Genomic DNA, 72,089 nt, shown 5'->3' with positions numbered 1-72,089 from the left:
TATTATTTTTATTATGATATTTTTATTAAAAAATTTAAGAGATAAAAAAATATAATTTACATAAAAAGTTATAAAAATAAAATATAGATATTTGACTTATTTATAATTAGTATGTATTATTTTTTATATTAATAATTTAATATATTTTTTTATTTTACTTTCACAAGATTAATTAAAACTTATTATTATTATCATTATGGTCAACTTATGAATTAAAACGACAAGGTAAATGTAAAACATTTTACTGTTATAAAAATTAAATTTGAATGTTTGTTTGTTATCGTTTTTCAATTAAATAATATTTAATTATAAATTAATATTTATTTAAATAACATTCATTTATTTGTCTATATATAGTATGTCATATGAGATATTTAATACATATAAAGTACTCTCTTCTCACTATGTATTTTCATTTCACCTAAATACTCTTAAATCTTTTTTTTATTTGTATTTTTTTTATTATTTCTTTCAAAAGTTAGTTATATTCTCAAAATTTATTTATTTAAATATATTTAATTAATATTTATTTAATTATTACTATTTTATAAATTTCTTATTTAATATTTCTTAAACTTTTGAGTATTTTATTTCATTATAATTATATATTGAATACAATAATAATTAATATTTTAATTATTTATATTTTATTACAATTAATTTTCAATAGAATTATTTTTTAAATTTTAAATAAATATCTATATTTTTATGTATAAAATTTGTCTCTCAACTATATTTTTATATAAAAGGATAATTTTAAAGATAAATTGTAATATGACTGTATCGAAAATTTAACTATAAATAAAAATGACTAAAAATAATTAAAATTATAAAATCTATTTTTTAAAAAATAGTATATATTTTTAATATTTATTATATTAATAGAAAATGACGATATTTTAAAATTTTAATTTTATAAAATATATTTATTTTATATTATAAATTTATGTAAAGTGATAATAATTTTTATGAAAGAATTATTATATATAAATATATCAGATTAATAAAAAAGAATTTACACTTATATATAGTATTTTTAAAAAATACTATAATAGAATATTATTTTTAATTAATAATAATATTATATATTTTCATTATTATTAAAATTATATTATTCAATTCATTATTAGTAATTTAATTTTTTTATTATATTAATAACAAAAAATATTATATTTATATATTTTTAAAATAATATTATTTTTTATTAATTTAATATATTTTCTGTAATTTATAAAAAATAAATATTGATTTACATAAATTATGAAATAAAATATAAAAATAGTATAAAATAAGTTATTTTTTAAATAAAGTATTTTTATTACATTTAAAATGAAATAGTTACTATTAATATTAATATATGTATAAAAAAAATTAAATAGATATTTTCATTAATTATATTATAAATTAATTAAAAATTTATTATTATAATAGATAAAAATTTATTTAAATTAAATAAAAAATAAATTTTAATTTAAAATTAAAAAATAAAAATTATATATTATCCATGCATAGTATGGATATTATACTATTTCTCTTTAATTTCTTCATCAAAAGCCTATAGAGTTCGGCAAGTTAAAGGTTTTAGTGGCCTGGTAAATATTGGGAATGTTATTAGTGTCCTTGCTCGACATCCAGTCCTTCGATGATAAGCAGTAAGAGTTCTGCCTACTGCCTATTTGGTCTCCCCTGATTCGCTTTCGGTTCATCACCATGGTTATGCGATAATTTCTTCTAGGCCTTATTTAGCTTGCTCAACAGTTGTTGAACGTTTTTCGATGGGAATCTCTTTAAGTAGGCTTTGGTAGTGCTGATTCTATCTTGTTGCTTGGCTGGGTCTACAAGAGCGGGACGACGACGCTTTCTGTTCTATCTGTTTCCTGTTCCGAAGTTTAGGGTTTTGGTTATTGGGCTGGGCCTTGTTTTCTTGATGAGATGGATAGTGAGGCCCTTTTTATCTATGAACCTTGATTTGCAGCTAGGCTGCGATTGTAACACTTCATGGTAACTGCAATGAACTTTTAGGGGGCCAGAACTTGAATCTGTAGCTTGAGGATCTTTTACATTCTTTCATTATACTGCACTTAGGCCATTTCCTTTAGTGATATAAATATGTATTAAAAAAAAAAAGGGCTGGGACCGAGCGATAGGTTAAAGTATATAATTGAATCAACTATTAAGGAATGAATCATGTGTTACGCTATAAATTAACTCGTTACTTTGAAGCCACCGCTCGTTGCTGTGGATCGCACGTTCTCCTTGTCTTTGTGGTGGTGGCCGTCGTCGTGTTTCGTCACTTTGAAGCCATTATCGTTATCTTTTAGAGTTTCACGATCTTTACTGAACCAAAAAGAAATTTAAGCGGACAATTCCAGAGAGATTCAATAATTTCCCCAATTCGAGTCCTCACCAATTTGACAGAGGGTTAGTGAATTCTACTCAAATAAGAGCGATATAGGTTTTAATATCAAGAAAATAACATGGAGCAGCGCAAGGAGGAGAAAAACAAGTACAGTATTATAATCCCAACCTACAATGAGCGCCTCAACATTGCCCTCATCGTCTACCTCATCTTTAAGCATGTCAGGTACCTGTATCTGCTTTTTGTTTCTAATTATTCTTTTGGGGATTGGCTGTTTTGCTGAATTTTGGATTAGTGGATCCTCGTTTATGGAGGAGCGATGAATTAACTGATTGTTGTTCATGAGGCGAACATTTTTGCTCTTTCTATTGATCGACAAATGAATATCTATAAAAGATGAAAGAGAGGAGGTGAAGTTACTAATTAAATTGGAGAAAATTTGTGACCGATCACATTTTGGATGGAACTATTAAATTAGGTTTGATAGGTAGAATTTTCCTTATTTTTCATTTTGTTTAATGTCTCAATGTGGTTGCTTCTGATTATGTTCCTAAAAACACAACAAAATGGAAGCTTTCATTTAAGATATTTGTTAGGTTGCGAGAGTTAATCTAGTACAAACATCAAATATTACCCTTTTGGTCATTTAACTTCCTTTATTCAAAACTTAAGTCCTATAGATAATTCAGTTAGTTATGAAAATGTAGGAGGGATTACCACAATATTATTGAACAAATTCTCCTTCTGTTGGGGCAGTATCTAGCGTTTAAGTTTGCCAAGAAAATTAGACGAAACTGAGATACTGTTGTTTATTAGTCATTCAGGAACAGGACATTAGTTTCACAAAGCATTCTCATTAATTTTGTGAGTTTAACACTTGGAATGGTTGAATGGCTACTGACCAACAGTTAAACAAATGAGAAAAGTAAATGTATTCAGGAATATATTTATTTATTTGTTTGTTTTGTTTTGTTTTGTTTTGTTTAGGGATGTTGAGTTTGAAATTATTGTTGTTGACGATGGGAGTCCTGATGGTACTCAAGATGTTGTAAAGCAGTTGCAGCAAGTTTACGGTGAAGATTGCATTGTAAGTACTATACCAATAAAACGTTAATTTTTAAATTAACCTTTTGGCTTCCAACTAATTATGACACTTTTTTTTTTCTTGACTTTATCTATTTCACTTTTCATGATGTTGCAGTTGTTAAGACCAAGGCCGAAGAAGCTTGGTTTAGGTAGGTGGTTATGTTTTTATGTATGATAATAATGGGAAACTTGTCCTTCACGCATTTATACCCTCAGGAACGGCTTACATTCATGGTTTGAAGCATGCATCTGGAAATTTCGTTGTAATCATGGATGCTGATCTATCCCACCATGTAAGGATTATTCATCTGTAGTTCAACATTTAGATCCACCTCTAATGCTTGGAAGCTTATTGGCGACTTCTAATTTATATGTGCATCCCTTATCTTCTGGACCTTGTGCATGTAATTTCTATATATATTTCTCAGTGATCTACTTCATCTGAAAAGGAAATTGAAAGAAAAAAAATATTTCTAAGCTTACATGCATGTGGTTGGGATTGGAAACTGTATAAATAGTAGCTCAGGTTGATCCATTTTCAAGTTTCATCTATCTGATTTATGTGATTATGTTTTGCAGCCAAAGTACTTGCCAAGCTTTATCAAGTAAGAAAGTTTCCAATCTACAATTTTATGCCATTCTATTGTTCCATAGATGCCTAATACCTTGTTGTTTTCATGTATTGTTCTCTATTATCTGCTCCTTAGAAAACAGTTGGAGACTGGTGCAAGTATAGTCACTGGAACCCGGTATGCTCAGGGCGGCGGTGTACATGGTTGGAATCTTATGCGCAAACTAACAAGTAGGGGAGCAAATGTTCTTGCACAAACACTTCTGTGGCCTGGTGTATCTGATTTGACAGGGTCTTTCCGGTATATGAATGAGTTTATGGTATTCGTGCGTTCATTTTTCTATACTTGGTGGATTTTTTATGAGATCTCTCTCTCTCTCTCTTTCCCCCTTTTTTTCCTTGAAGGCTTTATAAAAAATCAGTTCTCGAAGATATAATAACCTCAGTTGTTAGCAAGGGGTATGTCTTTCAAATGGAGATGATTGTTCGGGCTTCCAGAAAAGGGTACCATATTGAGGAGGTAGTAACACACACACACACACACACACACACACACACATATATATATATATATTGCTGTGATTAAAATTGACGTCTGCCGTGCATAATCTTACTTACAGTTTGCTAACCCATCATAAGCCTTTTACAGTCATGGTGTGCATATATTCAGTTTGGCAACTCATGATTAAAGCTGATGGTTTTTTCTTATTTAAGCCTTTTGTCATCACCATTTTCCACAGAACTCAAGAAATGGAACTGATAAAATGTGTTTATGACTCGTATAGTAGCTTTGATTGATGAATGCTTCGTAAGGCTCTTATATTTTTTATTTAATTTTTCATAGTTAATATCATTATTGGATATTGTTATGCACCACCAAAAAAAAGTGATGTAGTTGCATTTTTATTTATGGCAGTAAGGCCAGATAAGCCCTAGAAATTTCCAAAAGATGATTTGGCTAGGATTTCTTTTATTTTGTTCAGAATGAAGGTTCAAATGTTATGTAGAGTTGAACAAACTCTTTTTTCTGCCTTTATGCTCTCTATGCTTTGGTTATTTTAGCTACTTTTTTTTATGCTGTTTGTTGGTTTATATCAAAAGTTTGTCACTGCTGATTTCCTCTTTCGGTTGATTAATGTTCTGTACCTGTCACAGGTTCCAATTACTTTTGTTGACAGAGTTTTTGGAAGTTCAAAGCTTGGAGGATCTGAGATTGTTGAATATCTGAAAGGTGTTGCTTATCTTCTGGTTACAACATAAGGGGTCATTTGAACCTCGTGCTCCGTGAAATGTTGCATTTCTCCTAAAGAATTTAATAGGCTTTCATCATCATCTTTTTATGTTTTCTAGTTATGATGCGTCTATTTTTATGAAGAGTTTTTATATGGAGTGATAGGTTATACAACACAAGCTTATCAATGCTTTTAATGAATTGTTTATCGAGTTCAAATCACATGTAAACTTAGTGCTGTTGGTTTTTATTCTTTGCAAAATTCACATGCAAAGTCATGAGCGTTGAACAGATAAGATACATTTTAACTGCTTGGCACAACTTGCTCTTGTTATTCTTCTACAACTCAGCTTCCCTTGTTGTTTGCTACTAGTGGACTTTTTGGCTCCTCTTTTGCTCTATTGGGAGAGCCAACGGGTTCCAACAGGTCTGGCTACTTGATTTTGTCTGATCTTTGTGGGTGGGTGCCCTTTTACCATAACTTGTTTGCATTTTTAGGCATAGGATCAAAGTTTCTTTAGTTCATGGAGTTTTATGAAATGACAAAATAATAAGATTTACTTCGTTAAAAACAAAATTCACAAGCAAAAGTGGCCATTTTAAACCATGTTTGCCATTGTTGTTGCTAAATGTGAATAGCAACTTTTAGACAAACTCTTTGTTAGAAATTTTCTTTGGTAGTGGTCATAGACGATATATTTTCACAATTTGATTTTCCTATGCTAAAAGTTGATCTTGAAAAGTTTATATTTGAAACTTATGCAAATAGTTATTGAATTACATTGATTGATAAGCTTAGAAGAGTTGAATTGTATCACGACTTGAGGGTAGGTCTGGTGATGGTTTGATTTGATTCTGAAGTTGAATCAGAATTGGATTGACTTAATATGGGTCTGAAATAGGCTTAAATCGATTTGCCTTGAATAGGATTGAAATCCCGAAGGAATCATCTAGTTTGATTTCGAATCAAAATTGGATTTTTCCTTTAAAAAAGAGAAAAAGTTTTGACAGTTAGATTTAATTAAATCAAAATTGAATTGAGTCGAAATCAAATTGAAAAATTAAAATTAGGACGGGAAGGGGTATAGCAGTCCTGTCCCAAATCTCCTCAAACATCAATTCCAACTCAAAATCGACTCCAATTGTGGCCAGGCCTACTCTAAGGTGCAGGAAAACAATTCACAACAACTTGCAGGCTTAGCTTAGTGAGATAGGCATCTCTCAACCTGAGCAAAGTCTGATATTCTAGTATGATATAAGATATCTTATTTTATAACTCATATCATCTTATTGAAAGATTATCTTGTATTTTATTGGTTTATTTATTTAATTTTGAGAAAATATTCCATTAATAATTGCATAAAAAATAAATATTTACCGCAAAGCTAATTATATCGTTGGTGCATGTACTTTTCAATTTTTCTATTTAATTAATTCTGTTGATTTTCAATTTTGCTATTTTAGCATCTAAAAAACATTACTGCTCGTTTATTATTAAATAAAAAAAAATGAAAATTATTGTACAAATATAATATTTTTATATAAATATATTCACAAATTTATGAATAAAAGAAATAAGTGTGTATCCTATATACAAAAAAAAAAGAACAATATATTTTAAAAACTTATTCCATATATACACATTAGGGGCGTTAATGAAATCCCATTTATAAATGGGGAGGGGAGGATTTTATTTCTTCCATTAGGATTCCTTCATATTTATGTAAATATAATTTATTATGTTTATATAATCTCAATCCTTTAATTAAAAATGAATGATTGAGATATTATTATTCAATATATATTTACTTACTCCATGAAAAATTAATTTTTAATTTTTTGAAAAATTTCAATAATTTATTTTTAAATTTGAAGGCTAATATTAATAAAATATAATAGGTTCTATTGATATTGGAAGAGCCAATAGACTTCACAATAACCTCCAAGTTTGAGACGATCCCATCCTCAAATTCATGCGAAATGCATATTTATTTCAGTTATCATAATGCTTTGGTTGAATTAATAGGGTATGATAGAGCTTAGTCTTCAGTCTTTTAAGTTCCAAAATAATTCAACCCCACTTCCATCACATCACTTGGAAGACTGTGGGAAACAACTCACCCCCACTTGCATGAAGACTTAAGTTATTCTTCTTCTCCTTCTTTGTTTATTTGTTTCTTGTTTCTCCCTCCCGACGGCTATGGCAAGAATGACCACTCCGTCATTGGGAAACAACACGCCACAACTTGCAAGGAAAACTCGTTTTATTCTGTCTTTTCTAAACTTTCAAGGAGCTATTAGTCTAGAGGTTTGATGGCTGCAGTTGTAATTTCTTGACCAGTATTCTTCATTTGAGGTCCGCCATGATTGCGGTTCCTGTACGCATGTGCAATATGTCAATTTTTAAAATTTTTGATACAGTAAGTTAAATTTAGTTAGCGCTTTATATGGATCGCGATATGCCATACTGCTCGATTAGCCTTAAATTATATGCATGAAAAATATGCAATTTAAAGTATTTATTCCGTAAAATTTAAATTACATGTGTATATAAAATTAATATAATAAAAAAATAAAAGAGAGCAAATTAGAAAAAAAGTCTATTTTAACTTTTAATTTATTGTAATAAGGTCTATTTTATAAGCTAACTATTAGAAAAAAAATAATTTTAAGTATCCTATTTAATTAAAATAATTCTTTTTATTCCTATATTATTTTTTTGGTATCTACATTTCTTTTATATATTTATAATTTGTTAATTTAAGTGTTTTGATTAAGAGTGTAAATGAATCAAGTCACTTGCTGGTTACTTAAGATCGGTTCAATATTACTCATTTAATAATCAAGTCGAACTCAAACTCAGTAGTATTTAGCTCAAACTCGAATTTAAAATTAGCTCGTTTATAGAATCGCGAGTTGGCTTGTAAAATAAATTTATAATTTAGTTCATTAAATAGATTCATAATCTGATTTATTAAAAAGTTAAAAAATTAGCTTGTGAATGAGTTCGTAAATAAATTTATTTTGAGTTTTGTTTATAATTTCATGAATTGGCTTATTTATAAAATTATTTATATTAATAATTTTAATTTATAATTTTTTAATATATTTATTTTATTTATGATTGTTGAAAAATAATATATAAAAATATATTATTTAAAATTATAATATAAAATATATTTTTTTTATTATTTATTTTTCAAAAAATAAAGTTAATTTAAATAAAAATAAAAATAAAAATAAAATATATGCTCTCAATATAAAAAATATATATTATTAAATATTATATTATTATATAAATTTTTGATATAATCAAAATAAAAATACAATTGTAAAATATAATTATTTATAATTTTTATGAAAAAATAAAATTAATTTTTATTTAAAAAATAAATTTAAAATATTATATAATAAATACAAGAAAATTATTTTAAATTATTTTATTCATATTAAAGTATTAAATATGTCAAAACTCAACTACGAAATTTCGGTAATAGCAGTGGTAATACGATTTAAAACATAAATCTATATCTCCATTTTTCTTTCTCTTTATATTTTAAATTTTAAAAAAATTAAGTTTTCAAGTTTGACACTAATCTGTGTTATTACTTTCTATCTTTTAAAAATTCAAAGGCTAAATAGCACAAGTGCAACTCGGAAAAGCAATCAATACAAAAAGGTCACTGAGTTTGTCTTCTTCTTTCTTTCTACTTTGAACTTTCCACCTTGACTTTGTATGGTCGTTGAAGTTTGGAAGTGAAGAACGCGTAGGATTGTGAATGTGGACTTTAATGGTATTGAATGCTTCCAATTTCATGGTTCTTGGAATAAATTGAATACAGCATTGGCAAATGAAAATTCATGAACTCCAAACTTAAAAGGATGCACAGAGCTCAGAACCTTTCCATGGCTTCCGTCATTCTGTTCCTGTTTCTATCTTTTACTTTAATTTTCAAAGTCTTAGCTCAACAAAGATACTCCAATATAAGCTTAGGATCTTCCCTCACACCCACCACCAACTCCTCATTGTTGTCACCTTCTGGTCTTTATGCCTTTGGATTTTACCCACAGGGCACTGGGTATGCTATCGGTGTCTTTATTGCTGGAATTCCTCAGAAGACGGTTGTCTGGACTGCCAAGCGTGATGATCCACCAGTAGACAGCAATGTTAACTTGCTCATCAATGATGCTGGGTTAGTCTTGGAAGCGCAAGGCCAAACAACTACAGTTATTTCTGCTCCCCATTCAACTTCTTCAGCTTCTTTGTTTGATTCGGGCAATTTTGTGCTCTACAATTCTGATCGTGATATTATATGGCAGAGTTTTGATCATCCAACTGATACCCTTTTGCCTACTCAACGTCTAGAAGCTGGTTCAGAGCTGGTTTCTGCTGTTTCAGAAACTAATCACTCAACAGGAATTTTCCGCCTCAGGATGCAAACGGATGGAAACCTCGTGCAGTATCCGGTGGAAACCCCTGAAACTGCTCCATATGCTTATTGGTCATCCGGTACGTATGGAAATGGGAATAACGTGACACTAAATTTTGATTATGATGGCCGTCTCTACCTGCTCAATTCCACAGGTTTCAACATAAGAAAAATCACTCCAGGAGGGTATCCCACAAAAGAAACAATTTTTGTTATGAGAATTGATTTTGATGGGATATTCAGATTGTACTCGTACAATCTGACACAGAATGGAAAGTCTTCTGTTTTGTGGTCATCCACAACTAATAAGTGCGAACCCAAGGGACTGTGCGGTCTTAATAGCTATTGCGCTTTAAATGATTTGGAACCTAAATGTATATGTCTTCCAGGATTTGCATCTGTTAATCCGGGAGATCGGACTGCTGGATGTGAGAGGAATTTCACAGCTGAAAGTTGCAAAGAAGATCATAAAAGCATCAGAATTCAAGAAGTTCTTAGCACCGCGTGGGAAGATGTATCATACTCCGTTCTCTCATTATCTATCAAGGGAGAGTGCGAGCAAGCATGTCTGCAGGATTGTAACTGTGATGCTGCGTTTTACGAAGACGGTCTGTGCAAAAAGCAAAAGCTGCCTTTGAGATATGGGAGAAGAAACCCGGATGAGTCAAACTCAGCTTTGATCAAGGTTAAATCTACATCAATCAGGACCAACACAGACAGAAACGAGCCTGCAGTAGACAAAAAGAAAAGTGATCAGCTCGGCAGGGGCGTCCTAATCGTTGGCATTTCAGTTGTTGCTTTTGGGCTTGTTACGTTGGCAATTTCTGGCATTCTGTTTCTTAAATATCGTGTGTGGGCATACAAAAGGATCTCTGAAAAAGACCACATTGGATTAAGTGAGGAAGTTGCTCCTCGATCCTTTACCTTTGAAGAACTAGAGAGAGTGACAGATGGTTTCAAGGAAGAAATTGGCAGAGGTTCATTTGGGACTGTTTATAAAGGGCTAATATCGAGCACCCAGAAAGTTGCAGCTGTGAAGAGACTAGAAGGAGCTGCATCTCAAGGGGAACGAGAATTCCAAACTGAAGTGAAGGTTATTGGGAAAACACATCACAAGAACCTAGTCCGCCTTCTTGGTTATTGCAATGAGGGGCCTAACAGGCTCTTGGTATACGAGTACATGAGAAATGGGTCACTTGCTGATGTAATCTTCTCTCCTGAAAGCAGACCTTGTTTTGGAGAAAGAGTGGAGATCGCCCGGAACATAGCAAGGGGCATCCTCTATCTACATGAAGAGTGCGAGACGCAAATCATCCACTGTGATATAAAACCAGAGAACATACTAATGGATGAATGCTGGTGTCCAAAAATTTCCGACTTCGGATTGGCAAAGCTGTTGAAGCCGGAACAAACAAAAACCTTCACAGGAATTAGAGGAACTAGAGGATATGTTGCACCAGAATGGCATCGTAAGCTTCCTGTTACAGTTAAAGCTGACGTTTATAGTTTTGGAATTGTGTTATTGGAGATCACATGTTGCAGAAGGAATGTGGATCAAAATCTTCCAGAGATTGAATCCATTCTTGTGGATTGGGTTTACCATTGTTTTGAGAGTGGTGAAATAGATAAATTGGTTAGTGAAGAGGAAGTGGACAAGAGACAAATGAATAGAATGATCAAAGTGGGGCTTTGGTGCACTCTGGATGAACCATCTCTTCGCCCTTCCATGAAAAAGGTTCTACTGATGTTGGAAGGGACAGTAGACATCCCAATACCTCCAAGTCCTACTTCTTTTCTTAGTGCCATTTAAGTTTGAGATTATAATTTTTTTCTAGTAGAGTTCAGCTTAGCGAGACTTAAATCTGATTTTGTCAGATAAGTGATTTGCTTTCGGTTATTGAATTAATAAAATTAAAAAGATTATTCCATTCTTAATTTCATAATAAATGCGTATTTATTCTAACTATAGAACACTTTGATCGAATTGATTGTGAGAATTTCCTTGATAAAAAAACCTGTAAGTGATAGTTTTGATTTCTTCCTTCAATATCAAGAAGTGGATGGCAAGGAAGGTGCAATGGGTTTGGTGACATCGTTAGACTGGTTATGGGGGTCCAATCTTGCTGGAGGTAACATCAGAGGATACAATGAAGTCAGAAAATGGGTTATTTTTAAACTTTCTCAACTTATCATGGAAAATAAAACAATAGAAGAATGATTTTCTTAACTAGGCTTGATTGAATCCTTATATTATGACCATTGGCATTATTCCATAATAACTGAACAACTAAATTGAATTAATAAAATTCAATTACTCTGGTAAAAAAGATTAATTTTGATTTAATTTTAAGTTATCGATCCAGTTAATTGAAATATTTGATTTTTATTAATTAATATATTATTGTAAAATTATTTATGATAACATATCAGTTGTAATAATTATTATTTTCATAACTTTATTAACAATATAATTTTTTTTTATCTTTAAAAATAAAATGCAATTTTCAATATATTTTTATTAATATTTTATAAATCAATAATATATAAATTGTATATTTTGTCATCATTTATGTTATAACTAAATAACTCGATTTAATTATATTAACATTTTAATGTATTACAGTTTGATTTAATTATAATTTTAAAAATATTAAAAATTTCAATTGGTTAAAGTTATGATTTAATTTGATTTAATTAGTCGAATGTTAATTACAACAACTTCTAATTAAAAATTTATTTTTATCATTATATTAATTTAAAATGTTTTTATGATTCGATATAGCTTAATTATTATTTTTTTTATATCTTTAAACAAGTAAAAAGTGAAAATATTTTAAATTTAAGTATTTTTATTTATTAATTATAAAATATATTATTTTTATAATAAATTATTAAAAATGTGTATGGTCATTCCTTCATGTTCAAAGTCTAAATAGCAAAAGGGCAATTTAGTAAAAAAAAAGTCTTCTTTCTTCATATTTTGAACTTTCACCTTACAGCAACGCTGTCTTGCTGGGTAATTATCACATGCCATAATTTTATTTTACTGAGTATTTTTATAATTAAATTTTAATTTTTTTTCATCTAATTTATTAAATTTTAATTTAATTTTATAAAAATTATTATAATAAAAATTTTAAAAAATTTTCAAATTAACTTACTAACCTGCAAATTATTTGATCATGTATGATATTTACTCTGGTTTGCTTGTCTACAGGGATTCTGAGCTTGTCACAATTTGATTTTCATATGCTAAGAGTTGATTTTGAAAAGTTTATATTTGAAACTTATGCAAAAAGTTATCAAATTGCATTTGAAAGGAATAAAAATCAACATTAAAAGAGTTGAATTATATTACATGACCGAGGATAGACCTGGCCATGGTCTAGTTAATGTTTGAAGTCAGATTAGAATTAGATTAAATTAATAATATAAGTCTGAAACTGGCCTAAATTGATCTATCTTGAACAAGATTAAAATCGTAATGGAATCATTTAGTTTGATTCTAAATCAAAATTAGATTTTTCCTTTAAAAAAAATTGACAATTATATTTGATAAAACTAAAATTGAGCTGTATCATAATTGAATTCTACTTAAATCAAAATTTTGATAGGAAAGAATCTTGTGGTCTTGTCCCAAATTGCTCATATCATCAAATTCCAACTTAAAATGAATCTAATTCTTGCAACTTAGCTTAGTTAGATTGGCATATGGATGATAAAAGTTTCTGAATTTAATCCGATTTACCTCAAGTTTAATAAATTTTTTCTGATTTCATTCTGATTTTGATATTGTGTGGGGTGGAGATGAGAGACTTTCTGTCTATTCTAAATCTCCGTAATCTATCTCGCATAATAATATATTATTATTTTTCATTAAAAATAATTTATTTATATATATTTATGTATTTAACTATTTTAAAAAAATGTATTATTAAAATTAAATTTAGAATTTATATTTCTAATTTATATTTTATTTTTTAATAAATTAAAATAAAAGAAATAAAAAAAAAATGAAAAGAAAAGCTCTTGCAAGAAACTTGCCTCGCCGAAAGTTTAGGTTTCGACCTAAAACTTACGTGGCACGAAAATGAGGGGAAGGATCCCCACCCCCAACTCGCCGTTGCCATTCCTATTTAGACAACTCTCAACTTGAGCAAAGTCTAATAGTCTTGCTTAATTTTTTTTTTTTTAATTTTATCGCTTATTTTATAACTCATATCCTCTTATTATCTTGTATTTTATTTATTTATTTATTTAATTTTGAGAAAATATCCCATCTATATATAAAAAATTAATATTTACCGCAAATTAAATTATATCTTTAATGTATGTATTTTTCAATTTTTCTATATTTTTAGTATTTAAATTTTTCATTATTCAATAAAGTGTTAATTTGGACAAATGAAATTATTTCAGTTTTAATTATATTTTACATTAAAAGAATGAATATTTACTGCAGAGATAATTGTCTCTTTACTGTTGATAATTTTCAGTTTTGCTTTTTTTGTATATAAACATTATATTAAAAAAAAATGGAAAACATTATACAAACATATTAATATTTTTATATGTATATTCTATGATTATTTGATTTAAAATAAAGTAAAATGACTTTGTTACAAAAAATAAAGTGATTTTATAAAATTTTACAATTAATTCATCTCATTAAATTTTTGTATAATGATTTTTTTTCCTTAAAATAATAAATTATGAAAAATTTATTAATTTAACGAAAAAAAAACTTCACCGTCTTAAATTATCATATTTTTTATGATATATTTAATTTTTATTAAAATAATAAATTTTAAATGCAAAATTTTAAATAAATATATCATTTAATTTTATTTATAATACTTTTTAACATTATTAAAAATATTATATATATATATATATATATATATATATATATATATATATATATATATTCTTTTATGTGAAGATATTTTATTATTTGCGTTAAGTTAATGGACTTTTCACATTGACTTTTTGACAGAAAAATTTTATTATTGTACAAAAATTTAATGAAATGAATTATAAAATTTTGTTAAACCTCTTTAGTTTTCATAACAAAATAATTTTATTTTATTTTAAATCAAGTAACTATAAAATTTAAATATATTTATACATATTTATGTATAAAAGAGAGAAGTGTATACTTTATATACAAAAATAAGAATAATATTTTTAAAAAATTTATTTAATAACTTATTTCAAATATAGAACGTATATGAAATCCCATAATAATATAATATAATTTATTATGTTTATATAATCTAAATTCTTTAATTAAAAATGAAGAAAAAAAAGGCATAATATTTAAAATTTAAGAGGCCAGATAATATTTAAAATTAAATATTTTATTGTGAGAAAAAAAGTAAGTAAAGAAAAAAAAAAGAATAATTTTCTGATTTTATAAAACGGAAAAAGGGTTTTAGGATTTATGTGAAAAAAATATTATTTTCATATGCTAAAATTTGATTTTGAAAAGTTTATATTTGAAACTTATGCAAATAGTTATCAAATTACATTAATAAACTTAAACTTATGCAAATGGCTATGACAAAAACATACAAAGAATGTAAAAGGAATAAAAATCAACATTATAAGAGTTGCATTGTATTACATGACTTGAGGGTAGACCTGCCCATGGTCTAATTAAAGCTTGATGGGTCAGGAATCGTTCTAAATTGATTTGCCTTAAATAAGACTGAGATTGTAAAGGAATCATTTAATTTGATTCTAAATCAAAATTAGATTTTTTCTTTAAAAAAGACAAAAAAAAAAAAGATTTAATGATTATATTTGATTCAAATAAAATTGAATTGACTTAAATCCAACTCAAAATGAAATCAAACCAAAATTAAATAGGAAGGAATCTTGTGATCCTGTTTCAAATCTCTTAAATCATTGATTTAGCTCAAGGTCGAATCTAACTGCGGCCAGGTCTACTCTAAGGTACAGGACACCACAACTTGCAGGCTTGACTTAGTGAGATAGGCATCTCTCAACTTGAGCAAAATCTAATAATCTAGTATAATATAAGATAACATATGTTATTTTATAACTCATACACTATCTTATTATCTTGTCTTTTATTCGTTTATTTATTTAATTTTGAGAAAATATTCTATCTATAATTGCATAAAAAGTTAATATTTACCAGAAAGAAAAATATATCTTTGATGTATGTAATTTTCTATTTTTCTATATTTTAGTATTTAAATGTTTTATTTATTTTTTCAATAAAGTGTTAATTTAGACATATGAAATTATTTCAATTAATTATATTTTACATTAAAAAATGCATATTTATATAAATATATTTATACATTTATGTATAAAAGAAAGAAGTGTGTATTGTACGTAAAAAAATAAGAAAAATATATTTTAGAAACTTAATTCAAATACACACATTAGGGACGTAAATGAAATCTCATTTATAAATGGGGAGGGGAGGGTTTTATTTCTTCCATTAGGATTCCTTCATATTTATGTAAATATAATTTATTATGTTTATATAATCTAAATTCTTTAATTAAAAATGAACGATTGAGATATTGTTATTATCCAATATATAGTTACTTACCCTATGAAAATTATTTTTTAATTTTGGAAAAATTTCAATAATTTATTTTTTAAATTTGAAGGCTAATATTAATAAAATATAATAGTTTCCATGATATTGGAAGAGACAATAGACTTCACAACAACCTCCAAGTTTGAGATGATCCTATCCTCAAATTCATGGGAAATGCATATTTATTTCAATTATCAGAATGCTTTGGTTGAATTAATAGGGTATAATAGAGCTTAGTCTTCAGTCTTTAAGTTCAAAATAATTTAACCCCACTTCCATCACATCACTTGGAAGACTGTGGGAAACAACTCACCCCCACTTGCATGAAGACTTAAGTTCTTCTTCTTCCTTCTTCTTTGTTTATTTGTTTCTTGTTTCTCCCTCCCTACGGCTATGGCAAGAATGACCACTCCGTCATTGGGAAACAACACGCCACAACTTGCAAGGAAAAACTCGTTTTATTCTTTCTTTTCTAAACTTTCAAGGAGCTATTAGTCTAGAGGTTTGATGGCTGCAGTTGTAATTTCTTGACCAGTGCTCTTCATTGGAGGTCCGCCATGATTGCGGTTCCTGTACGAATGTGAAATATGTCAATTTTTAAAATTTTTGATACAGTAAGTTAAATTTAGTTAGCACTTTATATGGATCGCGGTATGCCACACTGCTCGATTAGATTAAAATTATACGCATGAAAAATATGCAATTTAAAGTATTTATTCCGTAAAATTTAAATTACATGTGTATATAAAATTAATATAATAAAAAAATAAAAGAGAGGAAATTAGGAAGAGTTTTTATTTAAATTTAAATTTAATTTAACTTTTAATTTATTATAATAAAGTCTATATTACAACCAAGTATTAGAAAAAAAAGAAAAAAATTTTAAGTATCCTATTTAATTAAAATAATTCTTTTTATTTCTATATTATTTTTTTGATATTTACATTTCTTTTATATATATTACCTTAAGTAACCAGTAAGTGACTTGATTCATTTACACTCTTAATCAAAACACTTAAATTAGCAAATTCTCTCTCTCTCTCTATCTAGATATATATATATATATACATATATATATATATATATATAATTCTTTTTATTCCTATATTATTTTTTTGATATTTACATTTCTTTTATATATATTACCTTAAGTAACCAGTAAGTGACTTGATTCATTTACACTCTTAATCAAAACACTTAAATTAGCAAATTCTCTCTTTCTCTCTATCTAGATATATATATATATATCTCTCTCTCTATCTAGATATATATCTAGATATATATATATCTAGATAGAGATATATATATATATATCTAGATAGAGAGAGAGATATATATATATATATATATAGATAGAGAGATAGAGAGAATTTGCTAATTTAAGTGTTTTGATTAAGAGATTAAATGAATCAAGTCACTTACTGGTTACTTAAGGTCGGTTTAATATTGCTCATTTAATAAACAAGTCGAATTCGAATTTAGTAGTATTTATCTCAAACTCGAGTTAGTTTGAACTCGCTTATAGAATCGCGAGTTGGCTCGTAAAATAAATTTGTAATTTAGTTCATTAAACATATTCATAATCTGACTTGTTAAAAAGTTAAAAAATTAGCTTGTGAATGAGTTCCTAAAATAAATTCATTTTAAGTTTTGTTTATAATTTCATGAATTGGATTATTTATAAAATTATTTATATTAATAATTGTAATTTATAATTTTTTAATATATTTATTTTCTTTATGATTGTTGAAAAATAATATATAAAAAATATATTATTTAAAATTATAACATAAAATATATATTTTTTATTATTTATTTTTCAAAAAATAAAGTTAATTTAAATAAAAATAAAAATAAAATATATGCTCTCAATATAAAAAATATATATTATTAAATATTATATTATTATATAAAATTTTGATATAATCAAAATAAAAATACAATTGTAAAATACAATTATTTATAATTTAATTATAATTTTTATGAAAATATAAAATTAATTTTTATTTAAAAAATAAATTTAAAATATTATATAATAAATACATGAAAATGATTTTAAATTATTTTATTCATATTAAAGTATTAAATATGTCAAAACTCAACTGCGAAATTTCGGTAATAGCAGTGGTAATACGATGTAAAACATAAATCTATATCTCCATTTTTCTTTCTCTTTATATTTTAAATTTTTGAAAAATTAAGTTTTCAAGTTTAATACTAATCTGTGTTATTACTTTCTATCTTTTAAAAATTCAAAGGCTAAATAGCAAAAGTGCAACTCGGAAAAGCAAACAATAGAAAAAGGTCACTGAGTTTGTCTTCTTCTTTCTTTCTATTTTGAACTCTCCACCTTAATTTCGTATGGTAGTAGATTCCACTGAATGCGTTTGGAAGTGAAGAACACGGAGGATTGTGAATGTGGACTTTAATGGTATTGAATGCTTCCAATTTCATGGTTCTTGAAATAAATTGAATACCTTACATTGGCAAATGAAAATTCATGAACTCAAAACTTAAAAGGATGCACAGAGCTCAGAACCTTTCCATGGCTTCCGTCATTCTGTTCCTGTTTCTATCTTTTACTTCAATTTTCAAAGCCTTAGCTCAACAAAGATACTCCAATATAAGCTTAGGATCTTCCCTCACACCCACCACCAACTCCTCATTGTTGTCACCTTCTGGTCTTTATGCCTTTGGATTTTACCCACAGGGCACTGGGTATGCTATCGGTGTCTTTATTGCTGGAATTCCTCAGAAGACGGTTGTCTGGACTGCCAAGCGTGATGATCCACCAGTAGACAGCAATGTTAACTTGCTCATCAATGATGCTGGGTTAGTCTTGGAAGCGCAGGGCCAAACAACTACAGTGATTCTAATCCGATTCCAGCTTTAAGTGAATCTAATTCATGCAAACTTAGCTTAGTTAGTCAGATAGGCACGTAGATGATAAAAATTTTTGAATCTAATCCGATTAGCTTCAAGTTTAATCAATTTTTTCTGATTTCACTCTGATTTTGGTATTGTGTGAGGTGAAGATGGGAGACCTTCTCCCCGCATAATGACATTTTATTATTTTTCATTAAAAATAATTTATTTATATATATTTATGTATTTAACTATTTAAAAAAAATAAATATATTATTAAAATTAAGTTTAGAATTTATATTTCTAATTTATATTTTATTTTTTAATAAATTAAAATGAAAGAAATAAAAAAATTGAAAAAAAAAGCTCTTGCAAGATACTTGCCTCGCCGAAAGTCTACGTTTCGACCCCAAATTTATGTGGCACGAAAATGAGGGGAAGGATCGCCACCCCCAACTCGCCATTGCCATTTCTATTTAGGCAACTCTCAACTTGAGCAAAGTCTAATACTTTTGCTTAATTTTTTTTTTTTAAATTTATCTCTTATTTTATAACTCATACCATCTTATTATCTTGTATTTTATTTATTTATTTATTTAATTTTGAGAAAATATTCCATCTATATATAAAAAATTAATATTTACCGTAAATTAAAGTATATCTTTAATGTATGTAATTTTCAATTTTTCTATATTTTTAGTATTTAAATGTTTTATTATTCAATAAAGTGTTAATTTGGACATATGAAATTATTTCAGTTTTAATTATATTTTACATTAAAAGAATGAATATTTACTGCAGAGATAATTGTCTCTTTACTGTTGATAATTTTCAGTTTTGCTATTTTAGTATATAAACATTATATTAAAAAAAAATGGAAAACATTATGCAAACATATTAATATTTTTATATGTGTATTCTATGATTATTTGATTTAAAATAAAGTAAAATGACTTTGTTACAAAAAATAAAGTGATTTTATAAAATTTTACAATTAATTCATCTCATTAAATTATTGTATAAATATATTTTTTTTCCTTAAAATAGTCAATTATGAAAAATTTATTAATTTAACGAAAAAAAAACTTCAGCGTCTTAAATTATCATATTTTTCATAATATATTTAATTTTTATTAAAATAATAAATTTTAAATGTAAAATTTTAAATAAATATATCATTTAATTTTATTTATAATACTTTTTAACATTATTAAAAAATATTTTATATATATATATATATTCTTTTATGTGAAGATATTTTATTATTTGCGTTAAGTTAATAGACTTTTTGACAAAAAAATTTTGTTATTGTAAAAAAATTTAATGAAATGAATTATAAAATTTTGTAAACTACTTTATGTTTCATAACAAAATAATTTTATTTTATTTTATTTTAAATCAAGTAATCATAAAATTTAAATATATTTACACATATTTATGTATAAAAGAGAGAAGTGTGTACTCTATATATAAAAATAAGAATAATATTTTTAAAAAATTTATTTAATAACTTATTTCAAATACAGGACGTATATGAAATCCCATATAAATATAATATAATTTATTATGTTTATATAATCTAAATTCTTTAATTAAAAATGAAGAAAAAAAAGGCATAATATTTAAAATTTAAGAGGCCAGTGATAGGCATAATATTTAAAATTAAATATTTTATTGTGAGAAAAAAAAGTAAGTAAAGAAAAAAAAAATAAAGAATAATTTTCTTATTTTATAAAACGGAAAAAGGGTTTTAGGATTTATGTGAAAAAAATATTATTTTCATATGCTAAAAATTGATTTTGAAAAGTTTATATTTGAAACTTATGCAAATAGTTATCAAATTACATTAATAAACTTAAACTTATGCAAATGGCTATGACAAAACATCATATAATATAAGATAACATATACTATCTTATTATCTTGTCTTTTATTTAATTTTGAGAAAATATTCTATCTATAGTTGCATAAAAAGTTAATATTTACTAGAAAGAAAAATATATCTTTAATGTATGTAATTTTCTATTTTTCTATATTTTAGTATTTAAATGTTTTATTTATTTTTTCAATAAAGTGTTAATTTGGACATATGAAATTATTTCAATTAATTATATTTTACATTAAAAAATACATATTTATATAAATATATTTACATATTTATGTATAAAAGAAAGAAGTATGTATTCTACGTAAAAAAATAAGAACAATATATTTTAGAAACTTAATTCAAATACACACATTAGAGACGTAAATGAAATCCCATTTATAAACGGAGAGGTGAGGATTTTATTTCTTCTATTAGGATTCCTTCATATTTATGTAAATATAATTTATTATATTTATATAATCTAAATTCTTTAATTAAAAATGAACGATTGAGACATTATTATTATTCAATATATAATTAATTACCCTATGAAAACTAATTTTTAATTTTGAAAAAATTTCAATAATTTATTTTTAAAATTTGAAGGCTAATATTAATAAATTATAATAGGTTGTACTGATATTGAAAGGGACAATAGACATCACAATACCTCCAAGTTTGAGATTATCTTATCCCACCCTCACTTTGGCTGAATAGCGTGTGATAGAGCTGAGTTTAGTTGACTCAAATAAAAAACTCAATTTTGATTTTGATTTTTTTTAGTTTAATTTTTAGTTGGTTGACTTCAGTCTTTATATGGCAAAAGTTCAAAACAATCTAACCCCATTACTTTCACATCACTCGGAAGATCCTGGGAAACAACCCACCGCAACTTGCATGAAGACTTCTTCTTTCTTGCAACAACTTCCCTTTTTTTTTTTTTTTATGTCACCGACTTTTTTTTTCTTTCTTTCTTTCTAAGAACACGGAGGATTGTGAATGTGGACTTTAATGGTTTTGAATGCTTCCAATTTCATGGTTCTTGAAATAAATTGAAAATTCATAAACTTCATACTTAAAAAGATGCACAGAGCTCAGAACCTTTCCATGGCTTCCGTCATTCTGTTTCTGTTTCTATCTTTTACTTTATTTTTCACAGCCTTAGCTCAACAAAGATACTCCAATATAAGCTTAGGATCTTCCCTCACACCCACCACCAACTCCTCGTGGTTGTCACCTTCTGGTCTTTATGCCTTTGGATTTTACCAACAGGGCAGTGGCTATGGTATTGGTGTTTTTATTGCTGGAATTCCCCAGAAGACAGTTGTCTGGACTGCTAACCGGGATGATCCACTAGTACACAGCAACGCTACCTTGCTCTTCACTAGTGATTCTGGGCTTGTCTTGGAAGCTCAAGGCCAAACCACTCAAGTTATTTCTACTTCAGAGTCACCTTATTCAGCTTCTTTGTTTGATTCGGGCAATTTTGTGGTCTATAATTCTGATCGTCATATAATATGGCAGAGTTTTGATAACCCAACTGATACCCTTTTGTCTACTCAACGCCTTGAAGCTAATTCACGGCTGTTTTCCGCTGTTTCGCAAACTGATCACTCAACAGGAATTTTCCGCCTTGTTATGCAAGCAGATGGAAACCTTGTCCAGTATGCGGTGACAACTACTGTGACTACTAAAGATGCTTATTGGGCAACCGGTACAGATGGGCAAGGGAATAACGTGACACTAAATCTTGATGACGATGGCCATCTCTACCTGTTCAATTTCACTGGTTTCAATATAATTAAGAATCTAACAGACGGAAGGTATCCCACACAAAAAACAATTTACATTGTGAGAATTGATTTTGATGGGATATTCAGATTGTACTCGTACAATCTGACACAGAATGGAAACTGGTCAGTTTTGTGGTCATCCACAAATAATAAATGCGATCCCAAGGGACTCTGTGGTTTTAATAGCTATTGTGTTTTAAATGATCTGGAACCTCAATGTCTTTGTCTTCCACAATTTACACATGTTGTTCAGAATAATTGGACTGCTGGATGTGAAAGGAATTTCTTTCCTGAAAGTTGCAAAGATGATAATGGAGACATCAGAATTCAAGAACTCACCAATACTGTATGGGAAGACAATCCATATTCCGTTCTCTCATTATCTTTCAAAGAAGATTGTGAGAGAGCCTGCTTGGAGGACTGTGACTGTGTTGCTGCATTTTTTAAAGATAGGCAGTGCAAAAAGCAGAGGCTTCCTTTGAGATATGGGAAAAGAGATATGGGTGACTCAAATTCAGCTTTGATCAAGGTGGGCAAATCTATATCCACCACCACAGATAGAGTTGAGCCTGGAAAGAAAAAGAGTGATCAGCTTGGAAGGGGCATCCTAATTGCCAGTGTTTCAATTGTTGCCCTTGGGCTTGTTATGTTGGCAATATCTGGCTTTCTGTTATATAAATCTCGTGCACAGCCATACAAAAGGATAAATGCAAATGAGAATATTGTATTATGTGAGGAAGTTGCTCCCCGATCTTTCACTTTTGCAGAACTAGAAGAGATAACAGATGGTTTCAGGGAAGAAATCGGCAGAGGTTCATTTGGGACAGTTTATAAAGGGCTAGTATCGAGTACCCAGAAAGTTGCAGCTGTCAAGAGACTAGAAGGAGTTGTATCTCAAGGGGAAAAAGAATTCCAAACTGAAGTGAAGGTTATTGGAAAAACACATCACAAGAATCTAGTACGCCTACTCGGTTATTGCAATGAAGGACCTAATAGGCTCTTGGTATATGAGTACATGAGCAATGGTTCCCTTGCTGACTTGCTCTTCTCTCCTGAAAAAAGACCTTGTTTTACAGAAAGAGTGGAGATTGCTCGCAATATAGCAAGGGGTATCCTCTATCTACATGAAGAGTGCGAGACACAGATCATCCATTGTGATATAAAACCACAGAACATACTGATAGATGAATACAGGTCTCCAAAAATTTGTGATTTTGGATTGGCAAAGCTGCTGAAGCCGGACCAAACGAAAACTTTCACAGGAATTAGAGGAACAAGAGGATATGTTGCACCAGAATGGCATCGTAAGCTTCCTGTTACAGTTAAAGCTGATGTTTATAGTTTCGGAATTGTGTTATTGGAGATCGCATGTTGTAGAAGGAATGTGGATCAAAATCTTCCAGAGATTGAATCCATACTTGTGGATTGGGTTTACCATTGTTTTGAGGCTGGTGAAATGGATAAATTGGTTGGTGATGAGGAAGTGGACAAGAGACTAATGGATAGAATGATCAAAGTGGGGCTTTGGTGCACTCTGGATGAACCGTCCATCCGCCCTTCCATGAAGAAGGTTCTTTTGATGTTGGAAGGGACAGTTGACATCCCAGTACCACCAAGTCCTACTTCTTTTCTTACTTGCATTTAAGATTTGTGTTTTTGGTCTCTGCTTTTCTTTAGTTCTCAGTTAGTAAGTTGAAGTTACAGTTCGTTACTTGCTTTAAATTTATAATTATCAGTCTATCTAGTACAAAAAGTTGTAATGAACAAGGATGGAAATTCCACTTACGGTTTTTAACTTGTCACTCCTCATGTTAATGGTTACAGTTTGAATCCTATCATTAATCACCAAATGAAAACTTTCACATTATATAATTCAAGCTCCCCTAAGGATTATGGATATATGTATGCTGCCGGACATGGTTTTCATGCCTGCCATAAGTAAACGCAAGCGTTTCAACCAAAAGAGCTAAAACCTTATCTAAAGAGTGGAATAGAAAGAACTCTATCCATATGGTATCCTTTAGAATAAATCATTTGCAAGGAAAAATCCAATGAATTCTCGCAAAATCATGCATGATTTTTATGTCTTTTAAAATAAAAGGTCTTTGAAGTTAAAAAGAATTGAATTCTTTTATTCCAAACATAAGAATTGATTAAAAAAAATCAATTGAATTGAATTCTTGTAAAATTCTACGTTCTAACAAGGGTATGAATAACTATCATGTTTGAAAATTGCAAGAGTAAACTACACGGATCAAGGTTTCCCAGGAATGATTTTAACTTCACTGGGAAAACCCACAAGGATAAAAACACCAGCAGTCTTCAATAGTGACATGTATGGATCAAATGATCACCAGATGGTGTGTCCATTATAAAGTCGAGAGACTTAGAGTCTGCAAATTGATAAGGAACAAATAAGCTTGGCTCAATTATGGTAAAGAGTCGTCTTCCGGGCTCTGACACCTCAAGTTAAAACCCCAATTGCAGCCCAATCACCAATGAAGCAAGAAAAAAAAAATCCGCTCTTTGGTAGCTTTGTGTGATTTTACCTTCATCTGCTATTGGTCAAAAGAGACAACAAGGTTGTCAGCAGGAAGCACACTCAAATCTTTTTATTTCTTGGATATGCCTGCGCTGAAAACTGTTATCTGGAGTCCAAAAGCCTTCCCAAATATATGACTCTGATTCTGTGACTACAGCCTAATCCCTTCCATAATTCCCTGATTTACATTAAAGCTGATGCCTATAGGAAATTCCATAATACAAATCTAATGTTTTAATCCAATTGGGTAAAATCATTCTAATGCTCATTGAATTTTTCATTCATTTTTATCATGGCAACAAAATATTTTCACAAAAGGAAAGGAAACTAAAGGATATAAGAAGAAAGCAAGATATTGACTGCAAAGAACCTGCCTTTTATGGACAACAATGTAGGTAGAATATCCCCCTGTCTGTGACTGTGCCATCCCATTTAAAGTGAAAACTATGCACAATTATATCTTCTTCCCCGTCATTATCACCAATCTTACATCAACTAACCAATCTCTTTTACAATTCCAACAGTCTCATGTCTGCACTCGGATAATAATGGATATATGCATAACCTAGCACCAAAGAATACTTTGAATCTCCAAGCTTATTCCTAGTCCAACCTGCTGTCAAAATACATCACGCACACACTCATAGAATAAGTGAAAAAGAACACCAAACAAAGAGTACAGAGGTTTACATGGTTCAGGAATGTGCCTACGTCCACAGAGCCTGTTGTAGTCCACTACAACAAATTTAGGCTTTAACAACATTTTTGTTATACATGATTTTAAATTTTTCCAAAATTTAGGTTACAGGATTTATACACATCACTACGTGCTTGTTAATAATTCTCTATTTCAAAATTTTAATAGTATATAAGGCATTCATTCTGTTGAGGCCTAGATTTGTAGTAGTTTCACCATGAGAAAAATCTAACATTATATCATATTAGAATTACCTTTTTGTAGCCAGCATTCCTGGTACTCAAACTACAACAACGCCCTGCTTCAATAATAAAGTAGGCACCGACTCAAAAAGATTACTCTTATTGCAATCTTATATGGTTGAGGAATTTGACTTCAATAGATGTCTAAGAATGGTGTCAATTTATCCTCAAAAGTAAATGGAATTCGTCACAAAGCATTGACAGATAAAAAAGAAGCAGTATTTGGAACAGTTTTTCCTAAGCTTTTGATTATTGTTTCCTATTGTTTTAGTAATCTTTTGCCGTTTGACCTTCAACAATATTCTAAGAAGTTGAGTGTTCTCATTCAAGGAAAAGACCATATTTCTTGCAGTCTTGTTATCTATTCCACCATAAAGCATTTCCATATCAAATTCTTAATATAAATTACTAGTGGAATTATACTACAGGTTACTTGATCTGATATGATATATATGATGCAAAAATGGAAACTGAAATACGTACCAAGAAACACAGGAAAGAGCAAGCAAAATGAAAGAAGAGAGAGATTTGTGCTTTATGCAGAGAAGCAACTACAGTATGGATTGTCTACAATAATTGATCAAACCACTAAAAATGTCTTGTTGTGAAGAATCACTGAAAAAAAAAAAAGAGACTTTCAGCAACAGATTGATGGATTCGTAACAACTGTAATCCGTCACTAATTCATAACTATTAAAAATAACTTTCAGCCACATATTATAGGCCGTCCCTATAACCCTAAGCTATTTTTACAGGGTTTTGCAAAAAAAAAATGAAGTTTTCAATGAACTCTCCTCTCAGTCCTTTAGCAATACACCAGTACAGTCGGCTCGTCTTCTTTCTTCTTCAAATTCTTTTTCTGCTTCGCTTTACTAAGCAATGAATTAATTATGCATCGGCGATGGATCCATCGCTAATAATATGTACGGGCGGAGTTCAAATCTGTCACTGGAATTTTTCTTTTTTTTCTTTTAAGTGAATTGAGTAGCAGTGGTCACACATTCGTTAGAGTAGCAGTTTGAATGAATCAACTGTATTAAGTTTTGTTCCTTCTCACATTGATCTCTTTCATCTAATAACTATAATTGTCGCCATCGATCTCAAATAAAAGTTATAGCTGTGAGGAAGTTAGGGATCCTTCTCATTATTTTACCTAATTTTTTTTTTCACTTAAGCCCTTTTTTTTTTTTTTTTTTTAATTTAAGTTCTGAATATAATTCTATTTGGCAGATACTTGTCATGCTGGGGAGAAATATTCAATCGGACATATAGGATAAATTAATTATTTTAATATTCATTAAAATTTGTGGTTATTTATCTCAATTTGATTAGTTTTACATTCGTTGCAATAAGAATGTATTTTACGTGGTTTTACATTTTAGTGTAAATTTTGTCTTATTTAATTAGAGACTAACTTTTATAGAGAATTAATGTTTGTTCCATTTGATTTTTAATCTACATCTATTTTCACTATTATAATATGCTAAATTTATATATAATGTTAGGTTTATGGTGAGATTCTAGTTAGTAAATCCTTATAACAAAGTGGAAGTATAAACAGCAATGCCATTTCTTTCTATTTCTATTGATTAGTCTATCACTCTGTGTTGGTCTTTTAATCTAGACGGAAAACACAATAAAAAATGAATGAAAGGACTCATTAGTTAACGGAGAGAAAGGTCAAGGATATTTTAATGTAATTGTAAAAATACAAGGATCGACCAGTAATTATGATCATAGCCCCATTACCTATAAGAATTTCTGAAGTACCAAAAAAAAAAAAAAAACAGAGAGAATTTGCACAAAAACACCATTCATTTAATAAATACATTCACAAAGCAAGCTACCAGTAGATTCCGTAATTGCAACTGAACAATAAAGTAGCCAATTCCAAGAAAAACAGGGAACAGTACCAAAAAGTTTGGAGCATATCAATAATTAGCAAGGGCTGATAAAACAATCTCCAGCCAGCTTTGCCGCAGCAAGTATCAGGAGATCGACAAAGCCAGATCTCCAGTTGATTGATGGTATTTGAATCTCTCATGTACTTCTATCCATCAATAGCACTTTGACACTTTGTCCAAAGCATCAAAAACACCTTGCAAAGTTACCTCCTCCGCAATCACCACTTTGTCTCTTGATTTAGAACCTGCACCTATGGATAGCTGTCTTCTTTTCACACCTAATACCTGTTGATCAAGAAAAGTGAAATAGTCTAAGAAAATAAACCATTAAATGCAGCCTATTATTATCATGGTACAAATGCAATGGCTACTTTAAAACAATTTTCATATGATAGATTCTATACTTGTTAAAGGTGAGCTAAAGGGGCAAGGTGTACAAGGTGCTGACTAGTGACTGTACAAGCAAAAGGCGAGCTATGTCTAACAGATGTGCCTTCTTCCAGGCAAAAGGCATTAGAAGGTCCACCTTCTTCCAGGCAAAAGGCCCTAGAAAGGCATGGCTTCCTAATTTCCATCTTCTGTGAGGACCTTTATCAGAAAAAGACACTACTACAAGACTTGGATCCGGCCAATCTACCAGAATCCAGTGTCAACGACTTGTAAAGTTGCTAGAACACTGACTCTGGCACTGAAAATTGCTGGATTATTGTTGGACTCCATTAGAAACCACCGACTTCTGAAGCACCTGCTTTTAGCATCAACACACCTTAAATCCATCTCATCATCCCTTGTTTTCAGTCCCATTGTTCTCTCTCCTGTCTTCCCTTGGTAGCTCGGCTTCTGTTTCCTGGGGTTTTGGCATTTTTTTTTTTCCTAATAAAATTATCAAATGTGTTGTTTGGGTTTGTTTTACTTTCTAACAAGTTCTCAAAGTGCTAACTGCTATCTATAGGGGAAAAAAATAATATTAATGGTGAAGTCCATATTCATTTTACAATGCGTGATTGAAAAAAGAGGTTTTATAGAGCGATTTACATTTCAGTGTATTGTCCTAATCATTAGATGGTATTGAAAAAAAGAGGTTCTATAGAGCGATTTCCATTTCAGTGTATTGTCCTCATCATTAGATGGTTAACTTTGGCTTGATCCTTTGAATATTGTTAACTTTGGTCAATTTTGTTAATTATATGCAATATATTTTCTTGTTATAAATATTTATCCCTTTTTGTTTTGCCTGACGTCACTTAGGCAAGTGGCTAAACATGGCAACACTTAGCACCTTCCATAGTTGTACCTAGGCCACCGGACCCCTTTGCACCTTAGTGTGCCTTTAATAACTTTGATAAACTTTAAATGGAAAATTTAATCAATATATAGACAAAATGGTTGCTAGACTATGAGCTTTCAAACGAGTATAAATCCCTAAGTTTCACATACCCATGAAGGACAAATTATAGGAAACCAACTTCATAGGCAAAATGAGGTTGGCTTGAGCTTAAACTAAAGAATTCCTTTCCCTTAAGTGTCATAATAATCACTAAAAAAAGTGGAAAAAAAAAAACATTTGGAAATGTTAAGGATGATAAGCTAGCAAAGTGTTTTTCAACACTACCATTTTTTTTTTCCTGATAAGCTTTTCAACACTATCTTGAAGAGGTAAAAACACCCATTCAGAAGGTAAGAGAATTTATCACAGGAAAAACCTTACAATTCATAAGGCACTAAAAGAATATAAACTTTAAAGGCTCTATTACTCACATCTTTACTTTAAACAGAAAACAAGGAATTTTTGCCCCGAATATTTCTTCTTAATAATATGAAGCATGTTCAAATCTCCACAGAAAGTACATTGCAACAAAAATAAAGAGATAAATTTGCACAAATTGGCATCTACATGTATTTTTCAGAAGGAATAGCTCTTTACAAAGCCAATGCATTTTTAATAATGCAAAATAGCTAACATTAATAGTAAATGTCACTTTCCCCATGGCATTTAACCAAATACATGATTCATTTAAAAAAAAAATCCAAGGAAAACAGATTAATGTTATGCATATGAAAAGCTTTGAATATTTCCTTAAGTATGGACACCTACCATCCCCCCAATGCGCCCCGCTCTCTCCCCTGAAAAAAAAAAAAAGAAAAGAAAAAAAGAATGATGAAACATTCTAAACATACAAGCCGGCACAGCACGTAACTACATAAAAACTTTCAAACAAAGGAAACCAAGGACAATCCCCAGTTATTATTATTTATTTTTTTCATGATTAATTCAAAAAGAGCTTGATTGAACATACTCCTACCAAACATGTAATTCAGGCATAGCAGACACTAAGACTAGAACAGGAAAATAGCACCAAGTTAATGAAATTACAAATATCTTCCACGAAAATAAACAAATACTCACATCATACACCTAACACAGGACAAACTCTTTCACAGGCAAAAAAAAAAAAAAAAAAAAAAGCTTGGTTTATTCATGAGTTGCACATATGCATATTATTTAAATTTTGAGTAATTTCATCATAAATATTTATATTAAATATAAAACTAAAAGAAAAATACTCACAGAACTAATATAATCAAGGAGAGCGGCGTTAGCTTCACCGTCCTTGGCAGGGGCATCTATTTGCACCCCTAACGCTTCATCACTGAAATCTGTATTCACAAGAACACAATTAGAATGAATTTTCACAAATACACATACACACACACCCAAACATAAGTATACAGACCTGTGATGGAGGAGGATTTGGCGCCAGGCTTAGCGTGGATGGTGATGGCGATGGAGGGCGGAGGACGGAGGCATGAATCGAATACAAGACGGGAAATTGTTTCCTGTATTTGGAGCCGATGGCTTTGATTGATTTGAATCGGGCGAGTTGGCCTTGGCTTTCCCCTTCTTCGCCGGTGCCATTGGAGCATCGGCTTCACCCTATTTTGGCGCGGGAACTTTTACTTAAGAAGCTCAAACGGCACTGTCGTTTAGGAAAAAATGCAAAGAGGGGCGATGGAGTATAAAAACGTATTTATGGTGGTGATTCTCTCATTTTTCTTGAATTGCGTAGTGATACTCTTTCTTTTTTTTTTTTAATAAATATATAATGAGTCTAAATTATTATAATACCACAATTAAATAAACATTACTGAAATTTTTATTTAAATATCGATCAGAATCAAAAATTAAAAAAAAGGAAAAATATATAAAATTATTATGTGATTTTACATTTTTATTAATTGGAACACTTAATTATTTTGTAACATAAAAACCACAAAAATACTATAACAGAAATTTTAAAATTATTTTGAAACACCGAACTGATGGGTATGATGATCACTAAACTTTGCAGCAGACAAGTTCACTAACCAGCCCAATTCTAAAAGCATGGCTAAAGAGTTGAATTACATGGATGCAGCGGTTGGACATGGAGGAATTGATACATCAGTGATCCCTTCTAACATCAAAACTATACTCTTCATTGAAGGACGGAGAGCTGGTTCATCCTGAATACACCACAGCGCCACCATCACCATTTTTTCCAAGGTCTTCTTGTCAGCTTCTTCCCCAATTACAAGCTTCTCCAACTCTCCAGCAACAAAACAAGTTGATAGAATAACCTCTTCTGGTTTTGATGCTTCAAGCTCCATATTCCTTCTGCAGCAAACAATTTCCAAGAGCACAATTCCATAACTGTAGATGTCTGCCTTAGCTGAAATTGGCGTGTTCTTTAGCCATTCTGGTGCTAAATACCCCCTGGTTCCCCTCACAACTGTGAAAGTCCTTGTTTGATCTGGCATCAGCAATTTTGCCAACCCAAAATCAGCTATCTTAGCAGTCCAAAAATCATCCATCAATATGTTCTGTGGTTTTATATCGCAATGAATGATGGGAGTCTCACACTCTTCATGTAAATAAAGGATCCCTTTCGCAACATCAATTGCAATTCTTATTCTCTCATTCCAATTTAACCTTCCTGAAGACTTGAATAGTAGATCTGCAAGGGAGCCATTGCTCATATATTCATAAACCAGAAGTCTTTTTAAATCCACGGCACAGTATCCCAACAACCGGACTAAGTTCTTGTGGTGAGTTCTTCCTATTGCTCGCATCTCTGCCTGGAACTCCCTTTCACCTTCTTCCACTAACTTCTCTAGCCTCTTCACTGCAACAAGCTTTTTCCCTCTGCATAAAGTCCCTTTGTACACTGCTCCAAATGAACCCTTTCCCAGCTCTTCTTTGAAGCCATTTGTTGCTACTTTAAGCTCATTGTATGAAAACAACCGCAATTTAAGCTCCCCAGTCAGACCATCCTCCCCATTTTCCAATAGCCTTTTGCATCTTATGGATCGGAATTTGTAAATGAATAAACAAGAAACTATAAGGCTAATACATGAAAATAGGACAAGACAAGAAGTCATAAGAATTTCAGGCAGCACTGATTTTTCGCTTCTAATAACAATAATGGTAGGCTTTAAAGGGATAGGTTCAGTCCTATTCTTGCCATCATTTCCTCCAATGCCTACCTTCAATAAAGCTGTGGTGGACGTCTCCTGATCTGATGATTCACCTTTTCTAATTACATAACTCAGTGGAAGCTTTAGTTTATTGCAAGTGTTTTTAGAGAATAGCACTGCCTCGCAGTTGCAGTCCTCCAAACAAGACTGGCTGCATTCTTCTATTCACATGGATTCTTGAAAATAAGGATGGTCTGCCGCCTCGATATTTTCCAATGTGGTGATGTTATAATGATGTGCATTTTCTTTCCCACTTTTACGACTTGCTTCTGAATAGTTTCTTCTACAGCCAAGAGTCGTTTGATTAGGGTCAATGAACTCCGAACCAGGAAGACAACGACATACTGGCTGGTCGTCATCAAATGTGCAATAACTATTGAACCCACAAAAGCTGTTCACTTGACAAGGATTTTTCAGTGCTGCCCACACGGATGTGCATTCGAGTTCACCATTCCTGTTGTCACTATGAGAATACAGGCGTAAAACACCATCAATGTCTAGAGTTGCACGGTAAATTGTACTGTTGTCATTGTTTGCCGATGATGAGTCATCATACAGGGTATGGATGATTTTTGAACGGGCACTGTTGATAATTTCTAGGAGGCCAGAGCTATTGAGATAAAGATGAAACTAGGGACTTCGAGACCTCGTAGTATAGGAGCTCCAGTAAGCATCATATGGTGTGTCCCCAGTATACAATGGGTATGAAACAACTCACAACAACTTGAAGGCTTAGCTTAGTGTGATAGGTATCTCCCTACTTAAGTAAAGTCTAATATTCTAGTATAATATAACATATCTTATTTTATAACTCATATCATTTTATGAAAAGATTATCTTGTATTTTATTTATTTATTTATTTATTTTCGAGAAAATATCTCATTAAAATTGTATAAAAAATTAATATTTACCGCAAAGCTAATTATATCGTTAATACATGTACTTTTAAATTTTTCTAGTTAGCTAATTCTGTTGATTTTCAATTTTGCTATTTTGGTATCTAAAAAACATTATTGCTTATTTATTATTAAGTAAAAAAAATGAAAAATATTATACAAATATAATAATTTTATATAAATATATTAACAAATTTATGAATAAAAGGAAGAAGTGTGTATCCTACATAAAAAAGATAAGAACAGTAAATTTTAAAAACTTATTTCAAATACACACATTAGGGACGTTAATGAAATCCCATTTATAAATGGGGAGGGGAGGATTTTATTTCTTCCATTAGGATTCCTTCATATTTATGTAAATATAATTTATTATGTTTTTATAATCTCAGTCTTTTAATTAAAAATGAATGATTGAGATATTATTATTCAATATATAATTACTTATTTTATGAAAATGAATTTTTAATTTTTTGAAAAATTTTAATAATTTATTTTTAAATTTGAAGGTTAATATTAATAAAATATAATAGGTTCCATTGATATTGGAAGAGACAATAGACTTCACAATAACCTCCAAGTTTGAGATGATCATATCCTCAAATTCATGGGAAATGCATATTTATTTCAATTATCATAATGCTTTGGTTGAATTAATAGGGTATAATAGAGCTTAGTCTTCAGTCTTTAAGTTCAAAATAATTTAACCCCACTTCCATCACATCACTTGGAAGACTGTGGGAAACAACTCACCCCCACTTGCATGAAGACTTAAGTTCTTCTTCTTCTTCTTCTTCTTTGTTTATTTGTTTCTTGTTTCTCCCTCCCTACGGCCATGGCAAGAATGACCACTCCGTCATTGGGAAACAACACGCCACAACTTGCAAGGAAAACTCGTTTTATTCTGTCTTTTCTAAACTTTCAAGGAGCTATTAGTCTAGAGGTTCGATGGCTGCAGTTGTAATTTCTTGACCAGTATTCTTCATTCGAGGTCCGCCACGATTGCGGTTCCTGTACGAATGTGAAATATGTCAATTTTTAAAATTTTTGATACAGTAAGTTAAATTTAGTTAGCACTTTATATGGATCGAGGTATGCCATACTGCTCGATTAGCCTTAAATTATATGCATGAAAAATATGCAATTTAAAGTATTTATTCCGTAAAATTTAAATTACATGTGTATATAAAATTAATATAATAAAAAAATAAAAGAGAGGAAATTAGGAAGAGTTTTTATTTAAATTTAAATTTAATTTAACTTTTAATTTATTGTAATAAAGTCTATTTTATAAGCTAACTATTAGAAAAAAAATAATTTTAAGTATCCTATTTAATTAAAATAATTCTTTTTATTCCTATATTATTTTTTTGGTATCTACATTTCTTTTATATATATATATATATATATATATATATATATATATAGAGAGAGAGAGAGAGAGAGAGAGAGAGAGAGAGAGAGAGAATATGCTAATTTAAGTGTTTTGATTAAGAATGTAAATGAATCAAGTCACATGCAGGTTACTTAAAGTCGGTTCAATATTGCTCATTTAATAATCAACTCGAACTCGAATTCAGTAGTATTTAGTTCAAACTCGAATTCAAAATTAGCTCGTTTATAGAATCGCGAGTTGGCTCGTAAAATAAATTTATAATTTAGTTCATTAAATAGATTCATAATCTGACTTGTTAAAAAGTTAAAAAATTAGCTTGTGAATGAGTTCGTAAATAAACTCATTTTGAGTTTTGTTTATAATTTTATGAATTGGCTTATTTATAAAATTATTTATATTAATAATTGTAATTTATAATTTTTTAATATATTTATTTTATTTATGATTGTTGAAAAATAATATATAAAAAATATATTATTTAAAATTATAATATAAAATATATTTTTTTATTATTTATTTTTCAAAAAATAAAATTAATTTAAATAAAAATAAAATATATGCTCTCAATATAAAAAATATATATTATTAAATATTATATTATTATATATAATTTTGATATAATCAAAATAAAAATACAATTGTAAAATACAATTATTTATAATTTAAATATAATTTTTATGAAAAAATAAAATTAATTTTTATTTAAAAAATAAATTTAAAATATTATATAATAAATACAAGAAAATTATTTTAAATTATTTTATTCATATTAAAGTATTAAATATGTCAAAACTCAACTACGAAATTTCGGTAATAGCAGTGGTAATACGATTTAAAACATAAATCTATATCTCCATTTTTCTTTCTCTTTATATTTTAAATTTTAAAAAAATTAAGTTTTCAAGTTTGACACTAATCTGTGTTATTACTTTCCATCTTTTAAAAATTCGAGGGCTAAATAGCAAAAGTGCAACTCGGAAAAGCAAACAATACAAAAGGGTCAGTGAGTTTGTCTTCTTCTTTCTTTCTACTTTGAACTTTCCACCTTGACTTCGTATGGTAGTTGATTCCACTGAATGCGTTTGGAAGTGAAGAACACGGAGGATTGTGAATGTGGACTTTAATGGTATTGAATGCTTCCAATTTCATGGTTCTTGAAATAAATTGAATACCTTACATTGGCAAATGAAAATTCATGAACTCCAAACTTAAAAGGATGCACAGAGCTCAGAACCTTTCCATGGCTTCCGTCATTCTGTTCCTGTTTCTATCTTTTACTTCAATTTTCAAAGCCTTAGCTCAACGAAGATACTCCAATATAAGCTTAGGATCTTCCCTCACACCCACCACCAACTCCTCGTGGTGGTCACCTTCTGGTCTTTATGCCTTTGGATTTTACCCACAGGGCACTGCGTATGCTATCGGTGTCTTTATTGCTGGAATTCCTCAGAAGACGGTTGTCTGGACTGCCAAGCGTGATGATCCACCAGTAGACAGCAATGTTAACTTGCTCATCAATGATGCTGGGTTAGTCTTGGAAGCGCAGAGCCAAACAACTACAGTTATTTCTGCTCCCCAACCAGCTTCTTCAGCTTCTTTGTTTGATTCGGGCAATTTTGTGCTTTACAATTCTGATCGTGATATTATATGGCAGAGTTTTGATCACCCAACTGATACCCTTTTGCCTACTCAACGTCTAGAAGCTGATTCAGAGCTGGTTTCTGCTGTTTCAGAAACTAATCACTCAACAGGAATTTTCCGCCTCAGGATGCAAACGGATGGAAACCTCGTGCAGTATCCGGTGGAAACCCCTGAAACTGCTCCATATGCTTATTGGTCATCCGGTACGGATGGAAGTGGGAATAACGTGACACTAAATTTTGATTATGATGGCCGTCTCTACCTGCTCAATTCCACCGGTTTCAACATAAGAGAAATCACTCCAGGAGGGTATCCCACAAAAGAAACAATTTTTGTTATGAGAATTGATTTTGATGGGATATTCAGATTGTACTCGTACAATCTGAAACAGAATGGAAATTCTTCAGTTTTGAGAGAATCCACAACTAATAAGTGCCAACCCAAGGGACTATGCGGTCTTAATAGCTATTGCGATTTAAATGATTTGGAACCTAAATGTATATGTCTTCCAGGATTTGCATCTGTTAATCCGGGAGATCGGACTGCTGGATGTGAGAGGAATTTCACAGCTGAAAGTTGCAAAGAAGATCATAAAAGCATCAGAATTCAAGAAGTTCTTAGCACCGCATGGGAAGATGTATCATACTCCGATCTCTCATTATCTATCAAGGGAGAGTGCGAGCAAGCATGTCTGCAGGATTGTAACTGTGATGCTGCGTTTTACAAAGACGGTCTGTGCAAAAAGCAAAAGCTGCCTTTGAGATATGGGAGAAGAAACCCGGATGAGTCAAACTCAGCTTTGATCAAGGTTAAATCTACATCAATCAGGACCAACACAGACAGAAACGAGCCTGCAGTAGATAAAAAGAAAAGTGATCAGCTTGGCAGGGGCGTCCTAATCGTTGGCATTTCAGTTGTTGCTTTTGGGCTTGTTACGTTGGCAATTTCTGGCATTCTGTTTCATAAATATCGTGTGTGGGCATACAAAAGGATCTCTGAAAAAGACCACATTGGATTAAGTGAGGAAGTTGCTCCTCGATCCTTTACCTTTGAAGAACTAGAGAGAGTGACAGATGGTTTCAAGGAAGAAATTGGCAGAGGTTCATTTGGGACTGTTTATAAAGGGCTAATATCGAGCACCCAGAAAGTTGCAGCTGTGAAGAGACTAGAAGGAGCTGCATCTCAAGGGGAACGAGAATTCCAAACTGAAGTGAAGGTTATTGGGAAAACACATCACAAGAACCTAGTCCGCCTTCTTGGTTATTGCAATGAGGGGCCTAACAGGCTCTTGGTATACGAGTACATGAGAAATGGGTCACTTGCTGATGTAATCTTCTCTCCTGAAAGCAGACCTTGTTTTGGAGAAAGAGTGGAGATCGCCCGGAACATAGCAAGGGGCATCCTCTATCTACATGAAGAGTGCGAGACGCAAATCATCCACTGTGATATAAAACCAGAGAACATACTAATGGATGAATGCTGGTGTCCAAAAATTTCCGACTTCGGATTGGCAAAGCTGTTGAAGCCGGAACAAACAAAAACCTTCACAGGAATTAGAGGAACTAGAGGATATGTTGCACCAGAATGGCATCGTAAGCTTCCTGTTACAGTTAAAGCTGACGTTTATAGTTTTGGAATTGTGTTATTGGAGATCACATGTTGCAGAAGGAATGTGGATCAAAATCTTCCAGAGATTGAATCCATTCTTGTGGATTGGGTTTACCATTGTTTTGAGAGTGGTGAAATAGATAAATTGGTTAGTGAAGAGGAAGTGGACAAGAGACAAATGGATAGAATGATCAAAGTGGGGCTTTGGTGCACTCTGGATGAACCATCTCTTCGCCCTTCCATGAAAAAGGTTCTACTGATGTTGGAAGGGACAGTAGACATCCCAATACCTCCAAGTCCTACTTCTTTTCTTAGTGCCATTTAAGTTTGAGATTATAATTTTTTTCTAGTAGTGTTCAGCGCAGTGAGACTTAAATATGATTTTATCAGATAAGTGATATACTTTCAGTCATTGAATTAATAAAATTAAAAAGATTATTCCATTCTTAATTTCATAATAAATGCGTATTTATTCTAACTATGGAACACTTTGATTGAATTGATTGTGAGAATTTCCTTGATAAAAAAACCCGTAAGTGATAGTTTTGATTTCTTCCTTCAATATCAAGAAGTGGATGGCAAGGAAGGTGCAATGGGTTTGGTGACATCGTTAGACTGGTTATGGGGGTCCGATCTTGCTGGAGGCAACATCAGAGGATACAATGAAGTCAGAAAATGGGTTATTTTTAAACTTTCTCAACTTATCATGGAAAATAAAACAATAGAAGAATGATTTTCTTAACTAGGCTTGATTGAATCCTTATATTATGACCATTGACATATGGCATTATTCCATAATAACTGAACAACTAAATTGAATTAATAAAATTCAATTACTCTGGTAAAAAAAATTAATTTTGATTTAATTTTAAGTTATCGATCCATTTAATTGAAATATTTGATTTTTATTAATTAATATATTATTGTAAAAATATTTATTATAACATATCAGTTGTAATAATTATTATTTTCATAACTTTATTAACAATATAAAATTTTTTTATCTTTAAAAATAAAATGCAATTTTGAATATATTTTTATTAATATTTTATAAATCAATAATATATAAATTATATATTATAATTTTTGTCATCATTTATGTTATAACTAAATAACTCGATTTATTTATATTAAAATTTTAATGTATTACAGTTTGATTTAATTATAATTTTAAAAATATTAAAAATTTCAATTGGTTAAAGTTATGATTTAATTTGATTTAATTAGTCGAATGTTAATTACAACAACTTCTAATTAAAAATTTATTTTTATCATTATATTAATTTAAAATGTTTTTATGATTCGATATAGCTTAATTATTATTTTTTTTATATCTTTAAACAAGTAAAAAGTGAAAATATTTTAAATTTAAGTATTTTTACTTATTAATTATAAAATTTATTATTTTTATAATAAAAATTATTAAAAATGTGTATAGTCATTCCTTCATATTCAAAGTCTAAATAGCAAAAGGGCAATATAGTTAAAAAAAAAAGTATTCTTTCTTTATATTTTGAACTTTCACCTTACAGCAACGCTACCTTGCTGGGTAATTATCACATGCCACAATTGTCACAATTTGATTTTCATATGCTAAAAGTTGATTTTAATTTAATTTTATAAAAATTATTATAATAAAAATTTTAAAAAATTTTCAAATTAACTTACTAACCTGCAAATTATTTGATCATGTATGATATTTACTCTGGTTTGCTTGTCTACAGGGATTCTGAGCTTGTCACAATTTGATTTTCATATGCTAAAAGTTGATTTTGAAAAGTTTATATTTGAAACTTATGCAAAAAGTTATCAAATTACATTTGAAAGGAATAAAAATCAACATTAAAAGAGTTGAATTATATTACATGACTGAGGATAGACTTGGTCATGGTCTAGTTAATGTTTGAAGTCAGATTAGAATTGGATTAAATTAGTAATATAGGTCTGAAATTTGCCTAAATTGATCCATCTTGAATAGGATTAAAATCGTAATGGAATCATTTAGTTTGATTCTAAATCAAAATTAGATTCTTCCTTTAAAAAAAATTGACAATTATATTTGGTTAAACTAAAATTGAGCTGTATCAGAATTGAATTCTACTTAAACCAAAATTTTGATAGGGAAGGATCTTGTGGTTTTGCCCCAAATTGCTCATATTATCAAATTCCAGCTTAAAATGAATCTAATTCTTGCAGACTTAGCTTAGTGAGATAGGCACATGGATGATAAAAGTTTATGAATCTAATCCGATTTGCCTCAAGTTTAATCAATTTTTTCTGATTTCACTCTGATTTTGGTATTGTGTGAGGTGGAGATGGGAGACCTTCTGTCTATTCTGAATCCCCGTAATCTGTCCCGTATAATAACATATCATTATTTTTCGTTAAAAATAATTTATTTATATATATTTATGTATTTAACTATTTAAAAAAAAATAAATGTATTATTAAAATTAAGTTTAGAATTTATATTTCTAATTTATATTTTATTTTTTAATAAATTAAAATGAAAGAAATAAAAAAAAGTGAAAAGAAAAGCTCTTGCAAGAAACTTGCCTCGCCGAAAGTCTATGTTTCGACCCAAACTTATGTGGCACGAAAATGAGGGGAAGGATCCCTACCCCCAACTCGCCATTGCCATTTCTATTTAGGCAACACTCAACTTGAGCAAAGTCTAATACTCTTGCTTAATTTTTTTTTTAAATTTTATCTCTTATTTTATAACTCATACCTTCTTATTATCTTGTATTTTATTTATTTATTTATTTAATTTTGAGAAAATATCCCATCTATATATGAAAAATTAATATTTACTGCAAATTAAAGTATATCTTTAATGTATGTATTTTTCAATTTTTCTATATTTTTAGTATTTAAATGTTTCATTATTCAATAAAGTGTTAATTTGGACATATGAAATTATTTCAGTTTTAATTATATTTTACATTAAAAGAATGAATATTTACTGCAGAGATAATTGTCTCTTTACTGTTGATAATTTTCAGTTTTGCTATTTTAGTATATAAACATTATATAAAAAAAAAATGGAAAACATTATACAAACATATTAATATTTTTATATGTGTATTCTATGATTATTTGATTTAAAATAAAGTAAAATGACTTTGTTACAAAAAATAAAGTGATTTTATAAAATTTTACAATTAATTCATCTCATTAAATTATTGTATAATGATATTTTTTTTCCTTAAAATAGTCAATTATGAAAAATTTATTAATTTAACGAAAAAAAAACTTCAGCGTCTTAAATTATCATATTTTTCATAATATATTTAATTTTTATTAAAATAATAAATTTTAAATGCAAAATTTTAAATAAATATATCATTTAATTTTATTTATAATACTTTCTAACATTATTAAAAAATATTTTATATATATATTCTTTTATGTGAAGATATTTTATTATTTGCGTTAAGTTAATAGACTTTTCACATTGGCTTTTTGACAGAAAAATTTTATTATTGTACAAAAATTTAATGAAATGAATTATAAAATTTTGTTAAACTACTTTATTTTTCATAACAAAATAATTTTATTTTATTTTAAACCAAGTAACTATAAAATTTAAATATATTTACACATATATATGTATAAAAGAGAGAAGTGTGTACTCTACATATAAAAATAAGAATAATATTTTTAAAAAATTTATTTAATAACTTATTTCAAATACAGGACGTATATGAAATCCCATATAAATATAATATACTTTATTATGTTTATATAATATAAATTCTTTAATTAAAAATGAAGGAAAAAAAAGGCATAATATAATATTTAAAATTAAATATTTTATTGTGAGAAAAAAAGTAAGTAAAGAAAAAAAAATAAAGAATAATTTTCTTATTTTATAAAACGGAAAAAGGGTTTTAGGATTTATGTGAAAAAAATATTATTTTCATATGCTAAAAATTGATTTTGAAAAGTTTATATTTGAAACTTATGCAAATAGTTATCAAATTACATTAATAAACTTAAACTTATGCAAATGGCTATGACAAAACATACAAAGAATGCAAAAGGAATAAAAATCAACATTAAAAGAGTTGCATTGTATTACATGACTTGAGAGTATACCTGCCCATGGTCTAATTAAAGCTTGATGGGTATGAAATAGTTCTAAATTGATTTGCCTTAAATAAGACTGAGATTGTAAAGGAATCATTTAATTTGATTCTAAATCAAAATTAGATTTTTTCTTTAAAAAAGACCAAAAAAGAAATGATTTAATGATTATATTTGATTCAAATAAAATTGAATTGACTTAAATCTAACTCAAAATGGAATCAAACCAAAATTAAATAGGAAGGAATCTTGTGGTCCTGTTTCAAATCTCTTAAATCATTGATTTAGCTCAAGGTCGACTCTAACCGCGGCCAGGTCTACTCTAAGGTACAGGACACCACAACTTGCAGGCTTGGCTTAGTGAGATAGGCATCTCTCAACTTGAGCAAAATCTAATAATCTAGTATAATATAATATAACATATGATATTTTATAACTCATATACTATCTTATTATCTTGTCTTTTATTTGTTTATTTATTTAATTTTGAGAAAATATTCCATCTATAATTACATAAAAAGTTAATATTTACCACAAAGAAAAATATATCTTTAATGTATGTAATTTTCTATTTTTCTATATTTTAGTATTTAAATGTTTTATTTTTTTTTTCAATAAAGTGTTAATTTGGACATATGAAATTATTTCAATTAATTATATTTTACATTAAAAAATGCATATTTATATAAATATATTTACACATTTATGTATAAAAGAAAGAAATGTGTATTCTACGTAAAAAAAAAAAATAAGAACAATATATTTTAGAAACTTAATTCAAATACACACATTAGGGACGTAAATGAAATCCCATTTATAAATAGGGAGGGGAGGATTTTATTTCTTCCATTAGGATTCCTTCATATTTATGTAAATATAATTTATTATGTTTATATAATCTAAATTCTTTAATTAAAAATGAACGATTGAGATATTTTTTTATTCAATATATAATTACTTATTCTATGAAAATTAATTTTTAATTTTTTAAAAAATTTCAATAGTTTATTTTTTAAATTTGAAGGCTATTATTAATAAAATATAATAGGTTGTATTGATATTGGAAGGGACGATAGACATCGCAATACCTCCAAGTTTGAGATTATCTTATCCCACCCTCAATTTCGTTGAATAGTGTGTAATAGAGCTGAGTTTAGTCGACTCCACTAGAAAACTCAATTTTTATTGTTTTTTTTAGTTGGTTGACTTCAGTCTTTATATGGTAAAAGTTCAAAATAACTTTTGAGCTCTTTATTTAATGTTCATGTGAATTATACAAAGCAAAAGGGCAATATAGTCCAAACAAAAAAAATTTTATTTCTGTTTTGAACTTTCATCCTTAACTTCATATGGTGGCTGATTCCATATTGAAACGCGTTTGGATTTTGAAGGTAGATTTTAAGGAATCTTTGTCCAAAATCAAGTCATTATAAATTATGGATCTATTATTATTTAATAGATGAATTCACTCTAACAAAGAAAAATTCACTAATTTTAATGTTTTAGAATGCTTCCAATCCGACGGCTCTTGAACCACATTAAATACCTTAAAATTGGCAAAAGAAAATTCATAAACGCCAAACTCCAAAAGGTGCACAGAGCGCAGAAGCTTTTCATGGCTTCCGTCTTTCTGTTTCTGTTTCTCCCTTTAATGTTTACAGCTTCAGCTCAACAAAGATACTCCAATATAAGCCAAGGAGATTACCTGAATACCGCCACCAAGCCCTCGTGGTTGTCGCCTCCTGGTCTTTATGCCTTTGGATTTTACCAACAAGGCAGTGGCTATGCTATTGGTGTTTTTATTGTTGGAATTCCTCATAAGACGGTCGTCTGGACTGCAAACCGAGATGATCCACCAGTACACAACGCTACCTTGCTATTCAGCAATACTGGTGAGTTTATCGTGCTAGCGCTAAACCAAGCAATGCCCACTCCAGTTATTTCTCCTTCACAGTCACCTTCTTCGGCTTCTTTGTTTGATTCGGGCAATTTTGTGCTATATAATTGTTGCAAAGGGTTTTGCGGTCGCCTGGACGAACACTCACCGAAGTGGGAAAAATGAGGAGTCGCCACTTTAATTTTGAGGGAAACTAAAGAAAACCATTTATGAAGATAAATTGAAACGAAACCACTTCAAGACAGAGATTCTAGGTTCAGGGTCCGTAAACGGGTGGGGAAGGTGTTATGCACTCCACTTCGTCCCTTAATAAGGGTAAGTAGATTTAACTTCGCATTCTTTATTAGTTAGGAGGGCTTGAACGGAAATATTAATCCTTTTGACAAAAAGGATTGTTTGATTTTTCACTAAATTCGGATTACCCAGATACATAAGTAAATGAGACAACCTTAGTGAGTTACTGTTGTATGTTAATTTTGTTTGAAGGGGCTATTTGGTTAAAATTCAATTTTGAGAATCGGATAAAAACTCTCCTCCGATCTCTTTTAATTAAAATTTTGAATTGAGAATCGGATAAGAACTCTCCTCCGATCTCTTTTAATATTTATTTAAAATTTTTGGATTGAGAATCGGATAAGAACTCTCCTCCGATCTCTTTTAATATTTATTTAAAATTTTTGGATTGAGAATCGGATAAGAACTCTCCTCCGATCTCTTTTAATATTTATTTAAAATTTTAGCTTGAGGATCGGATAAGAACTCTCCTCCGACCTCTTTTAAGTTGTTTGTTAAAGTTTTAGGCGAGGATCGGATAAGAACCCTCCTCCGATCTCCTTTTAAATTATTTGCTGAAATTCTGGTTGAGGATCGGATAAGGACTCCCTTCCGCTCTCTTTTATTTAAATGGTAGTTGGATAAGGATTTTTCCGATCTCTCTAAATTTTACCTATCGAGAGGACCTAAGGTTAAGGGTTCTGACGTTCAAAGGTGTCAGGGGGTCTGCGCAAGACTTCTTTAGCTTATTGGTACCCTAGGACTGGGCAGGGGATGCCAAACCGAATCCTCCGACCTTCCTATATGGTCGCCTCACCAGCATTTTTTGGTAGCCGATCTATTCCATTTAGTTATCCAGGGTTTGGTTTTACTCTGTCTTATGACGTCTTGCCCAATGACCTATTGAGTCATTCTAGTCACTCGGCTTTACCATTTTCCTGGCTTATTATTCAGACCTTTCATTATTTCAAAGGGACTCTTAAGTTGCCGTTACCTACATCTCATCCAACCACTTATGTATCGCTCGGAACTAGATGACTTACGCTCAGAAATAATAAAGATTAACAAGGGTATCGACACGGAAATAAACTAGAGCACAACCTTCCTCTGTATCTTTCTAGCGTGATATGAACTTAAAGAAAATAACATGCATAAAGAAAGAAGAATGGAAATGCGTAAAACAAGAACTAAACTTAATAAAATGGCAACATGAATCTCGACTGTATGAGTCGATTCTAGTGAACTAACCGAGAATCACAAAACGCAATAAGATTGCAAGTTGATAGCCGGGAGACTAAGGTTCGCCTTGGAACAAAGAGTGCTTCACTAAATGCGATCGAGTCAGAATTATACCCGAGTTTAAATGAGATTGAGCATGGACGATGGAAGTAAAAATAAAGATAACAAGGAACTGAAAAATGTGAACGCTACGGGATAATGAACGAGCTGAAAACGGAGAGTTTCAGTGTTCAAAATCTTTTAAGAAAACACTTCAGAAAACTGGTTCCAAAAGTTCATCTTATGAAAGCAGAGTAACCATCTGAATTAAATTTCAGAGTTCTTCCGCTATAGTAACTTCCTCCTTTTTTTCCTCCGTCCCCTTGAACAGTTTTTCATGCAGGTATTTATAGGGACCGGGTGTTCCCCTTGAAGGGTCAGGATCTATCTTGAGGGAGATGAAAGGTCAAGATTTCAAAGGACATAATCCTAAGCTCAAGAATTAAAGAGAATCAGAATAGACGGCCGAGATCCACTTCAGAATATTTGTCTTTTTACTCCTCTAATCTGACGGTCCCAAGTTCTCTTGTCCGGGGCGATCCAAGGGCTAGGAGTGAAAGGCGCTGGTTTTGTCGCCTTCTTTTTTGATCCAAGGACCCCGGGTTCGTCCTTACAAGTTGGATCAACGATGGAGATTGGGATGTACAGGACTGTCATGACATACTCTGGCGCCTGTCAGCATTGTGGACGATTCTCAGGCGTGCAGTGGAGATTTCGTCTGCAACGCTTTAACTACCTCGGCTCTGATTCTGACGACGGTTATTGGGATTTGTCTTATTCTCTTTGTCTTCCGATCTCTCATCTTTTCCGATATTCCTAACATGCTCCTTTTCTGATCTTTTATACCGGTCTCCCCTCTTCCGATCTTTATCATTCCGATCCTTCCCTTAATCAGGCCCGGTCCAGTCAAAGCATTAATTCCCCTCGATTTCCGAAGCGTCCGCTTCGTTTCTGCTTAGCAATAAATGTCCGATTTTCCCCTATATATACCCCTGACAGAAGAGACTTTCCTCATTCGATTTTCCTCTCTTCCTTCTTACTTTCCTGTTCTAACTGCTCGGGCAGTAGTTCCGGCCACGATTATGGCTTTCGATCCCTTTCCGATGGACCTCTTTATTCCCCGACTGAAAATTCACGATTCCGGTGAACGAGAAACTATGATGACTGCACTTAATGACCGTGAGAGAACCGGACTAACTTACCGATCTAGATCAAGGACCTCGATCTTATTGACCTCGAATCGTTCGACCGATACAAACGGTGAAACTTATTTCGGGCGAGAAAACTGCTAATATTCCCCTTAACACCAGCGACTGCCCCTTGGCGTTCATCTGGCTCTTCTCTGCACTGGGTGTTCCGACAGCGGCTCGGTTTCGAGCGGTAACATCGATGACGACGTCTCTCATCTTCGTGGGAGTCATAGTCACCCCATCTGAGCTGTACATCTATCCGATGTCAACAGCCGGTCTCCTGGTCAAACACATCTTTTGACTCAGCCACGAGACTAGGCTTTGACATAAGCCTTTGGATGGGATGTTCCACCGGTCTCTAGAGATCGCCCAAATGATGTATTTTATTTTCAATGTAATCCGATCCTCAGAGATCGCCCAAATGATGCAATTCGATCTTTTGGAAATAAAAATTTTATTTTGTCAATTATCATTTTTATTATTTTTGCATTGGTTATTTTTCGATCTCTAAAGTATTTACCCGATCCGACCTTTAATTTAAATGACCCTTAACCGATCCGCAATTCAAAATATTCATCTTAATCTGTCGATCTCTAGTTAGCCGATCTCTTTATGGAATTTCCGGAAAATTCGTGAGACGTGTCAGAAACAGCTGGCAGATCCCGCTAACCGATGCACCGCCTGGGATGTCGTGAGCATTTAATGCTCGGACGAGTATAAATAGGGGTGGGGTTAGCCAGTTACTCCCTTATGTCATTTTCAGTCTCTCGCGAACAACTTCAAAATTCTCTCGTTTTCTCAAGTTCTTCCGACATCGATCAGACTCCGGTAAGGGCTTTGATCTTTCTTTTAGTTTAAATTCTTTATTTCCTTTGAAAATGAGCGGTGCCGAGGGTCAGAGAGCAACGAGCCCTCCTTCTATTCAGTTCTCGTGGTCGTCTGATGAAGTAGAGGTGGTCAGACCGATCGGGCGACCTGAACCTCCTCCATTGTCTATTCCCGCCCGTGGCCAGGCTAGATCTTCAAGGCGAGCACATTCTTCAGGGAGAAAAAACCCCGCCATGGACGAGCTACCGTCCATTCTTCAAGAGACCGACCTACAGTCGTTCAGCCAAGAATACAACATTCACCCTGATTTATTCGAACTCATTAAGTGTCACGGCGATCTTCGAGCCGATCACTTCTTTGAGGGGAATGACATGATCATGGTGTACGAAGAGCGATTAAAAGCGTTTGCGGTTCCCTTTAGACGACTTCTTCAAAGAAGTTCTGAAATTTCACCAAGTGTGCATCGCCCAAGTTCACCCGAACTCGTGGCGGATCCTTGTAGCCTTCCGAGGCCTGTGCCGAGCTAAGGGAATTAGTCCTACTGCCAAGGTGTTCGCTGACCTTCATAGGTTAACTCGTCGAAAGGACGACGAGTATTGGTTTTTCCAAGCGAAACCCCACTGCGGGCTTTTTACCGATCTGCCGTCCTCCTTGAAGAATTGGAAGAACCGCTTCTTTATCCTGAGAAGCAAAATCCCGAACGGCTTTGAGGGTTTCCCTCGCAGTTGGCTGCACCAGGGTCCGTTAATTCCGAAGCACCTCACCCTGAATAGGGAAGAGGGCGCAATGGTGATGGATTTGAAGGAGCAGGCGTCCAGAGAGAAGTTCTCTTGTTTGGATGCAGTGACTGCCGAGCTGCACCATTGGACTATGCAGTTGCTCACTGGCCAAGATCGGGGGCTTCAGCTCTCTGACCTCGGTATTGCTATTTTCTACATCTCAGATCTCAGGACCTTAGCGATCTCACTGACCTCTTCTTCGTGCAGGTATGGCAAGCGGCAAAGCCTCCAAGGAGAGCCGGAAGCGAAAGAGGGAGATCTCCCGGAAGGTACGGGAGATGAAGCGGGCCGAGGAGATGCAGACACCTCGTCATGAGCCCGGGGAAATACGAGAAGGCTCGTCTCAACCTTCGGGACTGCCGATCCCCGAGGTGGAAGTGATCCGATCTCCTCTACGCCGGGAAGAGCCGCCTCCACCTCCTCCAGTTGTTCCGGGCGCGGAAGGGTTCCCAACAACAGGTGAGGCCCCTTTCTCACAGTGCCCAGGTCTTGGTCCATTCACTGGAGAAAAATCGCACGGTTCTGGAGAACCCTGGTTTCGCCAAGGTGCTGGCGTCCTCTATCTGCCTTCGAGAAGATCGGGATAGGCTGTCTTCGGATAGTCTTGACGACATCCTGACCCGATCTATGAGCCTGAATGTGGAGTGTTTGGTGCACCAGCACATCATACGGGAGAAGGCGCATCGCCTGGGTAAAGATGTCGAGAGGATGAGTCATGAAGCAGCTTCCCTCCGATCCCAACTATCATCCGCTCAGGACTACATATCTCAACTTGAGGGGCGATCGAAGTATTATGAGGACAAGCTGGCCGAGCAAGCTCATATTCTGGCTGAGCGGGATCATGCTCTTGAAGAAGTGCAAGCGCTCCGGGCCGATGAAGCTGCTCAACTTGCTCACCTTGCTGAGGAGCTCCAGGCGAAAGAGGAAGAGATGGTGACTGGAGTGGCCGGCGCTTATGTGAATGCCCACAGAGATCTCCTGGCTAAGCTCAAGAAGCGTTACCCTGAGGAGGAATTCTCCTGGATGGCCAACCTGGCTCCCGAGGATGAAGGTGAGTAGAGTGAGGAGGAGGCTGAGGGTGAGAGGGGAGACGGACAAAATGTAGATCAGGCTGGGGGTGATCCTCCAGCTGAATAACTTGTACAAATTCTTGAAATGAAATGAAATGGAATGCCTCTTTTGTTCGATGAATGGTTGTGATTGGAAAATTTCTAAATTATTTGAACACTTAATTGTCTGAGTATGTTGAAATAACTGAAAGCGATTATTAACCTAAGTGTGAGAGATCGGAAAACACAATGAGCATGAGATCGGTAGGGAACCAACGCTAAATGGAACTTGATTAAAATTAGAAATTTGGCTTGAACATTTAAGATCGGGATCATCATTAAACCGGAACGGAACCTTTGATTATTTTTAAACTTTTGAAAAGGAGATCGGCAACAAAATGGTAACAAAGATGTAGTGTCAGTTCAATTTCATTTGTCAACAGAGATCAGGAATATACTTGACTGGTCAGGAGATTCGACAATGGGTTTGAGAGATCGGTGAGTGATTTAATAGACTGGTAAAGCTTTGACTGATGTGAGGACTTAGCATTGATTCAATTCTTTGTGAGGAGAGATCGGAGATGTGATTGTCTAGCAAAGAGAGATCGGAAATGTGGTTAGCTGTCAAAGGGAGACTTAGTACTGGGGATCGGTTTCAAAGTTTATTGATTCTGGGATCGGCCAAAATATGGTGTCGACAATAATTCTGATCGTGATATAATATGGCAGAGTTTTGATCACCCAACTGATACCCTTTTGCCTACTCAACGCCTTGAAGCTAATTCGCAGCTATTTTCTGCTGTTTCACAAACTAATCACTCCACAGGAAATTTCCGCCTTGCTATGCAAGAAGATGGAAACCTTGTCCGGTATGCGACGACAACAACTACTGTGACTGTTCAAGATGCTTATTGGGCAACCGGTACAGATGGGCAAGGGAATAATGTGACTCTAAATCTTGATGACGATGGCCATCTTTACCTGCTCAATGTCACTGGCAATATAATTGTGAATCTAACAGACGGAGGGTATCCCATAGAAGAAACAATTTACATTATGAGAATTGATTTTGACGGGATATTCAGATTGTACTCGTACAGTCTGACACAGAATGGAAACTGGTCAGTTTTGTGGTCATCCACAAATAATAAGTGCGATCCCAAGGGAGAATGTGGTTTTAATAGCTATTGTGTTTTAAATGATCAGGAACGTCAATGTCGTTGCCTCCCAGGATTTGCACGTGTTGATCAGAATAATTGGAATGTTGGATGTGAGCGGAATTTTTCTTCCCGAAGTTGCAAAGATGATCATGGAGACATCAGAATTCAAGAACTTACCAATACTGTATGGGATGATAATCCATATTCCGTTCTCTCATTATCTATCAAAGAAGATTGTGAGCGAGCCTGCTTGGAGGACTGCGAATGTGTTGCTGCATTTTTCAAACATGGGCAGTGCAAAAAGCAGAGGCTGCCTTTGAGATATGGGAAAAGAGATTTGAGTGACTCAAACATAGCTTTGATCAAGGTCGGCACCCCCACAGATAGAGTTGAGCCTGGAAAGAAAAAGAACAATCAGCACGGAAGGGGCATCCATATTGCAAGTTTTTCAATTGTTGCTCTTGGGCTTGTAATGTTGGCAATTGCTGGCATTCTGTTTTATAAATCTCGTGCACACGCATACAAAAGTATAAATGCAAATGAGAATATTGTATTATGGGAGGAATTTGCTCCCCGATCTTTCACCTTTGCAGAACTAGAGAAAGTAACAAATGGTTTCAAGGAAGAAATTGGCAGAGGTTCATTTGGGACAGTTTATAAAGGGCTAATATCGAGTACCCAAAGAGTTGTAGCTGTCAAGAGACTAGAAAGAGTTCTATCTCAAGGGGAAAGAGAATTCCAAACTGAAGTGAAGGTTATTGGAAAAACGCATCACAAGAATCTAGTACGCCTGCTCGGCTATTGCAATGAAGGACCTAATAGGCTCTTGGTATATGAATACATGAGCAATGGGTCTCTTGCTGATGTAGTCTTCTCTCCTGAAAAAAGACCTTGTTTTGCAGAAAGAGTGGAGATTGCTTGCAATATAGCAAGGGGTATCCTCTATCTACATGAAGAGTGCGAGACCCAGATCACCCATTGTGATATAAAACCAGAGAACATACTAATGGATGAATACAGGTCTCCAAAAATCTCTGATTTCGGATTGGCAAAGCTGCTGAAGCCTGACCAAACAGAAACCTTCACAGGAATTAGAGGAACAAGAGGATATGTTGCACCAGAATGGCATCGTAAGCTTCCTGTTACTGTTAAAGCTGACGTTTATAGTTTTGGAATTGTGTTATTGGAGATCGCATGTTGTAGAAGGAATGTGGATCAAAATCTTCCAGAGATTGAATCCATTCTTGTGGATTGGGTGTCCTATTGTTTTGAGGCTGGCGAAATAGATAAATTGGTTAGTGAAGAGGAAGTGGACAAGAGACAAATGGATAGAATGATCAAAGTGGGGCTTTGGTGCACTCTAGATGAACCATCCATCCGCCCTTCCATGAAAAGGGTTCTGTTGATGTTGGAAGGAATAGTAGACATCCCAATACCACCAAGTCCTACTTCTTTTCTTAGCAGCATTTAAGATTTGTGGTTTCGATCTCTGCTCTTCGTTAATTCTCTCTTGGTAAGTTAAAGTTATATTTCGCTACTTGTATTACATTCATAATTATCAGTCTAAGATTTTCACTTTTCACCTTAATGATTACAGTTTGAATCCTGAGGTGAGATAATAGAAAAAAACATGTTTTCCCTTCTTTTCTTTGTTCTATTTTTCAGATTTCCATCCTTAATTTCATGGCAAATGCATATTTATTATAATTATGATAACACTTAGGTTGAATAGGGTGTAATCGAACAGAGTTGATTTCGAAGATAAAATAGTATTATCATTTGCTAAAAATTTTTAATTTTTGTGGCAAAATTTTTTATAGCTTTTTGTCATAGTCCATCAAATTTGTGACTAGAAATATCAATCATTTACCAATTGCCATAAGAGGTGTAAATTCCTTAGCTTTAATGAAAAATATTTTATATATATTATTTAGTTAGCTATTCTTATCTTCAACCCATAGTTATACATGTAAAATGTTATATTAATAGACTAAATCTATATAAAAATTTCCTCCATAACATATCAGTTATAATAATAATTATTATTCATAAACTCCAAACTCAAAAAGAAGCATAAAGCTCAAAACCTCTCCATGGCTTCCATCATTTTGTTTTTGTTTCTGTCCCTCCCTTTATTTTTCACAGCTTCAGCACAAAAAAAAATTACTCCAATATAAGCTTATAATCTTCCCTCGCTCCCACTGCCAACTCCTTGTGGTTGTCACCTTCTGATCTCTGTGCCTTTGGATTTTACCCACACCCGCATTCAGTACACAAGGGCTATCAACAGACACAAAGTGTTTTTCATTTAAATTTAAGAGGTCAGTGATAGGCATAATATTTAAAATTAAATATTTTATTGTGAGAAAAAGAGTAAGTAAAGAAAAAAATAAACAAATTCTTTTATTTTATTAAAAAAAATAAAGAATAATTTTCTTATTTTATAAAACGGAAAAAGGGAAAAAAATATTTTTTTTTAGGATTTATGTGAAAAAAAAATTATTTTCATATGCCAAAAGTTGATTTTGAAAAGTTTATATTTGAAACTTATGCAAATAGTTATCAAATTACATTAATAAACTTAGACTTATGCAAATGGCTATGACAAAACATACAAAGAAAGTAAAAGGACTAAAAATCAACATTAAAAGAGTTGAATTGTATTACAAGACTTGAGGGTGGACTTGCCCATGGTCTAATTAAAGCTTGATGGGTCTGAAATCGACCTTAATTGATTTGCCTTAAATAAGACTGAGATCGTAATGGAATCATTTAATTTGATTCTAAATCAAAATTAGATTTTATCTTTAAAAAAGGCAAAAAAGATTTAATGTGTAACGCCCTTAATTTTTAAATTAATTATTTTATGAGTAGCTATTAATATTTTATTTTATTTAAATTTTAGAAAATTATTTGAAATTTTTCAGATTTTAAAAATCGGGTTCGATTTTCAAAAAATGTGAAACTTTGATGATTTTTAAAAATTAATTTAAAGACCATGTGGCAAAACTAAAAATATATTTAGATTCTACAAATTTTTCTGAGTTTTTTGAAATTTTTGGGCCTCGTTTTTTGTCCCAGGGCATAGTAAAAATTTAATTTTGAGTATCCTGAATCAGACCAATCGAATCGAACCTGATCGGATCGATCGAACCGGACTGACCCTTTTCTTTTCTTCCTGTCCTTCCCCGCACGCTCCCGACTTCCTCTCTTCCCTCACCATTTTCTCTCTCCTCTCTCCTCCCCTTGCCACCCCACCGTCGCCCCTCCCTCCTCAGCTAGCCGGTCGACGCCCTAGCTGGCCGGAAAATCGCGCCAAAGTCCCTCCCTTCGCACGCGCGACGTTTTGCCTTCCCAGGCCGATTTCGGTCGATCCGGCCACTGATTGGACCAGGTCTTGTCCCAAAACCCATCTATACCTCGAGAGCTTTCAATAGACACCAAGAACACAAAATTCATTGAGCGGTTTGTCCAATTTTTATCCGAAAAGTTTTAGCCCATTTCGACTTTTGGGCTAGATTTCTCGTAAATCGTGAATTTCACGAAAAATCCGAGAGTACAGGAGTGCTCCCCTTGGCGAGAGCTTTGCGTCAATACTCATTTCGAATTTTTCCGATATCCTTTTTTGGTGGGTTATACGGAACTTCGCAATATTTTTCTGAGTACTAAATGAGTTTAATAAATTTCGTAAAAATTATGTACTAACTCCCGTAGGTACCTTTAATTTGCAGAAATTCAACAGTTGCTCGAGTCTATAGTTTCGGGTCGGACAGGTAGGCTATCAAAAAAGTTTCAGAATCGGGTCAAAATTATAAGCTACCCCACCATTTTCAGACGTTCTGGACACATCCCCAAGGTCGGAATTGGTATAGGTAAACCCGAACCTTACTTTTTAATTATTTAGTGCCTGATTTCGATTAAAAATCTATAAAATATTCATGATAGGTTAGAAAATTATAATTCCTTTTGTATTAGCTTAATAATATTGCTAAAGACCGCGGGGCAAAGTTTTAGAATTTTTAAAGCTCATTTGGGCAGTTTTTGCTAAAGGGTTAGTTATACGGACTAAATTGTAATTTTTCAAATTGTGATGGTTGACTGTTTGGATGGGCCCAAGAGGGGCCATGTGATGTGATTAAGTTGTGATTGTGTGACTTGTAGATATAGAAGTGCATTTTGAGCCCTTTTGCAGGTTGGGTAGGTCCTAGGTATAAGGGAGACTCTGCCGAATTTTCGGAATGACTTAGGGTGTATTTGGTCATTTCTAAACTTATATTGAGTCAAATATATTAAATAATTGTAATAAAATTGTCAGGTGAGCCGAGATAGCCTTCCTCCTCCGCCCAGCTGCCGCAGTGACCTCAGTTCAAGTCTGTGAGTAAAATATTAATTTTAATTATAATTTTAATATTATTATATGTTCAGGCATGCTGATGAGAATCAAGCTACATCCACGCCAAAGGATTTCATCCAAGGTCCAATTACTAGAGCTAGAGCTAAATCACTTCAGAATTTAATTTGTGAAATCATAAGGAGCAAGGATTATAAGCTGGAATGGCATGAAGAAAATTATAAAGGATTAAATTTGGTGAAAATTAAGCTTGGAAGTGACCAGGTGTCATGTGGAGCATTAGGTTGCATGGAATAACTTGTGACATGCATGCACTAGATCCAACCTATGTACATGTATCTGCTGGCACCTTTTTCAAGGAATATTCCTTGCTGTTATAACCACCTCTCTTTTGGACTTAAATGCCCTTATTTGCTGCTGTATTAAATTTACTTTTTGTAAGGAGTTTTTAGTCTTTTGATAGATTAATTTTTGTTTGGACTTAAAGCCCCTTACAGCTATTACTAAAGTAGGGATATTTTTGTCTTTAGCTTTGAAGCCAAGAGGCTATAAATACAAGTGTAATGAGAGGGTGGAAGACACACTTTGAGTATTAATGAAAGATTGTTTCTGCTCCTTTAGTGAGTAAATTGGCTGTTGCCTTTGTTCTTGTGAAGCTCATTAACTTGCTTAGATTTCTATCTTGCAAGGTTTAATGTGCATAATATTCTTGGTTTATTCATTCTCCATATGAATTAGGTCAAGAATCTCATTTCTGATATTTTCTTTGAGTTACACAACACTCTGATTGTGCTGGTTCAAAGAATCAAATTCATACATATTGATTTAGTGCTTTCCATATTGTTCATTTAATTCTTGAATGTGGGTTTTCAAGTTACCAATTACTTGAAGGTTCACATCAGTTTTGGTATCAGAGCAAAGGGACGTCCAAACAAGGTAGATTCTCTATTTGCTTCTTATTCTTTATGTTTGTTACCTTCTTCATAGTTGCTGTTTGGCTCTTGGGGTTTAGTTTGACCTGTTTGTTTAAAATTTTGTTTTGTTAAGTTTGTCTTAGGGTTTTGGATTAATCAAGCCAAAGCCATTATTCTAGCTATCCATATTGCTTCCTTCATTTTGATATCAAGCATGAGAGATTATTTGGGTCATTGAGTTCGACTTACCAATTTAGCCTGAAACTGAACCAGCATTATTTGGGTGTGTTTAAGACGTTGGGTGTAAATTTTGGGAGTTATTTGACATTGTTTGCCTGTTGAACCAAAATTTTGCGGCAGACCCGATCAAATCAAGTTCACATAGCAAATAGACCCAAAAATTCCTGAAAATTTACAGGGTGTTTATACCCCATTTCAGTAGTTCCCAAATTAAATTTCAGCTTAAAATTCGTCCGTTTGTGTGGGGAACCAAAATTTTGCGGCAGAATCGATTAAAATAAGTTCACATAGCAAATATGCCCAGAAATTTCTGAAAATTTTCTGGGTGTTTATACCCCATATCAGTAGTTCCCAAGTTAAATTTCAGCTTAAAATTCATCCGTTTGTGTGGGGAACCAAAATTTTGCAGCAGACACGATCAAATTAAGTGCACCTTGTAAATCAGCGCAAAAATTCCTGAAAATTTACAGGTTGTTTGTGCCACATCTAAGCTATTTTCAAATTAAATTTCAGCTCAAAATTTAATCGTTTGTGTGGGGAACCAAAATTTTGCGGTAGACACGATTACATTTGATTTACATAGTAAGTCTGTCAAGAAAAGCCTGAAATTCTTGCAACAATTAGTCAGTATTGGGTTGCATTTGCCTACTCAATTTCAGATCAAAATACACTCGTTTGCTTGGTGATCCTAAATTTATGCAATTCTTGGTGTATTGTGTGAACTGCTGGTAATTGTGATACGTTGGTGGCAAACTTTGATATTTAAGCTTGATATCTCTACTTTAGGTTGTCTCTTTTCCAGCTTAATACTCTTTTATTTTGGTGTCTTCTTTCTTGATTCCTTTTTGCATTACATTTCCATACTTGTGCTTTTCTTTTCTTGACTTCTTGAGTCACATTATTGCTTTCTTGATTACTCGTTTTGATCCGTCACGTTCAAGAATTTTATTGTGTGTTAAATTTTTATGGGTACAGTCTTGGTTTGAGTTACTTGAGTTTGATAAGAACTTGTGGACATAGCCAAGAGAGGTAAAAGGCACAGAGTGGTGAGTTCATAAGAGGGAAAAAGCCTTGTTGAGTTAAACACGGGTGGAGTGTCCCCTGTTGAGTGTAAACACGTAAGGGAGTGAGTGAGGTGTTTTCTTTACACTAACCATTTTCTTGCAGGTCTGAAAACATGTCTAGAAGGGGTGATGGTAGTGAGGGGGAAGGTGAAAATCCATTCTACATGCAGGCTGTCAGACAACAATTTGAAAGAATGAATGTTGTGTGCAATGGAAGCATAGATAGGTTGGAAAGATTGGAGCAAAGAGATAGGCAAAATGGGAGAAGGCCAAATAGGAGGGATCTTGTACCTCCAGTAGTTGAATCTGAAGAAGATGAGGTTGATAACTATGATTTTGAGGTTGAAAGACCTAGGAGGGGTAGATATGAGAGAAGAGCTGAAGATAGGAGGAATGGGGATAGGAGGATAAGAAGAGAGGAAAGAGAGAGGAATAGGGTAGATGACAATATCAAAAGTATTAAAATGAGCATCCCTTCTTTCCAAGGGAAAAATGATCCGGATGTGTATCTTGAATGGGAAAGGAAGGTAGAAGCTGTGTTTGATTGTCATCACTATTCAGAGGAAAAGAAAGTAAAGTTAGCAGCAGTAGAATTTACTGATTATGCTTTGGTATGGTGGGATCAAGTGTAGATTAGTAGAAGGAGAAATTATGAGCAATCAATTGCAACCTGGGGTGAGATGAAAAATATAATGAGGAAGAGATTTGTTCCTAGTCATTACTATAGAGAGCTACATCAGAGGTTACAAAGATTGACTCAAGGTTCTAAAAGTGTTGAAGATTATCATAAAGAAATGGAAATTGCTATGATTAGAGCAAATGTGGAGGAGGATAGAGAAGCCACCATGGCTAGATTCTTGAATGGGCTAAATAAGGAGATTGCTCATATTGTTGAGTTACATCACTATGTTGAGTTGGAGGATATGGTTCACATGGCTATGAAGGTAGAAAGGCAACTTAAAAGCAAGTCAAAATTGGGAGGAAATGTAGGTACTTCTTCATCTTGGAAGTCTAACTGGAAGAAGGAGGATAGGGAAAATGCTGTTAGCAAATATAAGAAAAATGAGGAAAAGGAAAGGAAGGTGGAGAAGAAATTTGTAGAAAGTAAAGGAAAGGAGGTTGCAACTACTACCCGAAATAGAGATGTGAAGTGTTTTAGGTGTTTGGGCAGTGGATACATTGCTTCTCACTGCCCTAACAAGAGAGTCATGGTCATGAGAGAAAATGGTGAGATAGAAACAGATGAGGAAATTGTGAGTGATTCAACATCTTCAGGGGAGGAGGATGCAGAGGTGGAATATACTGCTGAAGGAAGTACTCTAGTGATTATGAGAGCATTAAATACTCAAGTGAAGGAGGATGTTGGTGATGAATTACAAAGAGAAACAATTTTCCATACAAGGTGTCTTATCCAAGACAAAGCTTGTAGTGTCATCATTGATGGGGGAAGTTGTGCCAATGTTGCTAGTACTTATTTGGTGCGGAGATTAGGGTTGAGGACTTTCAAACACCCTAGACCCTATAAATTGCAGTGGTTGAATGAATGCGGTGAGGTGAAAGTAACAAAACGAGTGCTGATTTCCTTCGCAATAGGAAAGTATCAAGATGAGGTTATGTGCGACGTGGTTCCAATGCAAGCTGGCCATTTATTACTTGGCCGACCATGGCAATTTGATAGAAAGGTGATCCACGATGGGTATAAAAATAGGTATTCTTTTGAAATGAATGGAAGGAAAATCATATTGGCACCTATGACACCAAAACAGATTTATGAAGACCAAACAAGGCTTAAGCAAGCAATGGGTGAGGTAAAATCAAGAGTGGCCGAAAAGAGAGCAGAGAAGAAAAGAAGGAGTGAAAAGAAATTGACTGAAAATGTTGTGAGTGAGCAAGACAAGGGTGGTTGTGAGGAAAGAAAAGAGAGTAAAGAAAACATTCCAAGAGTGCTTGAAAAAGGTGAAACTTCTACAAAAGGAGAGTCATGGAAAGAGGGGAGAGAAAATTAAGCTTGTATGCTAAAGGAAGAGATGTGAGGAATGCCATGTTTACCAACAAGCAAATGTTATTAATTGTGTTTAAGGACTCTTGTTTATCCACATCTGACCTTGACCCCAATTTGCCTAGTGTTGTTGTCTCCCTTTTGCAGGAATATGAGGATGTGCTACCTGAGGAGATGCCAGCTGGACTACCACCTATTCGAGGGATTGAGCACCAGATTGATTTTGTACCTGGAGCAGTTATTCCCAACCGTCCAGCCTATAGAACTAATCCTGAAGAAACCAAAGAATTACAAAGGCAAGTTGAGGAATTGCTAGCTAAGGGTTACGTGAGAGAAAGTATGAGCCCTTGTGCTGTACCCGTCCTTTTGGTACCAAAGAAAGATGGCACATGGCGCATGTGTGTGGATTGTAGGGCGGTCAACAAAATCACTGATAAGAGACCAATAGCATACTTTAGTGAGAAGCTTAATGGAGCAGCTTTAAATTATTCTACATATGACAAGGAGTTGTATGCATTGGTACGTGCCTTGGAAACATGGCAACATTACCTTTGGCCAAAGCAATTTGTCATCCACACAGATCATGAGTCATTGAAGCATATCAAGGGGCAAAATAAGTTGAGTAGGCGTCATGCAAAATGGGTTGAGTTCCTTGAGACCTTCCCATATGTGATTCAATACAAACATGGGAAAGAAAATGTGGTGGCTGATGCCTTATCTCGAAGGTATAACCTTCTTGCCCTTCTTGATGCAAAGTTATTAGGATTCGAATATGTGAAAGAATTATATGCTGAAGATGATGACTTTGCTAGAGTGTATGCAGCTTGTGAAAAGAATGCTTTTGAGAAGTTTTATAGGCATGATGGATATTTGTTTAGAAAAAATAGATTGTGTGTGCCTAAGAGTTCCATGCGTGAATTACTTGTGAATGAGTCTCATGCTGGTGGATTAATGGGTCATTTTGGTGTTGCCAAAACTTTAGATTTGTTGAAAGAACATTTTTATTGGCCGAATATGAAAAGAGATGTTGAAAGAGTATGTGTTAGGTGCGTTGTGTGCGCTAAGGCTAAATCTAGAGTTTTGCCACAAGGTTTGTATACACCTTTGCCTACCCTTAGTGATCCTTGGGTTCATTTGTCTATGGATTTTGTGTTGGGATTACCTAGGTCTAAACAAGGCCATGATTCAATTTTTGTTGTTGTTGATAGGTTTTCAAAAATGGCACATTTTATTCCATGCCATAAAACTGATGATGCTACAAATGTCACAAATTTATTCTTTAGAGATATTGTTAGGTTACATGGCATACCTAAGAGTTTAGTTAGTGATAGGGATGTTAAATTCCTTAGTCACTTTTGGAAGGTTTTGTGGGGAAAATTGGGCACCAAGTTGTTATTTTCCACCACTTGTCACCCACAAATCGATGGTCAAACTGAAGTAGTAAATAGGACACTAACTACTCTTTTGCGTGCTGTGGTTAAGCAAAATTTGAAGTCATGGGAAGATTGCATTCTACTTGTTGAATTTGCATACAATAGAAATGTGCATTCTTCTACTGGCTATTCTCCATTTGAAATTGTGTATGGTTTCAATCCTTCAACTCCTTTGGATCTTTTACCTTTGCCTGTTAACGAGCTTGCTAGTTTAGATGGAAAAAGAAAAGCAGAATTGGTGAAGAAAATCCATGAACAAGCCAAGCTTCAAATTGAAAAGAAAAATGAAAAATATGCTAGTCAAGCCAATAAAGGAAGGAAGAAAGTCACATTTCAACCTGGAGATTGGGTGTGGGTTCACTTGCGCAAAGAAAGGTTTCCCTCTCGAAGGAAATAAAAATTACAACCAAGATGTGATGGACCTTTCTAAGTGCTAACCAAAATTAATGATAATGCCTATAAAATAAACCTGTCCGGTGAGTATAATGTCAGTGCCACCTTCAATGTTGCTGATTTATCTCCTTGTGTTAATGCAGGAACAGATTCGAGGACGAATCCTTTTGAAGCGGAGGGGAATGATGAGAATCAAGCTACATCCACGCCAAAGGATTTCATCCAAGGTCCAATTACTAGAGCTAGAGCTAAATCACTTCAGAATTTAATTTGTGAAATCATAAGGAGCAAGGATTATAAGCTGGAATGGCATGAAGAAAATTATAAAGGATTAAATTTGGTGAAAATTAAGCTTGGAAGTGACCAGGTGTCATGTGGAGCATTAGGTTGCATGGAATAACCTGTGGACATGCATGCACTAGATCCAACCTATGTACATGTATCTGCTGGCACCTTTTTCAAGGAATATTCCTTGCTGTTATAACCACCTCTCTTTTGGACTTAAATGCCCTTATTTGCTGCTGTATTAAATTTACTTTTTGTAAGGAGTTTTTAGTCTTTTGATAGATTAATTTTTGTTTGGACTTAAAGCCCCTTACAGCTGTTACTAAAGTAGGGATATTTTTGTCTTTAGCTTTGAAGCCAAGAGGCTATAAATACAAGTGTAATGAGAGGGTGGAAGACACACTTTGAGTATTAATGAAAGATTGTTTCTGCTCCTTTAGTGAGTAAATTGGCTGTTGCCTTTGTTCTTGTGAAGCTCATTAACTTGCTGAGATTTCTATCTTGCAAGGTTTAATGTGCATAATATTCTTGGTTTATTCATTCTCCATATGAATTAGGTCAAGAATCCCATTTCTGATATTTTCTTTGAGTTACACAACACTCTGATTGTGCTGGTTCAAAGAATCAAATTCATACATCTTGATTTGGTGCTTTCCATATTGTTCATTTAATTCTTGAATATGGGTTTTCAAGTTACCAATTACTTGAAGGTTCACATCACATGCCCATGCATCACCTATAATAATATACGATATAAAAATAATATAAAAATGTTAAGTTTATGCTTATATTATTATGTACGACACATTTGCAATGTTTATTTAAGTTATAATTCTTTTGCTAATCTTTTTAACACTTCCTCAATACTTTTTAGGTTGTCTTAGATCATTTCATAATAATTAAAATTCTTAGAGTTATTTAATAATAGATAAATTTTAATATTAATCTAGTTCATTTCAGATCTTTCAAATAAGAAATTTCTTAGGGCTATTCTAATTTATTTCAGGTACTGTAGATGGGTGAGGGGTGTTATAATTAATTTGTATATCATGTAAATTATGAATTTATGTAATTAGTGTGTAAATCATGTATTTTAATAAAATTTGAAAATTTTTATATATAAATTAAGCATGAATATAGTTGTATGGAAATGAGCATGGAATTGAAATACATAAATGATATTTGAAATGTTGAGATGATTATGAAGTATGTGGATGAGATTATTGTAGGAAAATACTATAGAAATTTTTAAACAGGTGAATAGTGAAACCGCCAACTGGTAATAAAATAGGAGAAACTCCGTTAGTTTCTCCTTTAGAAATATAATTTATTTTTAAAATATAATGAGAACAAATTTTTATTAAAGGAATAAAGTATGATAAGATAGGGTGCTCTAGCACCGAGTATGACACGCCTTGCTCGGCTACACTATAGACGGGTGAGGGGTGTTACATAGCCGGATTGCATAGAACCATCGATATGATGGCACAATATATGATCCATCCTCCATAACAAGAGCAGTCCACAGCACCAAGAGGGGAACCTTACAAACAAATAATTAATTTTAAGAAGTTGGTGCCTAGTATCTATGATGTAACTGATGATGCTTACCGGTTTTTGGACTCCTGCAAACAAGCAGGGGTGGAACTGCAGTTAACTGACAGGAGATTGGTAGAGTGTGTGCAGCATGTATTGGGGCCAGTGCCAAGGCAGTGGATGACAGACTATGTACTACCTCGCATTGAGGGATTATCTTGGACCCAGTTTGTGGAACTATTCGTCAACAGGTTTGTGCCAGAAAAGCTTCAGAGACCAAAAGCAATGGGTCTTTGAGGCCTTAAGGCAGAATGGCAAATTCGTAGATGAATATGCTACAGAATTTTTGAAACTGAGTAGGTATGCCCCCATAGCGGTGGCTACAGAAAATATAAAGGTAAAGAGGTTTCTAAAGGGGGCTGGACAGGAGGTATGCAAATCTAGCCATGATGTCTGATCAGTCTTTTGATATGGTAGTTGATCGAGCCCGACAGATTGAAATTAGCTATACAGAAGATGACAGCGGAAAGGCAAAGAAGAATAGAGCAGAAGGTTCTTCAGGTGTTCTCCACATGAGTACTACAGATAATGTAGGCCAAAGTCATTACAGAGGAAGAAGTAGAAATAACAAGAAGGGTGGTTTTAAACACAGATCTCGAGAATTCAGACCAGGGTACAGATCCAGCAGTGGTCATAGTTCGGGTTACAACAGTTCTAGATCTGGTTTAGGATCCTCCTTTGCATCTTGCACGCAGTATGGAAGAGGACATTCAGGACCTTGTATGATGGGTTCAGGAGTATGTTTCCGGTGTGGCCAGCAGGGTCACTTTGCTAGAGAATGTCCCATGTTCAGTGAGCCACAGATGGGGTCACAGGGTTCTGTTGCAAATATTACTCGTCAATTGTGTCCTGGTACTTCCAGCATGGCAGACAGTTAGTTTAGTGGCCAATAGGGCCGCGGACAAGGAGGACGTGGATTTAGAGGCAAGTCAGGAGGTAAAAGTCAATTTCAGGGTTCTAAAATGCAGGATAGAGGTCAAACTCGGGTTTTATATTAATAAAATTATTAATATTAATAATTGTAATTTATAATTTTTTAATATATTTATTTTATTTATGATTGTTGAAAAATAATATATAAAAAATATATAATTTAAAATTATAATATAAAATATATTTTTTTATTATTTATTTTTCAAAAAATAAAGTTAATTTAAATAAAAATAAAAATAAAATATATGCTCTCAATATAAAAAATATATATTATTAAATATTATATTATTATATAAAATTTTGATATAATCAAAATAAAAATACAATTGTAAAATACAATTATTTATAATTTAAATATAATTTTTATGAAAAAATAAAATTAATTTTTATTTAAAAAATAAATTTAAAATATTATATAATAAATACAAGAAAATTATTTTAAATTATTTTATTCACATTAAAGTATTAAATATGTCAAAACTCAACTACGAAATTTCGGTAATAGCAGTGGTAATACGATTTAAAACATAAATCTATATCTCCATTTTTCTTTCTCTTTATATTTTAAATTTTAAAAAAATTAAGTTTTCAAGTTTGACACTAATCTGTGTTATTACTTTCCATCTTTTAAAAATTCGAAGGCTAAATAGCAAAAGTGCAACTCGGAAAAGCAAACAATACAAAAAGGTCACTGAGTTTGTCTTCTTCTTTCTTTCTACTTTGAACTTTCCACCTTGACTTCGTATGGTAGTTGATTCCACTGAATGCGATTGGAAGTGAAGAACACGGAGGATTGTGAATGTGGAATTTAATGGTATTGAATGCTTCCAATTACATGGTTCTTGAAATAAATTCAATATCTTACATTGGCAAATGAAAATTCGTGAACTCCAAACTTAAAAGGATGCACAGAGCTCAGAACCTTTCCATGGCTTCCGTCATTCTGTTCCTGTTTCTATCTTTTACTTCAATTTTCAAAGCCTTAGCTCAACAAAGATACTCCAATATAAGCTTAGGATCTTCCCTCACACCCACCACCAACTCCTCATTGTTGTCACCTTCTGGTCTTTATGCCTTTGGATTTTACCCACAGGGCACTGGGTATGCTATCGGTGTCTTTATTGCTGGAATTCCTCAGAAGACGGTTGTCTGGACTGCCAACCGTGATGATCCACCAGTGGACAGCAATGTTAACTTGCTCATCAATGATGCTGGGTTAGTCTTGGAAGCGCAGGGCCAAACAACTACAGTTATTTCTGCTCCCCAATCAGCTTCTTCAGCTTCTTTGTTTGATTCGGGCAATTTTGTGCTCTACAATTCTGATCGTGATATTATGTGGCAGAGTTTTGATCACCCAACTGATACCCTTTTGCCTACTCAACGTCTAGAAGCTGGTTCAGAGCTGGTTTCTGCTGTTTCAGAAACTAATCACTCAACAGGAATTTTCCGCCTCAGGATGCAAACGGATGGAAACCTCGTGCAGTATCCGGTGGAAACCCCTGAAACTGCTCCATATTCTTATTGGTCATCCGGTACGGATGGAAGTGGGAATAACGTGACACTAAATTTTGATTATGATGGCCGTCTCTACCTGCTCAATTCCACCGGTTTCAACATAAGAGAAATCACTCCAGGAGGGTATCCCACAAAAGAAACAATTTTTGTTATGAGAATTGATTTTGATGGGATATTCAGATTGTACTCGTACAATCTGAAACAGAATGGAAATTCTTCAGTTTTGAAAGAATCCACAACTAATAAGTGCGAACCCAAGGGACTATGCGGTCTTAATAGCTATTGCGCTTTAAATGATTTGGAACCTAAATGTATATGTCTTCCAGGATTTGCATCTGTTAATCCGGGGGATCGGACTGCTGGATGTGAGAGGAATTTCACAGCTGAAAGTTGCAAAGAAGATCATAAAAGCATCAGAATTCAAGAAGTTCTTAGCACCGCATGGGAAGATGTATCATACTCCGTTCTCTCATTATCTATCAAGGGAGAGTGCGAGCAAGCATGTCTGCAGGATTGCAACTGTGATGCTGCGTTTTACAAAGACGGTCTGTGCAAAAAGCAAAAGCTGCCTTTGAGATATGGGAGAAGAAACCCGGATGAGTCAAACTCAGCTTTGATCAAGGTTAAATCTACATCAATCAGGACCAATACAGACAGAAACGAGCCTGCAGTAGATAAAAAGAAAAGTGATCAGCTTGGCAGGGGCGTCCTAATCGTTGGCATTTCAGTTGGTGCTTTTGGGCTTGTTACGTTGGCAATTTCTGGCATTCTGTTTCATAAATATCGTGTGTGGGCATACAAAAGGATCTCTGAAAAAGACCACATTGGATTAAGTGAGGAAGTTGCTCCTCGATCCTTTACCTTTGAAGAACTAGAGAGAGTGACAGATGGTTTCAAGGAAGAAATTGGCAGAGGTTCATTTGGGACTGTTTATAAAGGGCTAATATCGAGCACCCAGAAAGTTGCAGCTGTGAAGAGACTAGAAGGAGCTGCATCTCAAGGGGAACGAGAATTCCAAACTGAAGTGAAGGTTATTGGGAAAACACATCACAAGAGCCTAGTCCGCCTTCTTGGTTATTGCAATGAGGGGCCTAACAGGCTCTTGGTATACGAGTACATGAGAAATGGGTCACTTGCTGATGTAATCTTCTCTCCTGAAAGCAGACCTTGTTTTGGAGAAAGAGTGGAGATCGCCCGGAACATAGCAAGGGGCATCCTCTATCTACATGAAGAGTGCGAGACGCAAATCATCCACTGTGATATAAAACCAGAGAACATACTAATGGATGAATGCTGGTGTCCAAAAATTTCCGACTTCGGATTGGCAAAGCTGTTGAAGCCGGAACAAACAAAAACCTTCACAGGAATTAGAGGAACTAGAGGATATGTTGCACCAGAATGGCATCGCAAGCTTCCTGTTACAGTTAAAGCTGACGTTTATAGTTTTGGAATTGTGTTATTGGAGATCACATGTTGCAGAAGGAATGTGGATCAAAATCTTCCAGAGATTGAATCCATTCTTGTGGATTGGGTTTACCATTGTTTTGAGAGTGGTGAAATAGATAAATTGGTTAGTGAAGAGGAAGTGGACAAGAGACAAATGGATAGAATGATCAAAGTGGGGCTTTGGTGCACTCTGGATGAACCATCTCTTCGCCCTTCCATGAAAAAGGTTCTACTGATGTTGGAAGGGACAGTAGACATCCCAATACCTCCAAGTCCTACTTCTTTTCTTAGTGCCATTTAAGTTTGAGATTATAATTTTTGCCTAGTAGAGTTCAGCGTAGTGAGACTTAAATTTGATTTTGTCAGATAAGTGATATGCTTTCAGTCATTGAATTAATAAAATTAAAAAGATTATTCCATTCTTAATTTCATAATAAATGCGTATTTATTCTAACTATAGAACACTTTGATCGAATTGATTGTGAGAATTTCCTTGATAAAAAAACCTGTAAGTGATAGTTTTGATTTCTTCCTTCAATATCAAGAAGTGGATGGCAAGGAAGGTGAAATGGGTTTGGTGACATCGTTAGACTGGTTATGGGGGTCCGATCTTGCTGGAGGTAACATCAGAGGATACAATGAAGTCAGAAAATGGGTTGTTTTTAAACTTTCTCAACTTATCATGGAAAATAAAACATTAGAAGAATGATTTTCTTAACTAGGCTTGATTGAATCCTTATATTATGACCATTGACATATGGCATTATTCCATAATAACTGAACAACTAAATTGAATTAATAAAATTCAATTACTCTGATAAAAAAAATTAATTTTGATTTAATTTTAAGTTATCGATCCAGTTAATTGAAATATTTGATTTTTATTAATTAATATATTATTGTAAAATTATTTATTATAACATATCAGTTGTAATAATTATTATTTTCATAACTTTATTAACAATATAAAATTTTTTTATCTTTAAAAATAAAATGCAATTTTGAATATATTTTTATTAATATTTTATAAATCAATAATATATAAATTATATATTATAATTTTTGTCATCATTTATGTTATAACTAAATAACTTGATTTATTTATATTAAAATTTTAATATATTACAGTTCGATTTAATTAAATTTTTAAAAATATTAAAAATTTCAATTGGTTAAAGTTATGATTTAATTTGATTTAATTAGTCGAATGTTAATTACAACAACTTCTAATTAAAAATTTATTTTTATCATTATATTAATTTAAAATGTTTTTATGATTCGATATAGCTTAATTATTATTTTTTATATCTTTTAAACAAGTAAAAAGTGAAAATATTTTAAATTTAAGTATTTTTATTTATTAATTATAAAATATATTATTTTTATAATAAAATTATTAAAAATGTGTATAGTCATTCCTTTCTATTCAAAGTCTAAATAGCAAAAGGGCAATATAGTAAAAAAAAAGTCTTCTTTCTTCATATTTTGAACTTTCACCTTACAGCAACGCTACCTTGCTGTGTAATTATCACATGCCATAATTTTATTTTACTGATTATTTTTATAATTAAATTTTAATTTTTTTTCATCAAATTTATTAAATTTTAATTTAATTTTATAAAAATTATTATAATAAAAAATTAAAAAAATGTTCAAATTAACTTACTAACCTGCCAATTATTTGATTATGTATGATATTTACTCCAGTTTGCTTGTCTACAGGGATTCTGAGCTTGTCACAATTTGATTTTCATATGCTAAAAGTTGATTTTGAAAAGTTTATATTTGAAACTTATGCAAAAAGTTATCAAATTACATTTGAAAGGAATAAAAATCAACATTAAAATAGTTGAATTATATTACATGACTGAGGATAGACCTGGCCATGGTTTAGTTAATATTTGAAGTCAGATTAGAATTGGATTAAATTAATAATATAGGTCTGAAATTGGCCTAAATTGATGTATCTTGAACAGGATTAAAATCGTAATGGAATCATTTAGTTTGACTCTAAATCAAAATTAGATTTTTCCTTTAAAAAAAATTGACAATTATATTTGGTTAAACTAAAATTGAGCTGTATCAGAATTGAATTTTACTTAAATCAAAATTTTGACAGGCACATGGATGATAAAAGTTTCTGTACCTAATCCGATTTGCATCAAGTTTAATCAATTTTTTCTGATTTCACTCTGATTTTGGTATTGTGTGAGGTGAAGATGAAAGACTTTTTGTTTATTCTGAATCTCCGTAATCTGTCGTGTATAATAATATATTATTATTTTTTATTAAAAATAATTTATTTATATATATTTATGTATTTAACTATTTAAAAAAAATAAATGTATTATTAAAATTAAGTTTAGAATTTATATTTCTAATTTATATTTTATTTTTTAATAAATTAAAATGAAAGAAATAAAAAAAAAAGTAAAAAGAAAAGCTCTTGCAAGAAACTTACCCGAAAGTCTACGTTTCAACCTTCAACTTACGTGGCACGAAAATGAGGGGAAGGATCCCCACCCCCAACTCGCCATTGCCATTCGTATTTAGGCAACTCTCAACTTGAGCAAAGTCTAATGCCCTTGTTTAATTTTTTTTTTTTAAATCTTATCTCTTATTTTATAACTCATGCCGTCTTATTATCTTGTATTTTATTTATTTATTTATTTAATTTTGAAAAAATATCTCATCTATATATAAAAAATTAATATTTACCTCAAATTAAATTATATCTTTAATGTATGTATTTTTCAATTTTTCTTTATTTTAGTATTTAAATGTTTCATTTTTCAATAAGGTGTTGATTTGGACATATGAAATTATTTCAGTTTTAATTATATTTTACATTAAAAGAATGAATATTTACTGTAGAGATAATTGTCTCTTTGCTGTTGATAATTTTCAGTTTTGCTATTTTAGTATATAAACATTATTGCTCATTTATTATTAAAAAAATATTAAAAACATTATACAAACATATTAATATTTTTATACGTGTATTCTATTATTATTTAATTTAAAATAAAGTAAAATAATTTTATTACAGATTTTATAAAATTTTACAATTAATTCATCTCATTAAATTTTTGTATAATGATATTTTTTTTCCTTAAAATAGTCAATTATGGAAAATTTATTGATTTAACAAAAAAAAACTTCAACGTCTTAAATTATCATATTTTTCATAATATATTTAATTTTTATTAAAATAATAAATTTTAAATACAAAATTTTAAATAAATATATCATTTAATTTTATTTATAATACTTTTTAAAATTAACAAAAAATATTTTATATATATATATATATATATATATATATATATATATATATATATATATATATATTCTTTTATGTGAAGATATTTTATTATTTGCGTTAAGTTAATAGACTTTTCACATTGACTTTTTGGCAGAAAAATTTTATTATTGTAAAAAAATTTAATGAAATGAATTATAAAATTTTGTTAAACTACTTTATTTTTCATAACAAAATAATTTTATTTTATTTTAAATCAAGTAACTATAAAATTTAAATATATTTACACATATTTATGTATAAAAGAGAGAAGTGTGTACTCTATATTTAAAAATAAGAACAATATTTTTAAAAAATTTATTTAATAACTTATTTCAAATACAGGACGTATATGAAATGCCATATAAATATAATATAATTTATTATGTTTATATAATATAAATTCTTTAATTAAAAATGAAGAAAAAAAAGGCATAATATTTAAAATTTAAGAGGCCAGTGATAGGCATAATATTTAAAATTAAATATTTTATTGTGAGAAAAAAAGTAAGTAAAGAAAAAAAAAATAAAGAATAATTTTCTTATTTTATAAAACGGAAAAAGGGTTTTAGGATTTATGTGAAAAAAAGATTATTTTCATATGCTAAAAATTGATTTTGAAAAGTTTATATTTGAAACTTATGCAAATAGTTATCAAATTACATTAATAAACTTAAACTTATGCAAATGGCTATGACAAAAACATCATATAATATAAGATAACATATGTTATTTTATAACTCATATACTATCTTATTATCTTGTCTTTTATTTGTTTATTTATTTAATTTTTAGAAAATATTCCATCTATAATTACATAAAAAGTTAATATTTACCACAAAGAAAAATATATCTTTAATGTATGTAATTTTCTATTTTTCTATATTTTAGTATTTAAATGTTTTATTTTTTTTTCAATAAAGTGTTAATTTGGACATATGAAATTATTTCAATTAATTATATTTTACTTTAAAAAATGTATATTTATATAAATATATTTACACATTTATATATAAAAAAAAGAAGTGTGTATTCTACGTAGAAAAATAAGAACAATATATTTTAGAAACTTAATTCAAATACACACATTAGGGACGTAAATAAAATTCCATTTATAAATGGGGAGGGGAGGTTTTATTTCTTCCATTAGGATTTCTTCATATTTATGTAAATATAATTTATTATGTTTATATAATCTAAATTCTTTAATTAAAAATGAACGATTGAGATATTGTTATTATTCAATCTTACCCTATGAAAATTAATTTTTAATTTTGAAAAAATTTCAATAATTTATTTTTTAAATTTGAAGGCTAATATTAATAAAATATAATAGGTTGTACTGATATTGAAAGGGACAATAGACATCACAATACCTCCAAGTTTGAGATTATCTTATCCCACCCTCACTTTGGTTGAATAGCGTGTGATAGAGCTGAGTTTAGTTGACTCAAATAAAAAACTCAATTTTGATTTTTATTTTTTTTAGTTTAATTTTTAGTTGGTTGATTTCAGTCTTTATATGGCAAAAGTTCAAAACAATCTAACCCCATTACTTTAACATCACTCGGAAGATCCTGGGAAACAACCCACCGCAACTTGCATGAAGACTTCTTCTTTCTTGCAACAACTTCCTTTTTTTTTTTTTTTTATGTCACCGACTTTTTTTTTTTTTTCCTTTCTTTCTATTTTGAACTTTCTTGATTCTACTAAATGCGTTTGGAAGTGAAGAACACGGAGGATTGTGAATGTGGACTTTAATGGTTTTGAATGCTTCCAATTTCATGGTTCTTGAAATAAATTGAAAATTCATAAACTCCATACTTAAAAAGATGCACAGAGCTCAGAACCT

General features: G+C 31.8%; 7 protein-coding genes and 1 pseudogene across 9 annotated transcripts; 6 read left to right on the top strand and 2 right to left on the bottom strand.

The window, feature by feature from the left end:
* Positions 1-2,158: 2,158 nt before the first annotated feature.
* On the top strand, positions 2,159-5,471 carry LOC110664053 (dolichol-phosphate mannosyltransferase subunit 1). The gene is made up of 8 exons (XM_021823582.2): positions 2,159-2,584; positions 3,347-3,446; positions 3,561-3,594; positions 3,662-3,738; positions 4,025-4,050; positions 4,153-4,317; positions 4,422-4,536; positions 5,172-5,471. Exons 1-8 carry the CDS (start codon positions 2,478-2,480, stop codon positions 5,274-5,276), a joined length of 729 nt encoding a protein of 242 aa, XP_021679274.2. The 5' UTR covers positions 2,159-2,477; the 3' UTR covers positions 5,277-5,471.
* A 3,617-nt stretch (positions 5,472-9,088) lies between these two features.
* On the top strand, positions 9,089-11,605 carry LOC131181601 (G-type lectin S-receptor-like serine/threonine-protein kinase LECRK3). Of its 2 annotated transcripts, XM_058150408.1 has the most exons (2): positions 9,090-9,757; positions 10,067-11,605. In XM_058150408.1, exons 1-2 carry the CDS (start codon positions 9,109-9,111, stop codon positions 11,485-11,487), a joined length of 2,070 nt encoding a protein of 689 aa, XP_058006391.1. In that variant the 5' UTR covers positions 9,090-9,108; the 3' UTR covers positions 11,488-11,605. The 2 variants fall into 2 exon arrangements, with proteins under 2 accessions (XP_058006390.1, XP_058006391.1); XM_058150407.1 differs by having other exon boundaries at positions 9,089-11,605.
* Positions 11,606-22,012: 10,407 nt separating this feature from the next.
* Positions 22,013-24,584, top strand: LOC131181600 (G-type lectin S-receptor-like serine/threonine-protein kinase LECRK3). The gene has a single exon (XM_058150406.1). It carries the CDS (start codon positions 22,073-22,075, stop codon positions 24,425-24,427), a length of 2,355 nt encoding a protein of 784 aa, XP_058006389.1. The 5' UTR covers positions 22,013-22,072; the 3' UTR covers positions 24,428-24,584.
* A 3,475-nt stretch (positions 24,585-28,059) lies between these two features.
* Positions 28,060-31,257, bottom strand: LOC110673531 (uncharacterized; annotated as a pseudogene).
* A 312-nt stretch (positions 31,258-31,569) lies between these two features.
* On the bottom strand, positions 31,570-36,124 carry LOC110673537 (G-type lectin S-receptor-like serine/threonine-protein kinase LECRK1). Its single transcript, XM_058149497.1, has 3 exons — positions 35,964-36,124; positions 32,852-33,265; positions 31,570-32,740 (listed from the first exon to the last, which is right to left on the bottom strand). The coding sequence occupies exons 1-3, from the start codon at positions 36,122-36,124 to the stop codon at positions 31,570-31,572; spliced, it is 1,746 nt and encodes a 581-aa protein (XP_058005480.1).
* Positions 36,066-38,591, top strand: LOC110673533 (G-type lectin S-receptor-like serine/threonine-protein kinase LECRK1). Of its 2 annotated transcripts, XM_058150405.1 has the most exons (2): positions 36,073-36,819; positions 37,129-38,591. In XM_058150405.1, the coding sequence occupies exons 1-2, from the start codon at positions 36,171-36,173 to the stop codon at positions 38,547-38,549; spliced, it is 2,070 nt and encodes a 689-aa protein (XP_058006388.1). In that variant the 5' UTR covers positions 36,073-36,170; the 3' UTR covers positions 38,550-38,591. The 2 variants fall into 2 exon arrangements, with proteins under 2 accessions (XP_058006387.1, XP_058006388.1); XM_058150404.1 differs by having other exon boundaries at positions 36,066-38,591.
* A 5,229-nt stretch (positions 38,592-43,820) lies between these two features.
* On the top strand, positions 43,821-52,238 carry LOC110673532 (G-type lectin S-receptor-like serine/threonine-protein kinase LECRK3). The gene is made up of 2 exons (XM_058149496.1): positions 43,821-44,313; positions 50,308-52,238. The coding sequence occupies exons 1-2, from the start codon at positions 43,821-43,823 to the stop codon at positions 52,236-52,238; spliced, it is 2,424 nt and encodes an 807-aa protein (XP_058005479.1).
* A 12,591-nt stretch (positions 52,239-64,829) lies between these two features.
* On the top strand, positions 64,830-67,355 carry LOC131181599 (G-type lectin S-receptor-like serine/threonine-protein kinase LECRK1). Its single transcript, XM_058150403.1, has one exon. The coding sequence runs from the start codon at positions 64,880-64,882 to the stop codon at positions 67,235-67,237; it is 2,358 nt and encodes a 785-aa protein (XP_058006386.1). The 5' UTR covers positions 64,830-64,879; the 3' UTR covers positions 67,238-67,355.
* Positions 67,356-72,089: the final 4,734 nt, after the last annotated feature.

This window comes from Hevea brasiliensis, chromosome 7 (assembly GCF_030052815.1).
Source record: "Hevea brasiliensis isolate MT/VB/25A 57/8 chromosome 7, ASM3005281v1, whole genome shotgun sequence".
NCBI classification, from domain to species: domain Eukaryota; kingdom Viridiplantae; phylum Streptophyta; class Magnoliopsida; order Malpighiales; family Euphorbiaceae; genus Hevea; species Hevea brasiliensis.
Note: the sequence above shows the minus strand (reverse complement) of the source record. Positions and strands in the feature narration are given on the sequence as shown.

Excerpts from the sequence above, each read along its gene's own strand:
- LOC131181601 (XM_058150407.1), top strand. The coding sequence starts at position 9,109 with ATGAACTCCAAACTTAAAAGGATGCACAGAGCTCAGAACCTTTCCATG.
- LOC110673533 (XM_058150404.1), top strand. The coding sequence starts at position 36,171 with ATGAACTCCAAACTTAAAAGGATGCACAGAGCTCAGAACCTTTCCATG.
- LOC110664053 (XM_021823582.2), top strand. The coding sequence starts at position 2,478 with ATGGAGCAGCGCAAGGAGGAGAAAAACAAGTACAGTATTATAATCCCA. Across the intron at positions 4,051-4,152 it reads TACTTGCCAAGCTTTATCAA|AAAACAGTTGGAGACTGGTG; the intron begins GTAAGAAAGTTT and ends TCTGCTCCTTAG. Across the intron at positions 4,537-5,171 it reads AAGGGTACCATATTGAGGAG|GTTCCAATTACTTTTGTTGA; the intron begins GTAGTAACACAC and ends TACCTGTCACAG.
- LOC131181599 (XM_058150403.1), top strand. The coding sequence starts at position 64,880 with ATGCACAGAGCTCAGAACCTTTCCATGGCTTCCGTCATTCTGTTCCTG.
- LOC110673532 (XM_058149496.1), top strand. The coding sequence starts at position 43,821 with ATGCTTCCAATCCGACGGCTCTTGAACCACATTAAATACCTTAAAATT. Across the intron at positions 44,314-50,307 it reads TTCGGGCAATTTTGTGCTAT|ATAATTCTGATCGTGATATA; the intron begins ATAATTGTTGCA and ends ATGGTGTCGACA.
- LOC110673537 (XM_058149497.1), bottom strand. The coding sequence starts at position 36,124 with ATGAAATTGGAAGCATTCAATACCATTAAAGTCCACATTCACAATCCT. Across the intron at positions 33,266-35,963 it reads CTCACTGACCCTTTTGTATT|TGCCCGTTCAAAAATCATCC; the intron begins GTTTGCTTTTCC and ends AATTATCAACAG. Across the intron at positions 32,741-32,851 it reads CCTTATTTTCAAGAATCCAT|AAAAGGTGAATCATCAGATC; the intron begins GTGAATAGAAGA and ends TTATGTAATTAG.
- LOC131181600 (XM_058150406.1), top strand. The coding sequence starts at position 22,073 with ATGCACAGAGCTCAGAACCTTTCCATGGCTTCCGTCATTCTGTTTCTG.